Source organism: Bufo bufo, chromosome 6 (assembly GCF_905171765.1).
Source record: "Bufo bufo chromosome 6, aBufBuf1.1, whole genome shotgun sequence".
Taxonomy (NCBI): Eukaryota; Metazoa; Chordata; class Amphibia; order Anura; family Bufonidae; genus Bufo; species Bufo bufo.
Window position 1 is genome coordinate 152,234,975 of NC_053394.1, and position 72,089 is coordinate 152,307,063.

Consider the following 72,089-nt stretch of genomic DNA (forward strand, 5'->3'; position numbering starts at 1 on the left):
GTGACCTATAAACTGTACCACTCAAATGAAAAACAAACTGAAATCTTTTAGGTGGAGGGAAGAAAACAAAAAAATACTAAAATAATGTGGTTGCATAAGTGTGCACACCCTCTTATAACTGGGGATGTAGCTGTGTTCAGATTTAAGCAATCACATTCAAAATCCTGTTAAATATGAGTCAGCATACACCTGCCATCATTTAAAGTGCCTCTGATTAACCCCAAATAAAGTTCTGCTGCTCTAGTTGGTCTTTCCTGAAATTCTCTTAGTCGCATCCCACAGCAAAAGCCATGGTCCACAGAGAGCTTCCAAAGCATCAGAGGGATCTCAATGTTAAAAGGTATCAGTCAGGAGAAGGGTACAAAAGAATTTCCAAGGCATTAGATATACCATGGAGCACAGTGAAGACAGTCATCATCAAGTGGAGAAAATATGGCACAACAGTGACATTACCAAGAACTGGGCGTCCCTCCAGAATTGATGAAAAGACAAGAAGAAAACTGGTCTGGGAGGCTCCAAGAGGCCTACAGCAACATTAAAGGAGCTGCAGGAATATCTGGCAAGTACTGGCTGTGTGGTACATGTGACAACAATCTCCTGTATTCTTCATATGTCTGGGCTATGGGGTAGAGTGGCAAGACGAAAGCCTTTTCTTATGAAGAAAAACATCCAAGCCAGGCTACATTTTGCAAAAACACATCTGAAGTCTTCCAAAAGCATGTGGGAAAAGGTGTTATGGTCTGATGAAACCAAGGTTGAACTTTTTGGCCATAATTCCTAAAGATGTTTGGTGCAGAAACAACACTGCACATCACCAAAAGAACACCATACCCACAGTGAAGCATGGTGGTGGCAGCATCATGCCAAGGGGCTGTTTTTCTTCAGCTGGAACTGGGGCCTTAGTTAAGCTAGAGGGAATTATGAACAGTTCCAAATACCAGTCAATATTGGTACAAAACCTTCAGGCTTCTGCTAGAAAGCTGAACATGAAGAGGAACTTCATCTTTCAGCATGACAACGACCCAAAGCATACATCCAAATCAACAAAGGAATGGCTTCACCAGAAGAAGATTAAAGTTTTGGAATGGCCCAGCCAGAGCCCAGACCTAAATCCAATTGAAAATCTGTGGGGTGATCTGAAGAGGGCTGTGCACAGGAGATGCCCTCGCAATCTGACAGATTTGGAGTGTTTTTGCCAAGAAGAGTGGGCTCATACCCAAAAAAACTGAGTGCTGCAATAAAAATCGAAAGGTGCTTCAACAAAGTATTAGTTTAAGGCTATGCACACTTATGCAACCATATTATTTTATTTTTATATTTTTTCTTCCCTCTACCTAAAAGATTTCAGTCTGTTTTTCAATTGAGTGGTACAGTTTATAGATCACATTAATGGTGGAAAAAGTTCTGAAATGATTTATCTTGGTCTCATTTTGTTTTACATCACAGAAACCCATTTTAACAGGGGTGTGTGGACTTTTTATATCCACTGTATATTTATATAAAGCCCTAACTACCAGTTCTTCTTTTTGAACCCCAAAAAAAAGAAAAATTGGCAAAAAAATTCTGCACAAATAATCCCCAGGTGCTAATTAGGCAGGTACGCACTGAACAGCACTTGACGGTCACAGCTCGCACACATAAAAAGTGGTGCAGAGCTGGAAAAATATAAAAATAAAAAGACCAAAAAAGTGCACGGACCAAATGACAGGGGGGGTGGGGGGGGGGGGTGAAGGGATCTGGAACAGCTGCAAATGGAAAAATAATAATCTGTGCAGCTATTCCAGATGTTGTTCTTCTTTCTTCTTCTTTTCAGCAGGAAAGGGGTTAAATCGCTGTGGTGTGCATCACAAGTCCCAGCAAGCCAACAAGCAGCACAGAACCTCTCTGCATGCAGTCACCAGCTAGAATGGCTGCATGCAGGGAAGTTCTGCCTATTCCTTTGCAGCTATAGCGCTGCCATTGGCTGGAGCGTTGTTCCAGCCAATAGCAGCGCTGGTAGGGGACCAAAAACACTTGTGTCCCCTGCTTGACCTAGGAGGAGACAGGTGTTGACTTGTTCCGTGTGTCCGTTTTTTGCCCTCCATGTGTTATCCGTAATCCACAGATAATGCTCAGCTCAAAATTAATTTCAAGAGACTTTCCTAGCAACAATCTGTTTATTTTCACGGACCCATAGACTTTAATGAGCCTGAGGGATCCATTAACATGGACAAATATTGGGCATGCTTTCGTGAAGTAACCACAGCCCTATGAACTGTGAAAATTCATGGATGTGTATATATTTACATTAAAATCATTGGGTACGTGTGCTTTCTGTGGCAAACAGGGACAGCACACATCCATGATTCACTGATGTGTGGATAAGGCCTTAGGGCTTGTTCATACTTCCATTCTGTTTGATGTCCGTGAAAAAAATCTATATGTGTTTCCATGTCTGGTTCATGTGTCCATTTTTTACCCTCTGTGTGTCATCCATATTCCATGGTCACTGCTCAGCTGAAAGTTATTTTCCAAAGTATCTCTTATTAGTCAGTGAAAAACGGACGTAACACGGATGCACTCTGTGTTGTGTCCATATTTTTTCACGGACCCATAGACTATAATGGGCGTGTTTGGCCTGCAACATAAAATCAATGAGCACGCGTGCTGTCTGTGGAAAATGCGGACAGCACACATTAGTGAAAAACGAAAATGTGAACGTGGCCTTAGGCTGCTTTCACAGGAGCATATTTGCAATCCGTATATGGCCCGGATTTTATGTACCAGAATCCGCTGCTAATGTTAACCACCTCACATACGCTCATAGGATAGAAACGTCCTATGGGCGGTTGTTTATCTCTGGAACGTCCATTCAGAGATGGCAGCTGCGCGCTAATCGTGCAGCTGCCGAGCGGGGGGCCCGCTGTCAGTGACAGCAGGGCAACCTTTAGAGAAGGCAGGGACAGTGCACAGGTGTCCCTGCCTTCTACACTGAACAAAAATATAAACGCAACACTTTTGGTTTTGCTCCCATTTTGCATGATCTAAACTCAACGATCTGAAACATTTTCTACATACACAAAAGACCCATTACTCTCAAATATTGTTCACAAATCTGTCTAAATCTGTGTTAGTGAGCACTTCTCCTTTGCCGAGATAATCCATCCCACCTCACAGGTGTGGCATATCAAGGTGCTGATTGGACAGCATTAATATATCACAGGTGTGCCTTAGACTGCCCACAATAAAAGACCACTCTGAAATGTGCACAGTTTTGCCTTACTGGGGGGGGGGGGGGGGGGGGGGGGGCAGAAAACCAATCAGTATCTGGTGTGGCCACCGTTTGCCTCACGCAGTGCAACACATCTCCGTTGCATAGAGTTAATCAGGTTGTTGATTGTGGCCTGTGGAATGTTGGTCCACTCCTCTTCAATAGCTGTGCGATGTTGCAGAATATTGGCAGGAACTGGTGAAAGGATGGAGATGTAATCGAATATTCAGAACTTATAAACGCCTGCCATCGTATACCCCGATCCAGAGCATCCCAAACATGCTCAATGGGTGACATGTCCGGTGAGTATGCTGGCCATGCAAGAACTGGGATGTTTTCAACTTCCAGGAATTGTGTACAGATCCTTGCAATATGGGGCCGTGCATTATCATGCTGCAACATGAGGTGATGGTCTTGGATAAATGGGACAACAATGGGCCTCAGGATCTCGTCATGGTATCTCTGTGCATTCAAAATGCCATAAAAAAAATGCACCTGTGTTCGTTGTCCATAACATACGCCTGCCCATACCTTAACCCCACCGCCACCATGGCCCACTCGATCCACAACGTTGACGTCAGCAAACCGCTCACCCACACAACGCCACACACGCTGTCTGCCATCTGCCTTGAACAGTGAAAACCGGGACTCATCCGTGAACAGAACGCCTCTCCAACGTGGCAGACACCATCGAATGTGTGCATTTGCCCACTCAAGTTGGTTATGATGACAAACTGCAGTTAGGTCCAGACCCCGATGAGGACGACGAGCGTACAGATGAGCTTCCCTGAGATGGTTTCTGATAGTTTGTGCAGAAATTCTTTGGTTATGAAAACCGATTGTTGCTGCAGCTGTCCGGGTGGCTGGTCTCAGACGATTATGGAGGTGAACATGCTGGATGTGGAGGTCCTGGGCTGGTGTGGTTACATGTGGTCTGCGGTTGTGAGGCCGGTTGGATGTACTGCCAAATTCTCTGGAACGCCTTTGGAGATGACTTATGGTAGAGAAATGAACATTCGTTGCATGGGCAACAGCTCTGGTAGACATTCCTTCAGTCAGCATGCCAATTGCACGCTCCCTCAATTGTTGTGACATCTGTGGCATTGTGCTATGTGATCAAACTGCACATTTCAAAGTGACCTTTTATTGTGGGCAGTGCACACCTGTGCAATATTCATGCTGTCTAATCAGCACCTTGATATGCCACACCTGTGAGGTTGAATGGATTATCTTGGCATAGAAGAAGTGCTCACTAACACAAATTTAGACAGATTAAATGGGTCTTTTGTGTATGTAGAAAATGTTTCAGATCTTTGAGTTCAGCTCATGCAAAATGGGAGCAAAACTGAAAGTGTTGCGTTTATATTTTTGTTCAGTGTAGATCGCTGTGATCGTGTATACAGATGAGGAGGCGCTTGTCACCGCTAGTTCTGTGAGAAGATCTGGCAAACGTTCTTCTCTACCTCTTGCATGATGTTCTTTGTTTTGGTTTCACTTTGTCATCTCTTTTCCTTCTCCCAACTGCCATCTATTTACACTGATTGCCTCCATTTATATTCCCTCCCATACTGCCTCACTTTGCGGTTTATATTACTTCCTGGATTGTGTTCACTGCTAGAGCCTGCAACTGCTGGTTCCTCAGATAAGTCTTTTTCCTTTATTTGGGTTTCCATGCTGGTTTGATTCTAGGTGACCCTGACTCCCTCCGTATTAAGTGCAGGGAGCCGGTGGTCGTGTCCCCTCACTATTATAGGGTTTTCAGGTGTCACACAGTCTAGGTACGAGGGCATGCAATCTTCTATCATAAAGATCTTTGCATGGGCTTAGCAGTCAGGGAGAGCTCTAGGGGTTTTATAGGGCTCACCCATATGTTCCTTAATTTGGGATCAAGTCAGTCGGATGTTTATTTATAACTTCCAGTTTTCTGCAACACCATCCGTGACATTATAAACCGCCACTACCGTCTTAAGCATGGATCCGGTTTCAGCCTTGATTGACCGCATACAGGGTCTTTCACTGGAGGTAGCAGATCTCCGTAAAACTGTGTCTCAGTTTCAGGTGACCGGTTCTGCTTGCGTTCATGGAGTTTGTTCCGAGCCTAAGATCTCGCTTCCGGATACGTTCTCCGGGGGTAGTGAGAATTTTGTTTGTTTTAGAGAGGCTTGCAAACTCCATTTTCGCCTACTTCCCCATTCCTCTGGTGATGAGGAGCAGAGGGTGGGGATCATCATCTCGCTGCTCAGGGATAACGCTCAGTCTTGGGCCTTTTAGCTGCCGGTGGGGGCACGGCCCCTCCGATCGGTGGATGAATTTTTTGTAGCCCTGGGGCAGATATATGATGACCCAGATCGTATTGCTCTGGCTGAATCTAAACTGCGTCTTTTATGCCAGGGTAAACAGTCCGCAGAGATATATTGTTCAGAATTTCGGAGATGGGCAGCTGATACTGGTTGGAATGATGCTGCACTCCGAAGTCAATTTTTGCCATGGTCTTTCGGAGGGATTGAAAGATGCATTTGCCTTTCATGAGAGATCTGCCTCGTTGGAGTCTGCCATGTCTCTGCCAAGCTGTTCGTATTGACAGGCGTCTTAGAGAGAGAGGAGAGACCACTCCTTCCTGTCATATTCAGTCCAAGAACAGTGGGGCGGTCTCATTCAGTGCGCAGGGGCCTCTGTCTCTCAATCTCCTCTGAGGAGGAGGCCATGCAGTTGGGTTTGCTTGCCTCTGATAGTAGAGGATTCAGCTCTCAGAGGAGGGTTTGTTTCTGTTGTGGGGGTATAAATCATTTGGCTAATGTTTGCCCCTCTAGGAGATTCAGGGAGTTTTCTGAGGGTAATAAAGATACAAGAAGAAAAAAACCCTCTAAAAACTTTCCATCTGTTACTATTGGCAAGGTTGATGCGGAAATTGAAGCTTTGCCATTTGCTTGTAGTTCCCATTTTGTCCTACCTGCCAGGGTGGCGCTAGATAGCAAGAACATTGTTTGTGAGATTTTTGTAGATAGTGGAGCAGCTGTCAATCTCATTGATAATCAATTTGCTATAACACATGGTTTCCAGGTATGCACTTTGGGAAAGGATATACCTGTTTTTGCTATCGATTCCGCTCCACTTTCTCAAAAATCGTTTAAGGGCATAGTTCACAATATCCGTTTGACTGTGGGTGACGCTCATGTTGAGGATATGTCATGTTTCGTCCTAAGCGGATTACCTACTCCTCTAGTGTTGGGGCAACCCTGGCTCACTAAACATAACCCCACCATTGATTGGCAAGCAAGGCAAATAAATGGTTGGAGTGACTTTTGCAGAGAGAATTGCCTCACTGCGTCTCTTTCAGAGGTTTCTACCAAGACTGTACCATCTTTTCTCTCAGGATTTTCGGATGTGTTTTCAGAGAGTGGTGTCCAGGAGTTGCCCCCTCACCGGGAGTACGATTGCCCTATTAATCTCATCCCAGGTGCCAAGCTGCCAAAATCACGTTTATATAATCTCTCCTCAACCTGAAAGAGTCGCTATGCGTACTTATATCTCTGAGAGCCTGAGAAAGGGACACATCCGACCCTCGAAGTCACCTGTTGCCGCTGGGTTTTTTTTTGTTAAGAAAAAAGATGGTTCTTTAAGACCATGTCTGGATTTCAGGGAGCTGAACTGTATCACAATTCGTGACCCTTATCCGCTTCCTCTGATCCCGGACCTGTTTAACCAGATTGTTGGGGCTAAAGTTTTTTCTAAGTTGGATTTAAGAGGGGCATACAACCTAGTCAGGGTCAGGGAAGGGGACGAATGGAAGACGGCCTTCAATACCCCTGAGGGCCATTTTGAGAATTTGGTTATGCCCTTTGGTTTGATGAATGCTCCAGCCGTCTTCCAACAATTTGTGAACAGCAATTTTTATCATTTAATGGGGAAATTTGTACTGGTGTATCTAGATGACATTCTGATTTTTTCTCCTGATTTCAAAACTCATAGGGACCACCTACGTCAGGTCTTGCTCATTCTGCGGGAGAATAAATTGTACGCTAAACTGGAAAAATGTGTGTTTGCGGTTCCAGAGATTCAATTTCTGGGTTTTCTTCTCTCCGCTTCTCGTTTTCGCATGGACCCTGAGAAGGTCCGTGCTGTGCTTGATTGGGAGCTTCCTGAGAATCAGAAGGCGCTGATGCGGTTTTTGGGTTTTGCCAATTATTACAGGAAGTTTATTTTGAATTATTCCTCTGTTGTTAAGCCACTCACTGATATGACTAAAAAGGGGGTAGATTTTTCCTCCTGGTCGGTAGATGCGCTTAAGGCCTTTTCTAGTATCAAAGAGAGTTTTGCTTCCGCTCCCATCTTGGTACAACCTGATGTCTCTCTGCCTTTCATTGTTGAGGTGTACGCTTCTGAGGTGGATGTGGGTGCGGTCTTGTCTCAGGGTCCCTCTCCTGCCAAGTGGCGACCGTGTGCTTTTTTTTCAAGGAAACTCTCCTCCGCAGAGAGAAATTACGATGTGGGAGATAGGGAGTTGTTGGCCATCAAATTAGCTTTTGAGGAATGGCGCCATTGGCTAGAGGGAGCCAGACACCCTATTACCGTGTTTACCGACCATAAGAATCTGGCCTACTTGGAATCAGCCAAGCGTCTGAACCCGAGACAGGCCAGATGGTCTTTATTCTTTTTTAGGTTTAATTTTGTTGTCACGTTCCGCCCTGGGGTTAAAAATGTGATGGCTGATGCCCTGTCACGTTGTTTTCCGGGAGGGGGGAACTTTGAAGACCCGGGTCCTATTTTGGCTGAAGGGGTGGTCGTCTCTGCTCTTTATCCTGATTTGGAGGCAGAGGTTCAGGCAGCCCAGGCAGAGGCTCCTGATCTTTGTCCTCCTGGGAGGTTGTTTGTGCCTCTCGCTTTACGACACAAGGTTTTTAAGGAGCACCACGATACTGTCCTTGCTGGGCACCCGGGGAGTAGAGCCACAAGTGGATCTCATTGCTCAGAGATTCTGGTGGCCGGCTCTTCGTAAGACGGTTGAGGGTTTTGTGGCAGCCTGCGAGACCTGCGCTCGTGCCAAGGTCCCTCATTCACGGCCATCGGGTCCTCTCCTCCCGTTACCCATTCCTTCCCGTCCTTGGTCGCATCTGTCCATGGACTTCATTACGGACCTGCCTCGTTCCTCGGGGAAGACTGTGATTCTGGTAGTAGTGGACCATTTTAGCAAAATGGCGCATTTCATTCCCTTTCCTGGGTTACCCAATGCTAAAACGCTGGCGCAAGCATTTGTTGATCACATTGTCAAATTGCTTGGCATTCCTTCAGACATAGTCTCTGATAGGGGCACGCAGTTTGTTTCCAGATTCTGGAAGGCCTTCTGTTCTCGCTTGGGGTTTGGTTGTCGTTCTCTTCTGCTTTTCACCCGCAGTCGAATGGCCAGACCGAACGCGTCAATCAGAATCTGGAGACATATCTGCGCTGTTTTGTGGCAGAGAATCAAGAGGATTGGTATTATTTTTTGTCCCTTGCTGAGTTTGCTTTAAATAACCGTCGCCAGGAGTCACCATTTTTTGGTGCATATGGGTTTCATCCGCAGTTTGGGACATTCTCTGGAGAGGGGTCTTCTGGTTTACCTGATGAGGAGAGATTTTCCTTGTCTTTGTCATTTATTTGGCAAAAGATTCAGGGTAATCTGAAGAGGATGAGTGAGAGATATAAGCGTGTGGCGGATAAGAGACGTGTGCCTGGTCCGGACCTGAATGTGGGTGATCTGGTGTGGTTGTCTACAAAGAATATCAAATTGAAGGTTCCCTCCTGGAAGTTGGGTCCTAAGTTTATTGGGCCTTACAAGATCTTGTCTGTCATCAATCCCGTTGCCTTCCGTCTTGATCTTCCTCCGACTTGGAAGATCCATAATGTTTTTCACAGGTCCCTATTAAAACCGTATGTCCAACCCACTGTACTCTCCTCTTTGCCTCCTCCTCCGATTGTTGTTGATGGTAATCTTGAATTTCAGGTCTCTAGGATTGTGGATTCTCGCATTATCCGCGGTCCTCTCCAGTACCTCGTTCATTGGGAGGGTTATGGTCCTGAGGAGAGGATGTGGGTCCCAGTGGCAGACATTAAGGCCACTCATCTCATCAGGGCTTTCCATAGGTCCCATCCTGAGAGGGTGGGCTCTGAGTGTCCTGAGTCCACTCGTAGAGGGAGGGGTACTGTCACCGCCAATTCTGTGAGAAGATCTGGCAGACGTTCTTCTCTACCTCTTGCATGATGTTCTTTGTTTTGGTTTTACTTTGTCATCTCTTTTCCTTCTCCCAGCTGTCATCTATTTACACTGTTTGCCTCCCTTTATATTCCCTCCCATACTGCCTCACTTTGCGGTTTATATTACTTCCTGGGTTGTGTTCACTGCTAGAGCCTGCAACTGCTGGTTCCTCAGATAAGTCTTTTTCCTTTATTTGGGTTTCCGTTCTGGCTTGATTCTAGGTGACCCTGACTCCCTCCGTATTAAGTGCAGGGAGCCGGTCGTCGTGTCCCCTCACTATTATAGGGTTTTCAGGTGTCACACAGTCTAGGTACGAGGGCATGCAATATTCTATCATAAAGATCTTTGCATGGGCTTAGCAGTCAGGGAGAGCTCTAGGGGTTTTATAGGGCTCACCCATATATTCCTTAGTTTGGGATCAAGTCAGTCGGATGTTTATTTATAACTTCCAGTTTTCTACAACACCATCCGTGACAGCGCTATGCGCTTACTTTCCCGGCCCGATGGTCATGTGACCTCCGGGGCCGGGAGAGTGCAGGAGCTGTCAGGTCTTCCACAGACCTCGATCAGCCCTGCACTGAAGCTGTACAGTGCTGTATTATGCTGTACAGCCTCTCTGGGGGCTGTATTTCCACTGTAACTGGGGCTACTATGTCAATAGTGGGAAGAAAAAAAAAGGTGAAGTTAAATGTCCCCCAGAGGTCTTGTATGACCTTATAGGGGACGCAAAAGTGTTTAAAAAAAAAAAAAAGGTTTCGTTTGTAAAAATAAATGAAACAATCCCTAATTAAGCAATTAAAAATAAATTTTAAAAATAGAAAAAAAATTCATAAAATAGACATATTTGGTATTGCCGTGTCCGTAACGACCGGCTCTATAAATTTATCACTCGATTCACCCTGTCCGATAAACACCATAAAAAAAAAAATCTGTGCCAAAAAAGGCCATTTTTGTCACCTTACATCTCAAAATGGTACCAATAAAACTGTCACCTCATCCTGCAAAAAATGACCCCCTACATAAGAAACTCGCAAAAAAAAAAAAAAAAAAAAAGTTATGGCTCTTAGATTATGGAGACACTAAAACATAATTTTTTTGTTTCAAAAATGCTATTATTGTGTAAAACTTAAATTAATAAGAAAAAGTATACATATTCGGTATTGCCACATCTGTAATGACCTGTTCTATAAAAATGTCACATGAACGGTGTAAAAATAAATAAATCAAAACTGTGCTAAAACAACCAATTTTTGGTCACCTTGTCCCATAAAGTGCAATAATGAATGATCAAAAAATCATATGTACCCAAGAATGGTGCCAATAAAAACGTTAACTCCTCCTTCAAAAAACGAGCCACTGCACAAGACAATCGGCAGAAAAAAATAATAATATATGGCATTCAGAAAATGGAGACACAAAAACATAATTTTTTTTTCAAAAATGCTTTATTATGTAAAAATTAAACAAATAAACAAAGTAGATATATTTGATATAATTGCGTCCGTAACAGCCTGATCTATAAAAATAGCACATGATCTACCCTGTCAGATGAATGTTGTAAAAAATAAAAAATAGTGTCAACATTTTTTTAATTACCTTGCCTCACAAAAAACGTAATATAGAGCAATTAAAAATCATATGTACCCCAAAATAGTACCAATAAAACTGGCACCTTATCCCCTAGTTTCCAAAATGGGGTCACTTTTTGGAAGTTTCTACTGTAAGGGTGCATCAGGGGGGCTTCAAATGGGACATGGTATCTAAAAACCAGTTCAGCAAAATCTGCCTTCCAAAAACCATACGGCGCTCCTTTTCTTCTGCACCGTGCCGTGTGCCCTTACATCAGTTTACGACCACATGTGGGGTGTTTCTGTAAACCGCAGAATGAGGGTAATAAATATTGAGTTTTGTTTGGCTGTTAACCCTCGATGTATTAAAGAATTTTTTTTTATTAAAATGGAAAATCTGCCAAAAAAATGAAATTTAGAAATTTCATCTCCATTTTACTTAATTTCGTCTGGAACACATAAAGGCTTAACAAATTTTGTAAAATCAGTTTTGAGTAACTTGAGGGGTGTAGTTTCTACAATGGGGTCATTTATGGGAGGTTTCCACTAGGTAAGCCCCACAAAGTGATTTCAGACCTGAACTGGTCCTTAAAAAGTGGGTTTGGGAAATTTTCTTAAACATTTTAAGAATTGCTTCTAAAATTCTAAAATGACATTTACAAAATGAAGCCAACATAAAGTAGACATACGGAGAATGTTAAGTAATAAATATTTTATCAGGTATCACTTTCTGTTTTAACCCCTTAAGGACTCAGCCCTATTTCACCATAAGGACTTGGCCATTTTTTGCAAATCAGTGTCACTTTAAGTGCTGATAACTTTAAAATGCTTTTACTTACCCAGGCCGTTCTGAGATTGTTTTTTCGTCACATATTGTACTTCATGACACTGCTAAAATTGGGTCAAAAAAGTTATTTTTTTTGCATAAAAAAATACCAAATTTACCCAAAATTTGGAAAAATTAGCAAATTTCAAAGTTTCAGTTTCTCTACTTCTGTAATACATAGTAATACCCCCAAAAATTGTGATGACTTTACATCCCCCATATGTCTACTTCATGTTTGCATCATTTTGGGAATTATATTTTATTTTTTGGGGATGTTACATAGCTTAGAAGTTTAGAAGCAAATTTTGAAATTTTTCAGAAATTTTCCAAATCCCACTTTTTATGGACCAGTTCAGGTCTGAAGTCACTTTGTGAGGCTTACGTAATAGAAACCATCCAAAAATAACCCTATTTTAGAAACTACACCCCTCAAGGTATTCAAAACTGATTTTACAAACTTTGTTAATACTTCATGTTTGCATCATTTTGTGAATTATATTTTATTTTTTGGGGATGTTACATAGCTTAGAAGTTTAGAAGCAAATTTTGAAATTTTTCAGAAATTTTCCAAATCCTACTTTTTATGGACCAGTTCAGGTCTGAAGTCACTTTGTGAGGCTTACGTAATAGAAACCATCCAAAAATAACCCTATTTTAGAAACTACACCCCTCAAGGTATTCAAAACTGATTTTACAAACTTTGTTAACCCTTTAGTTCTTCCACAAGACTTCATGGCAAATGGACATAAAATGTAAGAATTTCGATTTTTTGGAAAATTTTACAATATAATCCATTTTTTCCAGGAACAAAGCAAGGATTAACTGCCAAACAAAACTCAATATGGGTTGCCCTGATTCTGTAGTTTGTAGAAACACCCCATATGTGGTCGTAAACTACTGTTTGGCCAAACGGGAGGACATAGAAGGAGGGGATTGCCATATGGTTTTTGCAAGGCAGATTTTGCAGGACTGGTTTTGTTTATACCATGTCCCATTTCAAGCCCCCCGTTGCACCCCAAGAATAGAAATTCCAAAAAAGTGACTCCATCTAAGAAAGTACACCCCTCAAGGTATTCAAAACTGGGTTTACAAACTTTATTAACCTTTTAGGTGTTCCACAAGAGTTAATGGCAGATGGAGAAACAATTTTGGAATTTCTATTTTTTGGACAATGTTCCATTTTAACCCATTTTTTCCAGTAATAAAGTAAGGGTTAACTGCCAAACAAAACTCAATATGCGTTGCCCTGATTCTGTAGTTTGCAAAAACAAGACAAAAACACAGAAATATAGTGGCAATACTGGAGGAGCGGCTCAACCCCTAACACTGTAGCGTGTTTTACATTGGGGGAGCAGACCCACCGCATGTGGACCGCAGCAAACGACTATCCCCAGCAAAAAATGCATACGGTGGAGGATGTCGGCGCGGTCCACATGCACCACAAGGGCATCCTACACAAAACGGAGCATTGTGCGGATGTAAGTACAATCATATAAATCACAGAAAAAATGCACCAAACGGATATGCCACTGACTATACTGGCTAGTCATAAATGCAGATATTAAAAGCTGAGACTTTCGCCAATATATTCCTGTCAGGAAAATATCGGAGCCCATCATTGCACCACGTCACGGTCACTCAGCATGGCAAAGGGTCCTACCACTACGCTACCTATGGTGTGTTAACACGGTCTGAAGGTGATGTAATCCAGCTCGCAGCCAGGCTTCCACACAAACTTTGTGATGCTTTGTGACGCTTTGTGTGGAAGCCTGGCTGCGAGCTGGATTACATCACCTTCAGACCGTGTTCACACCATAGGTAGCGTAGTGGTAGGACCCTTTGCCATGCTGAGTGACCGTGACGTGGTGCAATGATGGGCTCCGATATTTTCCTGACAGGAATATATTGGCGAAAGTCTCAGCTTTTAATATCTGCATTTATGACTAGCCAGTATAGTCAGTGGCATATCCGTTTGGTGCATTTTTTCTGTGATTTATAAGTTTGCAAAAACACCCCATATGTGGTCATAAACTACTGTTTGGCCAAACGGGAGGACATAGAAGGAGGGGAACGCCATATGGGTTTTGGAAGGCAGATTTTGCAGGACTGGTTTTGTTTATACCATGTCCCATTTCAAGCCCCTCGTTGCACCCCAACAATAGAAATTCCAAAAAAGTGACTCCATCTAAGAAAGTACACCCCTCAAGGTATTCAAAACTGGGTTTACAAACTTTGTTAACCCTTTAGGTGTTCCACAAGAGTTAATGGCAGATGGAGAAACAATTTTGGAATTTCTATTTTCTGGAAAATTTTCCATTTTAACCCTTACTTTATTACTGGAAAAAATGAGTTAACAGCCGAACAAAACTCAATATGGGTTGCCCTGATTCTGTAGTTTGCAGAAACACCCCATATGTGGTCGTAAACTACTATTTGGCTAAACGGCAGGACATAGAAGAAGGGGAACGCCATATGGTTTTTGGAAGGCAGATTTTGCTGGACTGGTTTATTTACACCATGTACCCTTTCAAGCCCCCTGATGCACCCCTAGAGTAGAAACTCCATAAAAGTGACCCCATCTAGGAAACTACGGGATAAGGTGGTTGTTGTTTTGGGACTATTTTAGGGTAAATATGATTTTTGGTTGCTCTATATTACACTTTTTTGAGGCAAGGTAACAAAAAATGTAAATTCTAAAATTGTTTCTACATTTGCTATTTAGTTTTGTGGAACACCTAAAGGGTTAACAAAGTTTGTAAAGTAACTTTTGAATACCTTGAGGGGTGTAGTTTCTTAGATGGGTTCACTTTTTTGGAGTTTCTAGGCTACATCAGGGGGGGCTTCTAATGGGACATGGTGTAAATAAACCAGTCCATCAAAATCTGCCTTCCAGAAACCATATGGCGTTCCCTTCGTTCTATGCCCTGCTGTGTGGCTATATAGCCATTTACGACGACATATGGGGTGTTTCTGCAAATTACAGAATCAGGGCAATAAATATTTAGTTTTGTTTGGCTGTTAACCCTTGCCTTATTTCCGGAAAAAAAAGATTCAAATGGAAATTTTGCCCAAAAATTTGTATTTTGGCACCGTTTTTATTTTATATTTTTAACGCTGTTCATCCGAGGGGTTTGGTCAAATGTTATTTTTACAGGGCAGATTCTTACGGACGCGGCGATACCTAATATGTCTACATTTTAAAATTTATTTCGATTTTACACTATATTATCATTTTAGGAACAAAAAAAATTATTTTAGTATCTCCATAGCCTGGGAGCTACAGTTTTTTTTTTTTTTTTTGGGCGACTATCTAATGTAGGGGCTCATTTATTGCGGGATGAGATGGCGGTTTTATTGGCACTAATTGGGGGTGCATATGACATTTTGATCGCTCGCTATTACAATTTTTGTGATGTTAGGTGACAAAAAATGTGTCATGACGGCGTGCCGATCACATACGTGACGCAAGGGGAGGGAAAAGGGAAGGCCCTGTCCAAGGGAGAGGGAAAGGTGGTGACACCTGACTGCCCTGACGTCCCTAGACGGGTTCCTCACCCGTCCGCCGATCACGTGCCTAAACCCTGACTTTCCCTAAGATGAGCCCTACGTAGTGAATAGGGCGGTAGGAACACTAGTCCGCACCACTAACACTAAAGGAAAACACCAAGGAGAGGACAGACAATACAGACAAAACATATAATCCCAGGTGGGCGACAACAGCAGACAACAAAAGCCCAACAGGGATCCGGAGGGTAACGCTCTGGAACAACAACCAGGAATCTCAGCTACTCAGCTCCAGTGGGTCAGTATAGAAGTCCGGGCAGGAAGCTCTATATCTGGCAACCAGAGAAGTGGGAGAGGGGAATATAAGGAGGTTGGGAGTGCTGGACAAGAAACAGCTGAGGAGAAGAAGCTACGGATCCCTGAGTGAGCCAAAAAGGGTTGCAAGGCAAACCCAGAAAGCTACCATTAAGAAACAGCCCTATCTTTATACATAGAGCGCGCAGCCACCCGCTGCGACTTCCTGACCCCGGGTATAACGGAGTCAGGCGTGGCTCTTGACACCCTCGTGACAAAATGGCTTTTTTTTACACTTTTTTTATAGAGAAGATTTTTACGGACGCGGCGATGCCCAATATGTATGGCTCTCAGACTTTGGAGACACTAAGCAGGCATCCTCAAACTGCGGCCCTCCAGATGTTGTAAAACTACAATTCCCACCATGCCCTGCTGATAGCTGTAGGTTGTCTGGGCATGCTCGGAGTTATAGTTTTACAACATCTGGAGGGCCGCAGTTTGAGGATGCCTGCACTAAAACTAATATTTTTGGGAGAAAAAATTATTTCCGTGTCTCCAAAGTCTGAGAGCCATAGTTTTTTATGTTCTCTAGGGGACTGTTGGGGATTATAAAAATGTAGTACTCCATGGAAGTGTGATACTCAATCGCTATCGATAACGCAGAGGCCCTGATGATCGGGGAAAGTGTCACATTGAGTGGTGGTGTCCTTCCGTATCCCCCTCTTGTGACACTCTGCATCTTTTTTGGGTTCGTCCCTTCTTTCCAGTATGGGGGACCACACCTGGAAAATGTTGGCCAGGGACGATCCGGGCGCCTCCAATTCCCGAGGTACTCCGGCCTGCTCTTTCCCGGTCTTAAAAGATCAGGTCCTTGAGGACTGCCTCATAGAATTGGAGGAATGTCCCTGTGCTGCCAGCGCTTCGGGATAGTACAAAAGCGTTGTACAAGGCAACCTGTACCAAGTAGACCGCAACTTTTTTGTACCATGCCCGGGTTTTGCGCATGGCATTATATGGCTTGAGGACTTGATCAGAGAGATCAACTCCTCCCATATACCAATTGTAGTCGACGATACAATCGGGCTTGAGGACCGTTGCCGCGGTACCTCGCACAGGGACAGGGGTGATGCCATTACCGTGGATTGTGGACAGTACAAGGACATCCCTCTTGTCCTTATACCTGACCAGCAACAGGTTTCCACTGGTAAGGGCACGGGTCTCACCCCTGGGGATAGGTACCTGGAGGGGGTGAGCAGGGAGGCCGTGCTGATTTTTCCGCACCATCCCACAAGCGGACGTGGATCTGGCGGCAAGGGACCTGAACAAGAGAATGATAGTATAAAAGTTATCCACGTACAAGTGGTAACCCTTTTCTAGCAGTGGGTACATAAGGTCCCCACACGAGTTTCCCGCTAACACCCAGAGTGGGGGGACATTCTGGGGGTTGAATACGGGAATCTCGCCCCTCACCCTGAGGTACTCTCACAAATTTTGTACATTTTCACGCCATACCTCGCCCGCTTAGTGGGAATGTATTGGCGGAAACTGAGTCTCCCCTTGAACGCAACGAGAGACTCATCAACCGCGACCTCCCTTCCAGGTACATAGGCCTGCGCAAATTTGGCCCCGAAGTGATCGATGACGGCCGTATATTATACAGACGGTCATAGGCAGAATCAGCTCGGGGGGACATGCTGCATTATCTGAATAATGCATACATTTCCGGATGGCCTCAAACCGGGGACGTGTCATGGCCATACTGTACAGTGGGGTCTGGTAGAGGACGTCCCCACTCCAGTATTGCCTGACACTGGGTTTTTGCACTAGACACTAGACCCATGTGCAGCACGAGGCCCCAAAATGTCCTCATCTTGGCTGCACTGACCGGCATCCAGCCACCAGGTCTAGCCAAAAAGGAGCCCGGGTGCTGAGCAACGAACTGTTGGGCGTACTGGTTCGTCTGCTCCACCATCAGATTCACAAATGGGTCACTGAAAAAAAACCTAAAAAAGTCAATTTCAGTGAATCCCACTGTGGGAATCTGGATTCATGGATTGCCAACAAAATCCGGGGGGGGGGGTGTCAAATGGCAGGGGGGAGGGGGTCTAAGGTCTCAAATCTAGAAAACAATACATTTAGATTAAGTGTTTTGTTTTTATTCCTAACTAACTTTTCCCTTCTATCCCTGCCTAACGGTGCCTCTCCCTCACTGACCCTAATCTACCTGGTGGGTGATGGGTGCCGACGACGGGGAAGATCGCAGGAGCTGGTGAGGACGGTGCTGGACGTTGCAGGTGCTGAAACAGGAAGAGGAGGGGAGAGAGGAGCGTCGGGAGTTTGAATCTCCCGCCTCTCTCCCCGCACCAATCAACACCTTGGACAGCAGCCATCGCACCATGGCCAGCACCGACTCTCCCAAATGCTCGGAATGTGATTGGTGGTGTGTAATCACACAGTCCTTTTCCGGGTCATCGGGTCACCGGAGACCCGAATGGACCGGAAACGCAGCAAACCGCAGGTCTGAATTGACCTGCGGTTTGCTGCGATCGCCGATGCGGGGGGGGGGGGTCACATAACGCCCCCCGGTGTTTTGACAGGATGCCCGCTGAATGATTTTAGCGGACATCCTGTTCCGATTAACCCCCTGCTGCGCCGCAATCGCGTTTTAAGCCCATGACGTACCCCTACGTCATGGGTCCTTAAGGACTCGGGAACCATGCCGTACCGGTACGTCATGGGTCCCTAAGGGGTTAAAAGCAAAGAAATTGAAATTTAGAAAATTGGTAATTTTATGGTAAATTTTGGATTATTTTATAAATAAAGGTGAACTATATCGACTCAAATTTACCACGAAGTACAATTTGTCACGAGAAAACAATCTCAGAATAGCTTGGATAAGTAAAAGCGTTCCAAAGTTTTTACCACATAAAGTGACACATGTCAGATTTGCAAAATTAGGCTCTGTCAGGAAGGGGTTAAATGGCCCGGATGTGAAGTGGTTAATGAATAGCGCTATGCACATGGGCGTATAATTTCCGTCAGTATTTGAAATCCGCAGCATGTCTGAGTTTTGTGCGTATTTGTTTCCAAATACACCAATTACAGTCTATGGGACTGCATCAAAAATGCAGGGAGGAAGGAATACCCATGTAAATCCTGATTAAATACTGAAGCAATACTGATGGTCTATCATCAGGAATCCTTCCATAATCCTGAGCCACAATACAGTCCAGACGGATTTCAATACGCTCATGTGAAAGCGGCTTTAAAGAGAATGTGTCACTTAATCTGAGCGTTTTAGACCGCTCAGATCTGATTATAGACTCTTTGGCCCTCATTACAATGTTACCTTTCTTTTCTGTGTCCCTTATCGAGATCATGAAAAATACACTTTTTAAATGTATGCAAATGAGCTTCGGCAAGTGTCCAGGGGCGGCGTTACTGCCGCAAGTGCCCAGGCCCCTCAGCTCTTTCAGCCCTCTGGCCCGCCCTTGTTTTCTATTATTATCTCCTCCTCTGCCTCCAGCTGGCGGAAGTCTCAGCGCAGCTGTCTCTAGTTGGCCGGCGCATGCGTAATATGAATAGCTGTTCCTCTGCCCATAATGGGCAGAACAGTGCGCAGGTGCTGACCAATTGTGGAGCGGTGCACGCGTGAGATCTGGGAGGCTACATTCACACGACCATATGTGTTTTGCATCCGCAAAAAAAACGGATGACGTTCCGGCATCCATTTTTTAGCGGATCCATTGTAACAATGTCTATCCTTGTCAGCAAAACAGACAAGAATAGGACATGTTCTATTTTTTTTTTGCGGGGCTACGGAACGGACATACGGATGCACATAGCACACGGTGTGCTGTCCACATTTTTCAGACCCATTGAAATTAATGAGTCTGCATCCTATCCACAAAAAACCCAAAACGGACATGGAAACAAAATACGTTCGTGTGAATATAGCCTAGGTGACAGACTCCCTTTAATGTGATGGTGACTGTGCTGAGCTAGAGCTCTGACCGCTAATAATTTCCACCACCTTTGTGAACTATATCACGCAGTGAGGCATACAATAAAACATTTCAGAATTTTTTTTAGCTCTCAATCCTCACTATGTTAATATTTTCACATTGAATTTTTTTTTTTTTTTTTTAGTAGCAATAAAATAGAACCTTGTAATGTTGTAGAAAATAAGCATTTAGAGCTGAAATGTCCCTAGTTAATTAGATCAGAGCCGGAGGGTGATCCTGGGGGAAGTAGTCCAGACTCCTGAGCAGGGAGGCAAGGAGTTAATTTGCTAAAATTCCTGCACTTGGGTGGAGAGAAGTTTTTTTCTTTGCCACGTCCTCCCCACTTCCTACTTCCCTTCTCCCTGTGCTGTGTCCTGCTTTCCCTGTGCCAGTAAGTAGTGCTCACCTGCGTTTACTCCTTGGATCTGCCACCTAACCATTAGCAATACCAATCGATACCTTATGAATGGCAGTAGTACTGTATGCCCAGCACAGTGTACCACATATTTGTGTCCTGGTCTCATTTTATTAGGCATAGTATTTTATTGAAGCGGATATATTTGTCTAAAGTTGTATTCAGTCTCCCCGTGAGCTGAGCTGGTACGTTGTAACAAACTCTTAATCCTGTCCATGTTTTTAGCCTCTCAATGTAAACAATACATGTTCTGGATTACTGACCGCAAGCAGAGATCTTGAAATAGTGATGAGCTGAAACACAAAAGGGGGCAATTATCAAATGTGTTACGTCCGTTTTTTGGTGTAGAACCGTTGCATGTGTTGACGTTTTTAGTTGCGCAAAAATGTTGTGACTTTTGGCTTCCTGCACCACCTCGCGTCCCTTTCAAAAGTGGAGTGGGATTTAGGCAAAGTTTGTTTTGTAGATCATTTTAATGTCTTGTTTAATTTTTGCGACTTTTTAAAAAGTCTCAACTCCACATCAGGCTCCCCCTAGGTGGTGTAAACCACATCGAACTTGTGCCAAATATATTAAAACTGTGCGCCAATTTCTGAAATTTGGCACATGTGTGCACAGCAACTCCAGTCTGAAAACTGACCTCAAATACACCAAAGTCTATTAGACTTTGGTGTAGATATACTTTACTTACATAGGACTGTTGACTGGGGCTGCTGGATCTGCACTGGTTAGTTATTCCCTGCAGGGGGTTAATATACAGTTGTATGTGCCGAGCTGGGGCTCCAGTCTTTCACAGTTCCATAGATGTTGGCAGCAGTGACCTGACTATAGCCTGCCTCAAACACCTCGCCCTATAGACACCAGGACACCAACTCAGCTCAGTCTTGTCTCATTGACTCCTGGTGGGTTCGGTGTCATCTGTAGACTCAGCTCTTACTCTGTCGTTATCTCTTTTTCACTGTCCCTTTGTCGTGATTGTTTCCAGGTTTAACCGCAATGTGAAGGCGACGCCACTTCAGCATGGGTATGTCATACTATTCATATACTGTACATAGCAATAAATCCCTCCTCTTCTGTACCTCATAAATCTATAATCCTCTGCTTTGCCTTTATTTTACATCATGTCTAATACTATGGTAACATCCAGAATTACACTTACAAATCTGCTGTTACAGTGCTATCCATTTATTCAGGATTCCTAATTAACATAAATCCCTCCTCCACCACAAACTGGGGGACATTTAGTAAGACTCGTACAGTGTGCACCATACTAGATATAATAACATCTATGTACGTACCTACCCACCAACACTCATCATTACCTACTTATAGACCTATATCTGCATAGTCATACAAGCGGACAGCCTATTCACTTACACCAGAGATCAGCAACCTCCAGCTGCTGTGAAACTACAATTCCCAGCATGCACTCAATTGATCTTAAAAAAAACTCCCATACAAGTGAAAGGAGAATTCTGGGAGGTATAGTTTAAGTACAAGTGGAGTGCTGGAGGTTAGTGTTGAGCGCGAATATCGGCACTTCGAGAATTTGCAAATATTTAGAATAGAGCGCTATATATTTGTAAAATCGAATATTAGTTTTTTTTGTTAGTTTTTTTTAACACCGTACACATCAGGTGATCATCCCTCCCTTCTTCTAGCTTGTGGGCCAATGAGAAGGCTTTGTCACAGCTTGGCAACATCCCTAGCAACCAATATAAAAGTTGCCTACCCCTTACTATTGCCAAAAATTCGCAAGCGCAAATATATTGGAGCACTCTATCTGCATATAAAGCTATTGTAATGTTCTGCCGTGCCAACCATTTTCTCCAGTCTCAGGAAACTTATACTGGAAAAATAAGTGACCCACGCCTGTATTTCGCGCGCATTATGCGGATATTACATTGCCGATTTTTCGCAATCAAGAATATAATCTCGAATTCGTGAATATATGACGAATATTCTATGAAATATCATGAATTCGAATACTGCCCCTGCCGCTCATCACTACTGGAGGTTGCTGATCCCTGAAAACCGGAAACCGGAGTGCCTGGAGGAAACCCACACAAACACAGGGAGAACATACAAACTCCATGTCAGATTGGAACCTAGGACCCCAGGGCTGCAAGGCACCAGTGCTAACCACTGAGCCACCAGTTTCACTGTCAAGCTTATATAGATATGGTATCCGTTCCAAGATGAATACATAAATACAGTGCCAAAAACAAGATCATTACATAAATACAGTGCCAGAACGAAGATAACTATATCAATTTAGTGCCAGAACCAAGATCACTATATCTCGTGATCCTAGTGATAGGACCCCCATGATCTAATACGGTAGTTATCCCATATCCTTTTGATAGGGGATGACTTGTAACAACCAGAATTAACATAGAGTGTTATTTGACACCAGTGGTTGGTTCATACTTCTTACATTGCAAGCACTGAGGGCACTATGTGGGGGGACATTTAAAGTACTGGGGGGACTATGTGAGGAGCATTGCAAGTACTGGGGGGACTATGTGAGGAGCATTGGAAGTACTGGGGGGACTATGTGAGGAGCATTGCAAGTACTGGGGGGCTATATGAGGAGCATTGCAAGTACTAGGGGGGCTATGTGAGGAGCATTGCAAGTACTGGGGGGCTATGTGAGGAGCATTGCAAACACTGGGGACACTATGTGAGGGCATTAAAAGTACTGTGGGCACTATATTGGGGGGGGGGGGCATTACAAGCACTGGGGGCACTATGTGGCAGCATTACAAGTACTGGGGGCACTATGTGAGGAGCATTGCAAGTACTGGGGGGGACCATGTGAGGAGCATTGCAAACACTGGGGACACTATGTGAGGAGCATTGCAAGTACTGGGGGCACTGTGAGGAGCATTGCAAGTACTGGGGGGACTATGTGAGGAGCATTGCAAGTACTGGGGGGACTATGTGAGGAGCATTGCAAGTACTGGGGGGGACTATGTGAGGAGCATTGCAAGTACTGGGGGAACTATGTGAGGAGCATTGCAAGTACTGGGGGAACTATGTGAGGAGCATTGCAAGTACTGGGGGGACTATGTGAGGAGCATTGCAAGTACTGGGGGGACTATGTGAGGAGCATTGCAAGTACTGGGGGGACTATGTGAGGAGCATTGCAAGTACTGGGGGGACTATGTGAGGAGCATTGCAAGTACTGGGGGGACTATGTGAGGAGCATTGCAAGTACTGGGGGGGGACTATGTGAGGAGCATTGCAAGTACTGGGGGAACTATGTGAGGAGCATTGCAAGTACTGGGGGAACTATGTGAGGAGCATTGCAAGTACTGGGGGGACTATGTGAGGAGCATTGCAAGTACTGGGGGGACTATGTGAGGAGCATTGCAAGTACTGGGGGGACTATGTGAGGAGCATTGCAAGTACTGGGGGGACTATGTGAGGAGCATTGCAAGTACTGGGGGGACTATGTGAGGAGCATTGCAAGTACTGGGGGGACTATGTGAGGAGCATTGCAAGTACTGGGGGGACTATGTGAGGAGCATTGCAAGTACTGGGGGGACTATGTGAGGAGCATTGCAAGTACTGGGGGGACTATGTGAGGAGCATTGCAAGTACTGGGGGGACTATGTGAGGAGCATTGCAAGTACTGGGGGGACTATGTGAGGAGCATTGCAAGTACTGGGGGGACTATGAGGAGCATTGCAAGTACTAGGGAAGCTATGTGAGGAGCATTGCAAACACTGGGGACACTATGTGAGGGCATTAAAAGTACTGTGGGCACTATATTGGGGGGGGGGGCATTACAAGCACTGGGGGCACTATGTGGCAGCATTACAAGTACTGGGGGCACTATGCGTCTGTGTGTGTGTGTGAGGGGGATTGCAAGCACTGGGAGGCATTACAAATACTCTGGGCCCCAGATATTCTAAGACCCCAGGAATGCCCCTGATGTCATGTGCACCGCTTCAGCCAATCATTGACTTAATTGGTGATGTGCCACTTGATGACAAGACACCACTGAGGACAGTGAATGGCTGCAGTGGTGCATGTGATTACACAGTTTGTCATACTTCCGGCCCATTGGGCACTAGGAGCAGCAGGGACAGGACCCTTGTTACTGGTGAATAGGTTAGCGTTTAATTTTTCTTTTGACTGAGCATGTTTGGGGCCATAAGTAAAACTGCGATGGAGGTCGGGCAGTCCTTTTTAACATAAATTCAGTAGGACTGTGACTGCAGCTCTGAATGTGATTGAATGATATATATATGGTGTGACCAGCAGACTTCTGTATGTGGCGCTGATGTAATGCGTGATAACTTTAACGGTATATGCTATAAAGTATGTTGAGATTTAACCTGCCAGCGGTATTAGGACTTTCCATCGTAGCAAAAGGTGAAATTGTCTTTTTAAATGATATACACTTACATTTACATGCTTAGTATAAAGAGCATGTCCCCAAACGCCAGGCCGCGGCCCAGGACCAGGCCCTGGAAGATAGTTTGCCGGGCCGCAGAGGAGAGAGGAGCGCAGACTGTGCGTCCGACACTCACATCAGGCCAGAGTCAATAGAGACGGAGGGAGGGAATCCCTCCCTCCCATGATGCGGTCGCCGCAGAGCCCAATACAATCAGCGGGCTCTGAGGCGCCGCACCACTGCCAGCAATGAATATGTCTAATATTAAAGTAGGAGGAGGGACGGGGGAGGGTTTACCGCTGTGCCATCTCAGCTTGTGCACGGCAGCAGCGGCAGCCTCCTCCTCCTCCTGATTCTTGTGTTCTCCAGTCCCAGTCCCCAGCCATTAGTGCTCTGAAAAGCGCAGGTACCCACACACTGTCCCCCGCGCTCTGTCCCCCGCGCTCTGTCCCCCGCGCTCTGTCCCCCGCGCTCTGTCCCATTATTAGTCTGCCTCAAAATAAACGCAGGCAAAAAACATGTATCAGGCAGCCAGCAAGATTTGGGGTTAATGTGACTCATTAACCGCAATTTTGCCAGTAGCCATAATTTGAGAAGATGGGGTCACTTATTATTAATCTGAGGTAGATGGTGCTATTGCATTAGTACCCCCATGTACCTCACATTAAAAGTAAGTGGCCCCCAAGCACCTCATAAAATAATGGGCAACATTGGGTTAACCATTTATGTGAGGTACACATGATGAGGTTACTTACTATTAATGTGAGGTACAGGCAGGTCCAAATTGATAAAACAATGTGCCTCATATTAACAGCAAGTTACTCCAGCATGTACCTGATGCCATTAACCCCATCGTTATATAGTGTTATATATTTTAATATGCACCTTGTGTTTTGTTATGCGCTTGAATCCGTCAGCGCCGACCAGCACCCCCTAAGCCCCGCCCCAGAACCCCCCACACGGTCCCTGGGAAAATTGTCTTGCATGAAACTGGTCCTTGGTGCAAAAAAGGTTGGGGACCACTGCCCTAGAGGAAAGAAAATGGTTGTTGCAGATTGAGTAGGGTGTGTGGCCGTGTTGTACTCAAAAACTGACACACATTTTTACTGTAAAACAGTGTAGTCTTATAATGTGAATTTTTTCATGTGACCTCTTTTGACATTTTTTTACTTTTAAAGTCCAAACAAAAACACATTGTAAGACTGCACCAATTCCCAGGAAAAAAATTATGTTTTTGCAGTTTTCAGTTGCTACATGGGACCTCAAGGCCCCTTTCACACGAGCGAGTATTCCGCGCGCACGCAATGCATGATGCGAACGCGTACCGCCCACACGGAAACCGGACCCATTCATTTCAGTGGGTCTGTGTACATGAGCGTTGGTTTTCACACATCACTTGTGCGTTGCGTGAAAATCACAGCACGTTCTATATTCTGCGGGTTTTTTTGGTTGTTTTTTTTCACGCAACACTGGCCCCATGGAACTGAATAGAGCTACATGAAAATCGCATCGCATTCGCAAGCAAGTGCGGATGTGATGCGTTTTTCACGGATGGCTGCTAAGAGATGTTGTTTGTATACATTCTGTTTTTTATCACTCGCTAAAAACTGAATAACTGAATGCAGTTGCATGCAAAACTGAATGACTTTGCCTGTGAAATCACGCATTTTTCACTGAACGCATTCGCAACGCATCCGGACTTAATCCGGACACGCTCGTCTGCAAGGGGCCTAAGTGTCTTACCTCACAGCTGATCATATTTTCTTACCCTTCTCCAGGTGTCCCAATAATTACCCTCCTCCTATCGGTCACTGTGTCACTTCTTGGCGGCCTAATATTTGGATATGAGCTTGGTATTATCTCTGGGGCTCTACTTCAGCTAAAGAATGAGTTTCTTCTCACCTGTTTGCAGCAGGAGGTCCTGGTGAGTGCAGTACTGGTGGGGGCCCTGGTTGCTTCCCTGGTGGGTGGCTTCTTTATTGACCACTCTGGCCGCCGGACCTCTATACTGGCCAGCAATGTGGTGGTGCTGAGCGGCAGCATCATTCTAATCTCTTCTGGATCCTTCTGGTGGTTGGTGGTTGGCCGTGTCACTATAGGCTTTGCGATCTCCATCTCTTCCATGGCTTGCTGCATCTATGTGTCTGAGATTGTTCAGCCTCACCAGCGTGGCATGCTGGTGTCCCTTTATGAGACTGGCATCACCGTGGGCATTCTACTCTCTTTTGGAGTGAACTACTTCCTGTCTGGCTGGAAATACATGTTCGGTTTGGCGATTTCTCCAGCCTTATTACAATTCATCAGTATCCTGTTTCTTCCATCTGAACCTTCTAAAGTGAGTTCCTCAGACGGAGAATCCCACAATGGACTCATTCAGCTGCAGGACTTTGAGGAAGTGGAAGATCTGAAGACCTCTTCATCCAACAAAGTGTACTCTTTTCATGATCTCTTTAGCACTAAAGACAATATGAGGACCAGAACACTGGTGGGGGTAGGGCTGGTGTTTTTCCAACAATTAACTGGTCAGCCCAATGTCCTGTACTATGCCTCCACCATATTTCGCTCAGTTGGATTCCAGAGCAATTCCTCAGCCATGCTGGCCTCTGTGGGGCTTGGGGTAGTCAAAGTTATTTCCACACTGATAGCCATGAGCTGTGCAGACAAGGCAGGGAGGAGAGTTTTACTTCTCACCGGCTGTGTCATAATGACCATCTCCATAACCGGAATAGGATGCGCAAGTTTTATGATCCAGTTGGATCCTTACAAGAGTTGTGAGTCCCTGGCACAAGTTAATGCATCTTCTCATCTATCAAACTCAACCATAAGACTGGAATCCATTGATGACCTTCGTGTGTCCCTTCACGCTCAGCTCAGTGACACCAAGATGGCAGGGCAGGTTTTTACCTCAGACATGATTAGCAGTTACACATCTGGAGTGACTGGACCCAGCAGGAGGCGAGTAAAGCACACAGATCCTTTGGTGAGAGCTGGGCCGCTGCGCAGTCGCACTGCTTTGAATTGGATTACTCTCTTGAGTTTGATGGCGTTTGTAAGTGCTTTTTCTATTGGATTTGGACCAAGTAAGTGCCAAGCAAATAAGTGCATAAGAATTACAGAGATTTGTGGATTAGTCAGGTTTGGCACAGAAAATGCAGAAACCAACGGCTATGTGCAGTTTTTTTGAGTAGTGAAGTGTAAGGCTTCTTTCACATGCAATTTTTTTGTGGCTGTTTTTTTGGACTTCAGCATTTTGTGTAAGTTTTTTTTTTTTGGGAGGTATTTTTTGGGCCATTCATTTTTCACATGCATATTGTTTTTTACCTTTAGAGAAGTCTATTGGAAAATGCATGAGAAAATGATGTGGAACCAAAAAATGCCCCAAAAATTAGGGAAAAAAAGCTACTAAAAATGCATTTCATAATTACTTATTGGATTTTCATCAAACACCTGGCAAATGCGGCAAAAACACCAGTGAAAACAGCCACAAAAAAATCGGCCAACTTTCAGAGAAATGCTATATGCCATCCCGAAACTTTCCTTATGGCCTCCATCACCTGGGAGCCACTCCTAGATGGGGCTAAAAAGCTACACTGTGTGAATCCAACCCAAATGCAGATTTGGTAACATGTCTTTCAAACTAATTGTACTAAAAAGCAGTTACCATTGCATAGGTAAATACCGTATTTCTCACTCTATAAGATGCACATAGGTTTTGGAGGGGGAAAATAAGAAAAATAATATTTTTCATCAGACGTCAGCTCAGACACCAATGTTAACCATACAGTCAGGTCCATAAATATTGGGACATCGACACAATTGTAACATTTTTGGCTCTATACACCACCACAATGGATTTGAAATGAAACAAACAAGATGTGCTTTAACTGCAGACTGTCAGCTTTAATTTGAGGGTATTTACATCCAAATCAGGTGAACGGTGTAGGAAATACAACAGTTTGCATATGTGCCTCCCACTTGTTAAGGGACCAAAAGTAATGGGACAGAATAATAATCATAAATCAAACTTTCACTTTTTAATACTTGGTTGCAAATCCTTTGCAGTCAATTACAAATGGCTTCTCAGTTGTTCCATGGCCAGGTGTGTCTTATTCCCTCATTATCCCAATTACAATGAGCAGATAAAAGGTCCAGAGTTCATTTCAAGTGTACCATTTGCATTTGGAATCTGTTGCTGTCAACTCTCAAGATGAGATCCAAAGAGCTGTCACGATCAGTGAAGCAAGCCATCATTAGGCTGAAAAAACAAAACAAACCCATCAGAGATTGCAAAAACATTAGGCGTGGCCAAAACAACTGTTTGGAACATTCTTAAAAAGAAGGAACGCACCGCTGAGCTCAGCAACTCCAAAAGACCCGGAAGACCACGGAAAACAACTGTGGTGGATGACCGAAGAATTCTTTACCTGGTGAAGAAAACACCCTTCACAACAGTTGGCCAGATCAAGAACACTCTGCAGGAGGTAGGTGTACAGTCCCTGACAAAAGTCTTGTCGCTTCTCTATTTTGTAGAAACTCCTGCTATTAACCAGACTTTTAATTAATCAATTGGTATTAGAAATAGCTCATATGAAAAGCTAAAGCCCTCCCAAATGATGTTTAATGCACTGAAATAAATTAGTTTCACTGAAAAAAGATTTATAATTTAATCAAGACAGGTCAAATTTTGGCAAGACAAAAGTTTTGTCGCCTATACAGAAATAGAACAACTTTACTGCAAATCCAAAAATATGTCAGCAAATTAAGTAGTGGTGCTGTGAGATCCAAATTTTATATCTTGTATGACTTCCATGAGCTTGAAGGACAGCATCGATGCAGTTTGGCAAGGATTCATACAATTTATTGATGAAGTCATCAGGAATAGCAAAGAAAACAATCTTGCATGCCTCCCAGAGTTCATCAATATTCTTTGGTTTCGTCTTCCATGCTTCCTCTTTCATCCAACACAACATATGCTTAATGATGTTCATGTCTGGTGACTGGGCTGGCCAATCCTGGAGCATCTTGATCTTCTTCGCCTTAAGGAACTTTGATGTGGAGATGAAAGTATGCGATGGAGCACCATCCTGCTGCAGAATTTGGCCTTTTTATGGTTGGGAATATAAGAGGTAGCTAAGATTTCTTGGTATTTTAGACTATTGATGTTGCCTTCCACCCTGCAGATCCCTCGCACACCCCCATACTGGATGTAACCCCAGACCATGATTTTGCCTCCACCAAACTTCACTGTTTTCTGGGTAAATCTCGGCTCCATGCGGGTTCCAGTAGGTCTCCTGCAATATTCGCGGCAACTGTGATGTAATTCAACAGAAGATTCATCTGAAAAATCCACCTTCTGCCACTTTTCCAGCGTCCATCCTTTTCGCAGGCTGTGGCCCTTGGCAAATGCCACCATGGTTTTTCAATTGTCTTTTGTTTAGTGCTGGCTTATGGGCACTGATTCGACCATGGAGGCCATTTCGAGACAGAATACGACAAACTGTTCTAGTTGACACAGGGACATCAGGTGACCAGGTCTCGTGGAGCTCTGCTGCAGTGGAAAATGGGCTGGCCTTGGATTTTCGAGCCAACAAACGGTCCTCTCGAGCAGTTGTCTTGCGGGGTCGGCCTGACCTGGCCTTGTCCAAAACGTCTCCAGTCTCTTCAAATCTTTTTTTTATCCTCGGAACTTGACGCTGAGACACATTGAAGGTGTCTGCCACATCAGCAGTGGATCTGGTCTTCAGCCTCTTGATAATCAACACTTTAGTCTCCGGGTGAATCTTAGGCATGTTTGCAGAGGTCTAGTTGCAGTTGATGTGAAGGTCTAGTGTACTGGGGTTCTTTTTATACACACCTGAGACCTAATTGATCCATTATTAGTCACAGGTGAAGCTCATATGACAAGGCGAAAACATTTATGTCTTGGCAAAAATTTACTCAATGGGCTTTACCAAGCTGTGAATATTAGAATACTTTTTGTCATTTTTTCGTTTTTCACTGAAACATTATTACAAAAGCTGTTGGGATTAAAATGACCCATTTCTTGTAACAAAATCTTGATTAGAAATATATTTTAGCGGCACTTCAGGTCAATTTGTACACAAGCAACAAGACTTTTGTCAGGGACCTTATGTGTGTCAAAGTCAACAATCAAGAGAAGACTTCACCAGAGTGAATACAGATGGTTCACCACAACATGTAAACCATTGGTGAGGCTCAAAAACAGGAAGGCCAGATTAGAGTTTGCCAAGCGACATCTAAAAAAGCCTTCATAGTTCTGGAACAACATCCTATGGACAGATGAGACCAAGATCAACTTGTATCGGAGTGATGAGAAGAGAAGAGTATGGAGAAGGAAAGGAACTGCTCATGATCCTAAGCATACCACCTCATCAGTGAAGCATGGTGGTGGTAGTGTCATGGCGTGGGCATGTACTGTATGGCTGCCAATGGAACTGGTTCTCTTGTATTTATTGATGATGTGACTGCTGACAAAAGCAGCAGGATGAATTCTGAAGTGTTTCGGGCAATATTATCTGCTCTTATTCAGCCAAATGCTTCAGAACTCATTGGACGGCGCTTCACAGTGCAGATGGACAATGACCCAAAGCATACTGCAAAAGCAACCAAAGAGTTTTTTATGGGAAAGAAGTGGAATGTTATGCAATGACCAAATCAATCACCTGACCTGAATCCGATTGAGCAGGTATTTCACTTGCTGAAGACAAAACTGAAGGGAAAATGCCCCAAGAACAAGCAGGAACTGAAGACAGTTGCAGTAGAGGCCTGGCAGAGCATCACCAGGGATGAAACCCAGCGTCTGGTGATGTCTATGCGTTCCAGACTTCAGGCTGTAATTGACTGCAAAGGATTTGCAGCCAAGTATTAAAAAGTGAAAGTTTGATTTATGATTATTATTCTGTCCCATTACTTTTGGTCCCTAACAAGTGGGAGGCACATATGCAAACTGTTGTAATTCCTACACCGTTCACCTGATTTGGATGTAAATACCCTCATATTAAAGCTGACAGTCTGCAGTTAAAGCACATCTTGTATTATTTCAAATCCATTGTGGTGGTGTATAGAGCCAAAAATGTTAGAATTGTGTTGATGTCCCAATATTTATGGACCTGACTGTACTTCCAATCAAACCCCTAATCCTCATCAGACCTCAAATTAGACATAAAATAATGGAACTTACCTCTCCTGCTCTTGACGGCAGGGGTGGATTGGGCATAAAAATTTCCCGGTGGACCGATGGTAGCTTGAGCCCTCCTTATGGCCGGCCGGTGGAAGTTTTTGGGGATGTATTTTGTGCTGCTGGAGGCAGTATTTTGTGATGGACTGAGATATTTGTCTCTGTTGGGGTGGTATAATGTTCCACAAAATGAAATTGCTGGCTACTTCTGTTGGCCTGCCTTCTATCAATTTGGACCAGACTACAAAACGGGGCTACCTTTAGTATTTTTTTCCAGGGCCACTTTAAGTTCCCAGTCCGCCCTTGCTTCACAGCGCTGACACTCTGGAGATCCAGCTCTTCCGGCCTTGCTGCTCTGACTTGACATTGCACAGTGTCAGGTCATATTGCGCGCTTATGTGTGTAATAGAAGCGCTCATTAGTATTCACTTCGTAAGACACACTGTCATCTTTCCCCTACCTTGGGGGGAAAAAGTGCATCTTACAGAGTAAAAAATACGGTATATTTTTAGTTTCTTATGATTTTAGACTAGGTTCATGCTGCAAAATCTGCAGCAGAGAAATCAGAGGCAGATCAGTAGTAGAATCAATAGCTGAAAACTGGTTGTGTTTGGTTGTGGACTTAGTAATTTATAAGAGTTAAAAAGAGTTTTTGAGTGAGCCATTTCTACTATCCCATTGACTTCTATGAATACCGCCATCAAATCTGCTTCTCTTCAGTGTTTTTCAATAAAACACATGGTTGAGGGTTTTTTTTTAACATGGGAGTCAATGGAAAGCTGTTTATGGTGTTCTGAATGTGGATTACGCTGCAGAAAAATGCAATTTTTCCACTGCTGAATCAATTGCAAATTCTGCCCATGTGAACATTTCCTTATGACTTCTGCTTGCTGTCAGTGAATAGGAACATTCAGAGGCTTAAAACACATTTTGATCTCATTCTGTACACAGCTGAGGACTTGTTACAGTTGTATCCTATCTAGGCAATCCTTTGTGAGTTGAACAGCCTGGACTTCAGATTGATGCATTCTGCTTACTCACACAGCTAAAGGTTTGTTACATTGTATCTGGGACCCAAACACAGCTATAGCTCAAATTTCCCTCTTGTCCATATATATTTCAGTGTATAGGTCTGGTGACAGGTCGGTTACCCCCATACCAGGGTGAACAGACAGTAGAGGACCCCTGTGCAAAGATCATACATGGACCCCTTGACCACCAATAGCTCATTACAGAGACCCTTTTATGTTTTTCTAACAATTCACTAGCTACTATGAGCCATGAAATTCATTTAATACAGTCAATGACATGCAATCAAATGAACATACTGGGCCTTTGTGGGGCTCCACAATTGTATGTTTGCCCCATCTCAGCCACAGCAAACTATATCTCTGTCTTATCAAGGTATAGTTGAAAAAAGAATTGTTTTCATTCACTGACAGCAAGGATAGGTATTGAATATGGTCCCTAAACAAAGCATCACTAAATCACGAAGGGTTCAAGACAACTCTTCTAGAAGGTGCCAGCCCATCGTTCAGTGTGTGGCCGCATCTGTCAGTAGCTTCTTGGTGAGGAAGCAGATGTGGGATATTATTCTCTCCCCAGTAATGGACCTTATATGGAGAGCAGGGGTGCAAACGAATAAGGAAATCTTCTATGCTATATGTGCACACCCTGGGGATGGACAATTGATGGGGGATTGTCCACATGTAGCAGTGCTGCACTTTCTGTAAGACACGCACACTTACACCTTTCCCCTCTGTCTTCCTCCAGTGACTTGGCTGGTCCTCAGTGAGATCTACCCCACTGAAATCCGGGGTCGAGCCTTTGCCTTCTGTAACAGCTTAAACTGGGCCACCAACCTGCTGATCACACTGACCTTCCTGGATGTCATCGGTGAGTCACACAGCACAGTATTGTCATTGCAGAAACCCAACTTATATAGGGTCCTTCTTATCTGCTCAATGTGAGCTCTCCTGCATTGGTGAGCAGGTATGCGCCAAGACTCAAGCTATTGCAGTCCGAGGTCCTCTGCACACAAGGTCAGGCTGCTGTCGTTTATCCTTTACACTGCAGCTCGGCTCCCTTAGGGCACTGCTGTGACCAGTGACCCCAGCTTTGCTGTAGTGTCTAATAGAGTCTATTCTCCACTTTACCTATCAGTGGCTCAGGCCACTGCCCTTATCCCCCCCTACACTTTACAATGCGATGCTGCTTGTTGAGATTGGCTGTATAAAAGCACAAGCTCTATCAACATATATAGAGTTAATTTGTAATACAACAGGAACTGAAGATTATAAACCGCAAGCAAATAAATCTTCAGTAATAAAAATATCATTGGGGGTACGCATAGGGTGGAGGGGAGCCTCCATATAGGAGCACTAAGTTCTGCTTCATTATTGCATGCCATGTAAAATACAAGGGATCATTGTGTTTCAGACTGTAAATAGTTAACCAAACATTTCTCAGCTCAATGCCAGTGAATACCAGCCAAACAATAGCCAGTCTACAGCCCAGGCGACGGGCAACCCTGGACAGTCAGGCTCTATGTACCCACCTCTGGGACCAATTTATTTCAGGATTATGGGGTTCTAGTGACCCGTTTTGCCAGTTTACAATGTCCACTTTTCCCATAGAAAACATTACATAAGTGACTGTGCCTGCCTCTGGTCCTGATTTACGGGAAGAAGCCACCAGGCAGGGGTATCTGTCACATCATCATTGCCCCCCCCCCCCCCATCAATGTCTCTGGTTTATTGTGCTCTCTGTCCTCTCCAGAGTCCATAGGCCTGTCCTGGACCTTTCTGCTCTACGGCATCATCGGAGTCGCGGCCATAATATTTGTTTACCTATTTATTCCGGAAACCAAAGGACGGTCGCTGCAGGAGATCGACAAGCTGTTCTCAGATAAAAGGTGAAGGATGTTCTAACAGGTATTGGGCAGGTGGGAAATCCCTAGATGATGGGAGTATTTGTCCTAGTATATACAGTATATATATCGTGGCTCACCCGTATCTGTTACTGTGGTTAAGGTGCTCTGCTTTTTGGATGATTCACCTATTCATCCCGCATGGAGAAATATATAAATTGTAAATAAAAACAGGCACTCACCAGCTGGCAGGTCTATAAGTAGTAGCTTTATATAATGATATAAAATTGTTACATAAAATTTACAATAAAATGTTCACATAAAGTGTTCACATAAAATTTTGACACAAGAAGCACTGGGGACAATATATAGATCTGGTTATGTGTCTTCCTTATATTGGCTAACTAAATGGATAATAGGCTCTAGGTCAATTCCTATAAGTGCATATAGTGCCAAGATATACAAATAATAAATAATAACAATAAGGTCCTGTGTGGAAAAATCCAGTGTAGAATATCAAAAAATAGATATCCTGCAGAAGGGTGAAAAAAACCTGTGGAAAATAAAAATATCCTGTGGAGGATATGTGTGACAAAAAATAAATATAGATATAATAATCTTTGGTGATTAGTGTTTCAGTGAGATCTTATAAAGACCTAGTGGCAATTCCTCAGATGAGGTAATAATATTGTGTCCATTCAGTGACAATTCCTCTATGCGCCAGAAGATAAGGGTTTAGGTAAGAAGTGGTCGGGTTTTGAAACTGGGGCGTCCCCCTAGTTCTTCAAACCCTCTTACCTTGCCCTTAGTTGTGACTATCCTCTTTGGGGGTGCCACTCTCATAGGCGCTGGGTCTCTTAGTTCTCCCGGGTTGACACAGGATCCAACAATGCAGGAGTTACCTCTCGCCGGTCTCGGCGTTCCACGAGGTTGCTTCCTTGCGTGTCACCAGTCAGGAAGTGATTTCCAGAGTTCCCGTAGTTCCGCGTAGTCTCGCGATGGCTTGATCCAGCTAAGTTTGCACTGGATGTTGTTACAAGCTGTGTGGTAATCTTCCGACGGTTATTGCAATCGGATTCGGATGGGTAATTTTTACTCGCAGGAACCAGCCAGACGCGTTTCGAGGGTCCTCCCTCTTCCTCAGTGGGTATAGTGCGAGTATTACCCTTCTTCCTTATATACTGTGGTTCTCTGAAGTCCCACCCCAATCCGACATGGATTTCACCTGTTCTCATTAGACTGTGTATTATATCCTCAGTGTATAGTACTACCTAAGTGTGTATACAAAGACTGCTTGCCTTTGTGATTTTAATAATCTTTATTTCTAAAATACAACTTAAAAGAATATAAAAATATAAATAAATAAAATATATAAGCTATAACTTAGAGATCCCAATCCTTTGGATTTTATTCCTTTCATTAGTCCTTACTTTGTGGATTGGGGATAAGCCATAGTTGGTTGGGTTTTTCTCCATAGGTATTTGCCAATACATGGGAACCGTAGTGTAGGTACCATGATATCTGAAAAACCTGAAGAAATCCATAGAAACCCAAAAATCGCAAAAAACGCATCGCATATCCGAAAAACCGCATATGCGTTTTCAGTGCGTTTTATATGGGAATCAACTCCCACATCCATCTCCATGATTCCCCATCCAATGTAAGGCATCCTCCCTATCAGAAACATCATTAAATGTTATATATTGAATATTCATTATTAAATGACAAATGTTGACGGTATGTTCTCTATTGATGATCTCATAGACATATATATGTTCCAAATTAATTTTTCATTTTTCATTTGAAGTATAGGGGGAGGGGGGCCCGCCTCCGAGGGGAGATCCTGGTGCTAAATTATAGCCAGCCTCAGGATGTCCCATCAGAGGAAGGCACCCCTCCCCTATGTCTATAAGAAACCAAATATCTCGAAATCTGAGTTTAATCCCCGTGGAAGGAGAGTTTGGAAATCGAAAATTCGCCTAGATTCCTGTCTCGACATCCTAGCGATATGGTCTCCGCCTCGCCAGTGTATATCCACCTTTTCAAAGGCCATGAAGACCATACCCTTTGGGTCTTTGTTGTGACATTGTTTGTAGTGTAGTGACAGGGAGTGCTTTTCATAACCGTTTTTTATATTAGTCACATGTTCTGCCAGCCTTTTTTTCAATGTGCGTTTAGTTCTCCCAATGTATTGTTTCTTACACTGGCATTCTATCATATACAAGATATTCTTTGAGCTGCAGGTCAAAAATTCTTTAATTTTCCACGTAAAGGAGTTTACCCGTGATTGGATTTCAGTGGTCTTCTTAGGAAATGATGTGAGTTTGCAGATTCCACAACTCCCACATCTATAGAAGCCACTCAAATTCAGCCATCCTTGAATAGATGATTTATTCTCTTTAGTTTTATTTTTGACTGATGGTGCTACCTTTAGGGATAAATTTTGAGCTCTGGTATATGTAATTTGGGGGCCATTACCAATCAAAGGGCTTATTAATTTGTCATTCAATAGATGATGCCAGTGCTTCCTCACTATTCCCTCTATTTGTTTGTGTTGTTTATTAAAGGGTAATATGATTCTGAACTGATCTCCTTCTTTATCTTCTTTTGTATTTTCTAAAAAGAAGGTATTTCTGTCTGTGTTTTGTACCTTGGTCAGTGCTTTGTCCAATACATTATTGGGATAATCCTTATCTAAAAAACGCTTTTTCAACATTTGGGCCTCCCTATCAAAATCTGCTTCATCAGTACAATTTCTTTTTATCCTCCTGAATTGTCCCGTTGGGACTTCAAGCAACCATCTAGGTAGATGGCAGCTTGGAAAAAGGATGTAGCTGTTACGGGACACCTCTTTCTGAAATGTGCTGCAAAATAGTTGGTTATCTTGCACCCTGATTGACAAATCTAGGAATTCTATTTTTTCTTCGCTCAGATTTACCGAAAAGCTGAGGCCATAAATATTATTATTCATTCTTTCTAGAAATAGATCAAGATCCTCTCTCGTACCTCTCCAGACAAATAGGATGTCATCGATGAACCTATACCAGAGTACCAGGTCTGCCCCTACCATGTGCCGGATCTGCTCGTCTTCCCATTGCGCCATGAATAAATTTGCGTAACTAGGGGCAAACCTCGTACCCATGGCAGTTCCCCTAGTCTGAAGATAATAATCCTGGTTGTAAGCAAAATAGTTGTGGGTCAAAATAAATTTCACCCCCTCTGCTATAAAATCTATCTGCTTCTCCACAAGATCACTGTGAGTATTCAGTTGGTTTCTTAATGCTTTGATTCCTTGATCATGATTTATGACCGTATACAGGGAACTTACATCTAAAGTCCCCAATATCCAACTTGTCTCATATTTGAGACCCTCCACTATTTGTATGACTTGCGTCGTGTCTCTGATATATGCAAAGTTCTTTTTTACACTTGGTTGTAGGAGTTTGTCTATGTACTCTGACAAATTTGAAGTTAAAGACCCTATGCCAGTGATGATTGGTCTCCCTGGGGGGTTCATTTGATCTTTATGAACTTTCGGGAGACAGTAAATACTGGCATTCTATGCTGGGTCTTAGTGATGTATTTAAATTCATGATCGTTTAGAATAACCCTTTCCCAACCATCTCTGGCATAGTCTATCAGTTCCCCACTATATTCATTTGTGGGGTCTTTCGTCAATCTGGAGTATGTGGTAGTGTCCGATAACTGTCTAAGACATTCTGCTTCATATTTTTGTGTCTCCAGAATGACGATAGCCCCTCCCTTATCAGCAGGTCGTATGATGATATTTTCCGACTTTTGTAATTGTTTTATGGCCTGTATTTCCTGAGTGGTCACATTATTACCTAATCTTCCATTTATATTTAGTTTCCTAATATCTGTTTCCACAGATTTCTTAAATGCTGCCATCTCATGGCCTATCTGCTGTCTTGGGTACATCTTACTTGTCAGCCTCAATTGTACCCAAGACAGCAGATAGGCCATGAGATGGCAGCATTTAAGAAATCTGTGGAAACAGATATTAGGAAACTAAATATAAATGGAAGATTAGGTAATAATGTGACCACTCAGGAAATACAGGCCATAAAACAATTACAAAAGTCGGAAAATATCATCATACGACCTGCTGATAAGGGAGGGGCTATCGTCATTCTGGAGACACAAAAATATGAAGCAGAATGTCTTAGACAGTTATCGGACACTACCACATACTCCAGATTGACGAAAGACCCCACAAATGAATATAGTGGGGAACTGATAGACTATGCCAGAGATGGTTGGGAAAGGGGTATTCTAAACGATCATGAATTTAAATACATCACTAAGACCCAGCATAGAATGCCAGTATTTACTGTCTCCCGAAAGTTCATAAAGATCAAATGAACCCCCCAGGGAGACCAATCATCTCTGGCATAGGGTCTTTAACTTCAAATTTGTCAGAGTACATAGACAAACTCCTACAACCAAGTGTAAAAAAGAACTTTGCATATATCAGAGACACGACGCAAGTCATACAAATAGTGGAGGGTCTCAAATATGAGACAAGTTGGATATTGGGGACTTTAGATGTAAGTTCCCTGTATACGGTCATAAATCATGATCAAGGAATCAAAGCATTAAGAAACCAACTGAATACTCACAGTGATCTTGTGGAGAAGCAGATAGATTTTATAGCAGAGGGGGTGAAATTTATTTTGACCCACAACTATTTTGCTTACAACCAGGATTATTATCTTCAGACTAGGGGAACTGCCATGGGTACCAGGTTTGCCCCTAGTTACGCAAATTTATTCATGGCGCAATGGGAAGACGAGCAGATCCGGCACATGGTAGGGGCAGACCTGGTACTCTGGTATAGGTTCATCGATGACATCCTATTTGTCTGGAGAGGTACGAGAGAGGATCTTGATCTATTTCTAGAAAGAATGAATAATAATATTTATGGCCTCAGCTTTTCGGTAAATCTGAGCGAAGAAAAAATAGAATTCCTAGATTTGTCAATCAGGGTGCAAGATAACCAACTATTTTGCAGCACATTTCAGAAAGAGGTGTCCCGTAACAGCTACATCCTTTTTTCAAGCTGCCATCTACCTAGATGGTTGCTTGAAGTCCCAACGGGACAATTCAGGAGGATAAAAAGAAATTGTACTGATGAAGCAGATTTTGATAGGGAGGCCCAAATGTTGAAAAAGCGTTTTTTAGATAAGGATTATCCCAATAATGTATTGGACAAAGCACTGACCAAGGTACAAAACACAGACAGAAATACCTTCTTTTTAGAAAATACAAAAGAAGATAAAGAAGGAGATCAGTTCAGAATCATATTACCCTTTAATAAACAACACAAACAAATAGAGGGAATAGTGAGGAAGCACTGGCATCATCTATTGAATGACAAATTAATAGGCCCTTTGATTGGTAATGGCCCCCAAATTACATATACCAGAGCTCAAAATTTATCCCTAAAGGTAGCACCATCAGTCAAAAATAAAACTAAAGAGAATAAATCATCTATTCAAGGATGGCTGAATTTGAGTGGCTTCTATAGATGTGGGAGTTGTGGAATCTGCAAACTCACATCATTTCCTAAGAAGACCACTGAAATCCAATCACGGGTAAACTCCTTTACGTGGAAAATTAAAGAATTTTTGACCTGCAGCTCAAAGAATATCTTGTATATGATAGAATGCCAGTGTAAGAAACAATACATTGGGAGAACTAAACGCACATTGAAAAAAAGGCTGGCAGAACATGTGACTAATATAAAAAACGGTTATGAAAAGCACTCCCTGTCACTACACTACAAACAATGTCACAACAAAGACCCAAAGGGTATGGTCTTCATGGCCTTTGAAAAGGTGGATATACACTGGCGAGGCGGAGACCATATTGCTAGGATGTCGAGACAGGAATCTAGGCAAAATTTTGATTTCCAAACTCTCCTTCCACGGGGATTAAACTCAGATTTCGAGATATTTGGTTTCTTATAGACATAGGGGAGGGGTGCCTTCCTCTGATGGGACATCCTGAGGCTGGCTATAATTTAGCACCAGGATCTCCCCTCGGAGGCGGGCCCCCCTCCCCCTATACTTCAAATGAAAAATGAAAAATTAATTTGGAACATATAAATGTCTATGAGATCATTAATAGAGAACATACCGTCAACATTTGTCATTTAATAATGAATATTCAATATATAACATTTAATGATGTTTCTGATAGGGAGGATGCCTTACATTGGATGGGGAATCATGGAGATGGATGTGGGAGTTGATTCCCATATAAAACGCACTGAAAACGCATATGCGGTTTTTCGGATATGCAATGCGTTTTCGATGCGATTTTTGCGATTTTTGGGTTTCTATGGATTTCTTCAGGTTTTTCAGATATCATGGTACCTACACTACGGTTCCCATGTATTGGCAAATACCTATGGAGAAAAACCCAACCAACTATGGCTTATCCCCAATCCACAAAGTAAGGACTAATGAAAGGAATAAAATCCAAGGGATTGGGATCTCTAAGTTATAGCTTATATATTTTATTTATTTATATTTTTATATTCTTTTAAGTTGTATTTTAGAAATAAAGATTATTAAAATCACAAAGGCAAGCAGTCTATGTATACACACTTAGGTAGTACTATACACTGAGGATATAATACACAGTCTAATGAGAACAGGTGAAATCCATGTCGGATTGGGGTGGGACTTCAGAGAACCACAGTATATAAGGAAGAAGGGTAATACTCGCACTATACCCACTGAGGAAGAGGGAGGACCCTCGAAACGCGTCTGGCTGGTTCCTGCGAGTAAAAATTACCCATCCGAATCCGATTGCAATAACCGTCGGAAGATTACCACACAGCTTGTAACAACATCCAGTGCAAACTTAGCTGGATCAAGCCATCGCGAGACTACGCGGAACTACGCGAACTCTGGAAATCACTTCCTGACTGGTGACACGCAAGGAAGCAACCTCGTGGAACGCCGAGACCGGCGAGAGGTAACTCCTGCATTGTTGGATCCTGTGTCAACCCGGGAGAACTAAGAGACCCAGCGCCTATGAGAGTGGCACCCCCAAAGAGGATAGTCACAACTAAGGGCAAGGTAAGAGGGTTTGAAGAACTAGGGGGACGCCCCAGTTTCAAAACCCGACCACTTCTTACCTAAACCCTTATCTTCTGGCGCATAGAGGAATTGTCACTGAATGGACACAATATTATTACCTCATCTGAGGAATTGCCACTAGGTCTTTATAAGATCTCACTGAAACACTAATCACCAAAGATTATTATATCTATATTTATTTTTTGTCACACATATCCTCCACAGGATATTTTTATTTTCCACAGGTTTTTTTCACCCTTCTGCAGAATATCTATTTTTTGATATTCTACACTGGATTTTTCCACACAGGACCTTATTGTTATTATTTATTATTTGTATATCTTGGCACTATATGCACTTATAGGAATTGACCTAGAGCCTATTATCCATTTAGTTAGCCAATATAAGGAAGACACATAACCAGATCTATATATTGTCCCCAGTGCTTCTTATGTCAAAATTTTATGTGAACACTTTATGTGAACATTTTATTGTAAATTTTATGTAACAATTTTATATCATTATATAAAGCTACTACTTATAGTATTTGTCCTACATTGTGCACTTGACATAAACTGACCCTATCTGGGTATAGGTATATTTTACAACATATACAAAACGGGCTGGATACCAACTTGACCCGGATGATGACCGCTAATGAGCAAGTGCTTAACATTGTGTGCAATGTAGGACAACTTGACCCAGATGATTGTATCTCAATAAAACATAACTTTTAATCATCACTCTTCAAATAAATTGTGTGAGCCAAACAAAAAGGGAATTGAAAATAAAGAGTTCCCTGTCTATATTGGCTGCGGTGTGCGTGTTTTGCGGGGGGCAGTCTCTAGGTTTTAGATTCTCTGTTCACCAGTCCTATTGAGCTCAGCCATTGTCAGTTATACAGCACACAACAATGACTGACTTGTAGGAGATAGTTTCAGCTTCATACTAGAACCAGTGAAGTAACTGGGAACGTGTGATATGTTATCAGTCATCTAGTGCCTCTAGTAGGGAGAGAGAACAGAACACGCACACCGCAGCCAATATAGACAGGGAACAGTTTATTTTAAATTCCTTTTTTGTTTGGCTCATATAATTTATTTTAAGAGTGATGATTAAAAGTTATGTTTATTGAGATACTGTCATCTAGGTCAAGTTGTCCTACATTGCACACAATGTTAAGCACTTGCTCATTAGCTGTCATCAATGCAAGCCTCTCCCATCCTATCGGTGACAACTAGGGTTGCCACCTTTCCCAACAAAAAATACTGGCCAAGTTAAGCCACTCCCCAAAGCGGGTGTGGCTGTGGGGCGTGGCTTAAGTCATACTGTGGCTTCCAATAATATTAATGTCCACATTAGTGCCCCCCCAGCATTAATATTGCCCCCAGTAATATTAATGCCCCCATTAGTGCCCCCTTCAGTGCTTCTGCAAAAAACAAAACAAAAAAACACTTGTCTCCTATTTGCTGACTGGAGGACAGGACCTGCGCTCCAGCGTGATAATGTCTTGCAGGTCCTGTCCTGCACATCCAGTCAGCAGCGCGAGCAATTATTTTTTTTAATTAAAGGGATTCTGTCACCTCGTTTTCGTTTATAGAGATGCGGACATGCACGGCTAGATCGCCGCTAGCATGTCCGCAATATACCTGTCCTATAGGGCTGTGTGCTTTTATTTAGTTAAAAAAATAATTTTAGAGATATGTAAATGAGCTTTGTAAGGAGCCCAGCACCGCCTGCGTCCTCCGAATCTCCTCCTTTCTTCACAGTTAGATTGCCGTAATCTTGCGATGCGCGAGCTTGCGCATGCGCAGTTCCTTCCCTGAGGGCTGATGCCAGCACAGGGAAGGAACACTATACCGGCACTGCGCATGCGCGAGCTCGTGTATCGCGAGATTACAGCAATCTAACTGTGTCGAAAGGAGGAGATTCGGAGGACATGGGGGGCGTGGCTGGGCACCAGGAAGGTTAGTGCAGCCCCTTGGGCTCCTTACAAAGCTCATTTACATATCTCTAAAATCATTTTTTAAACTAAATAAAAGCACACAGCCCTATAGGACAGGTATATTGCGGACATGCTAGCGGCGATCTAGCCGTGCACGTCCGCATCTTTATAGCCTAAAACGAGGTGACAGAATCTTCTTGTAGGAAAATACCGGCAATTAATATTGCCGTAGAAAATTACCGGCATCGGCAGGGCCACTAAAATACTGGCCTTGCCGGTGAGATACTAACTTGGGACAACTGTCAATGAGTGAAAGCCCTTGGCATCCCTATGTGACCACCGCTAGTCAGTGCACGCCCCTCCCATGCCATTGTCTCTCTGATTCTGTATGCTTCCTCCATGCAGTCTGATTTTCAACCCTGTGACCTCAGGTACTGGGCCCAGTTTCATGGTTGTAACAGAGGCCGTAACTTGGGTAGAGACTCCTCTGTGTCTGATTAGCGCAGGGATCCCTCTGGCTGAACCGTTTGCTTTGTCAGATCCGCAGAGAGCTGCATACTTTTCATTTCTTTTGCTCTTTTGTTTCTGTTTGATGTCATCTGTGGAAAATGTTGGGAAGAACCGCACTTAATTACAGCGCAGCCATTCATGTAGCGCGGGGGGCCTGATTGCTGCCCAGCCCCCCGGTTTCTGGTTTTAAAGCTTACAAAGCCTCAGTGATTATCGTAACCTCATTCCCTCAGAATTCAGAAATCCTTTCTTTTAAATCATTCCGCTTTTTCCATTGTCCCGGGGTCTTGGATTTTGGTAGAGATGGCAGTGGTTCGTCTGACCACAAAGGCCTGCAGTTCATTGGCTGGGAGCGGCCATGGAAAATATCTGCAGAGCTGGGGAACTAATGACGCTTGGCAGCGGGCTGAGGGCGAAACCTAGGCCCCAAGAGCTGGTGGGCAACACTGCGGAGTAATATGTCCTCAGTACGGTGTAGCGTTATCAGTTACTATAGCGTCACGGTCCATAGGCATGTATTACCACCTGATATTGATTAATATTACTTTTATTTTTTCTGACTGCAGGTTTCTTTTCAGAAGTCCAGTATGGGGGATAATTCAATCTGGTCACCGCTACCGAAAAATGAAACATTCCACCACATCAGACTCCAGCGCCTCAAGTGGCTTCTAATAACATAGGGCGCTCTCGGCATGTACGTCATGGCAGATGGTGCCTTGTAACTGATGGGCGGTTGCCGTCCTGCTTTACGTACTGACCAGAGGTGGTGTCCACAAGTTACCTGTATGTACCTAGGGTCACAGCCGAGACACTAGGGGAGATTTATCAAAACTGGTGTAAAGGAGAACTGGCTTAGTTGCCCATAGCAACCAATCAGCATCCACCTTTCATTTTCCAAACGAGCTCTGAGAAATGAAAGATGGAATCTGATTGGTTGCTATGGGCAGCTAAGCCAGTTCTCCTTTACACCAGTTTTGATAAATCTCCCCCATTATATATTGTATAATAAGCCTCCTGTCTTAGGTGTCCCCAAGGACCCTGGCGGTTGAGGGCATTACTGTAATACATAATTTCAGGTACGGTGGTTGTACAGCTTAGACTTCTTCAGCCTCTAGATGCATCACACCCTGGTGGTGGCGAGGAGATGGCCGCTAATGTATTGTTCAATGATTTTAATGTTTTTATTTGTACTATAATGATAATCTACAGATTAAAGGTATTTATATTTTATTATGTTGTTGTTCCTGGATTTAATGGAGTCTCCTTTTGGATTGCACTGGAGTCAGATAAAGATTTATTAAAGGGAATCTGTCACCAGGAAATTCACTGTTAAACCAAACACAATGGGGGAGATAAAAAAACAAAACTGGTGTAAAGGAAACCTGGCTTAGTTACCCATAGCAACCAATCGGATTCTACCTTTTCATCTTCCAGAAATTTTTATAAAATTAATCATTGTCCTGCGTTTTCGCCTCATCACAGGCAACAATCGCGCAAAGCTGGAGATCTCCATACGTGTTACTATTTTACGACTGGAGGATTTTAAGGCAGAAAACCCATCCCAATCTAACACTCAGCTAGTTGAATTTAATTGTACCCAGCCTAAATTAACCTCCATAGACTCCAGACTGATGCACTGTAATTGCATGTAATTAAAAATTTAGTATAGCCACAGAGTTATTCACTGAAATCTATCTGTATAGCGCCACCTGCTGTTTGCTGTTTTTCTAAATTCTCTGTCCAGCATCCTTCAACTGCCACCAGCTGCAGCGGAAAGGACATGCCCCCTGAGAAAGTGCATACCCCCTGAGCTGCCAGCCTGAAATAAATCTAGTCGAGCAATCGCAGCAATGAATGGGGAGATCTCTGGATCCATGTGAGGTACAGGGCTGGGTCTAAATTTGTTAGAAAGAGACTGACATATCCTATATGATGTCTGATTTTCATTTTTTACATTACTGATGGGATATTTACTTATTGGAAAGGGACCGTTCCTTCCTTATAACTGCTTGCTTGGCAGAAGAGGAAAAAGTTGCATTTGCATGCAGCGATCTCCTCCACTATATGGGCACAGGTGATGGCTGCTGCTATCATTCGTCCTCATACAGATTGGCTGTTTATGGGCAGTAGATCGCTGTAATTCACATAACCAAAGTACCAATGGCCAATAGGATATCAAATCTTGGGCAACCCAGTTAAAAGAAAGGGCCTAAATGAACAATTACTGTATGGCTGTTACATATGATCCACTTTAACCCTCCCCCTCTCCTGTTTCTCTCCTTACCCTCGGATGAGATGAAGGGTTAACTATTTACTGTACACTCCGTCGACGCGCAGGTCCTCGATACCTGTGTGATCTTGGTGCATTCCACTATTTATTTACTTGATGAATTGACAATTTCCTCTTATTTTTATTTTTGTCCCCCTTTCGTAGTAATCGACTATCGTAGCAGTATAGCGGTGACTCCGTGGGGGCATACCTTGACCCCCCAGTCCTGCCTCCAGATAGCACTGCTCGTTTGGGCGTGCGCGCATTGTAAGACGCGCGCCTATCAATCTCTGATCGCTTGGCGCGTCCCATAGCTTGATCATGTGGGAGGTCACGTGTTTCATGCACACGACCGACCGTATATATTTAGCGGTCCTCAAAAAGCAGATTCGCAAAAAAATACGGATGACATCCTTGTGCATTCCGTATTTTGCGGAACGGAACAGCTGGCCCTTCATAGAACAGTACTATCCTTGTCCGTAATGCGGACAATAGGACGTTCTATTTATTTGCGGAACGGAAATACGGACATACGGAAACGGAATGCACACAGAGTAACTTCAGTTTTTTTTGCGGACCTCTTGAAGTGAATGGTTCAGCATACAGTCTGCAAAAAAAAGGAACGGACATGGAAAGAAAATACGTTCCTGTGCAAGAGGCCTTAATAAGGTCACCCGCAGTAGATCACTGTTCACACTGGACAATCTTCTGCCCAGAAACGATGATTTAATGCACTGCATGAAAGACGTTTCACCTGATGAACGAGCATTTTGCTCATTCATCGGGTGATCGTCACCACATTTACATGAGTGTTCGTGGTAATGTTCGTTCCTGATGATCTGCTCGACAATCAGGCCGTGTAAATCTGCCATAAAACTATGAAGAGAGATTGTGATCCGATAGGTTTATCTCCCACATGCTTGTCTTGAAAATACAAGTATAGTGAATGCTCAGCTGTGTGTACGACATTTTTTGGCCTCTTGATGTAAAGAATAATGTTTCCTTGCAATGACAGCTAGCAGAGTTCTTGAAACTGATGAAACATACACCGTAAAGCTGCAGAACTTTTCACTACAGGATGATTAAAGGGAACCTGTCACCGGGATTTTGTGAATAGAGCTGAGGACATGGGTTGTTAGATGGCCGCTAGCACATCCGCAATACCCAGTCCCCATAGCTCTGTGTGCTTTTATTGTGTAAAAAAAACGATTTGATACATATGCAAATTAACCTGAGATAAGTCCTGTATGTGAGATGAGTCAGGGACAGGACTCCTCAGGTTAATTTGCATATGTATCAAATCGTTTTTTTTACACAATAAAAGCACACAGAGCTATGGGGACTGGGTATTGCGGATGTGCTAGCGGCCATCTAGCAACCCATGTCCTCAGCTCTATACACAAAATCCCGGTGACAGGTTCCCTTTAAAAAGGTTTTCCAAGATTTGCGGGATGTTTAAAAAACAAAACAAAAAACAAACCTTTACAGCATATAGTTACAGCAAAAGACTTCACCCTCCTTCCAGATAGTGGTGTGACTTCCATGGGGAGGGCATGACATGTGACCCTGGTGGCAGAAGTTGAGAGAGAGTGAAGGGTCAGGCATGCTGGATTTCAGCATGCCCCATCCTTTTGTATTTGGGGGAGATAAGCTGCCTGGGTGACTGGCAGTGGCTTGCTTCCCTCTCCTATTCACAACATATGAGGATCGTAAGAAATGGCTTTCGCCCAAACAACTGTTTGTCTGGCAGTTCTCATGTATTTGGCTGGCTTTACTCTTTATTTAAAATTTTAAAGGGGTTGTCCCATTACAACAACTTATCCCCTATCCTGTGTCTGTGGTTATCAGAGGTCTGATAACTAGAACGGGCCCTGCGCTCCCCCGTTTGAAGGGTGGAATTCTTGTCTTTGGCTCCAGAAGCCCCATAGAGTTGAATGGAGCTGCAGAACACATGCATGCCACTTCATTCAAATGGGGAAACGGGCCCCTGTTCTAATGATCGGCGGAGGGGCCTCAGCAGTCGGACTCCCTGGGATCAGACACTCATGGTTTAGATAGGGGATAAGTCGTTGCAATGAGACAACCACTTTAAATGTGTGATTTGATTCCGCCACTAGGTGGCGATAACGTCCTGCACAGTCCCAAGCTGCCACTACGATTTCTCCCGGTTTTAATTTTCTGCTTTAATTGCATTTAGAATTCGAACCTCTGATCTAATCTATTTTTATAGGGCTCATTACAGTCACCCTCTTATTTTTAAGAAAATTTTGCTGTGATGCCAAAGTAATCAGCTCACGATTTAGGAATTACACGTTACCGGTTGCAGGAAGCAGATGTTCAAGGACAGGAGATGTTAATATACTTTACATGAGATCAGCCTGATGTTGTGGCCATTTTTTATAATCTCTCTCCCTGCAGAACATGGAGGGAACAGCTCCTGATGCAAACGGGATCGGACCACTAAGATGTACAGTGCCTTGAAAAAGTATTCATACCCCTTGAACTTTTCCACATTTTTTCACGCTACACCCACAAACTTAAATGTATTTTATGTGAGACCAACACAAAGTTAGCAGGTATGTGTGAAGTGAAAATAAAATACATAGTTTTCTAAATTTTTAATAAATAAAAATCTGGAAAGCGTGGCGTGCAGTTGTATTCAGCCCCCCTGAGTCATAACTGTGTAGGATGACCTTTCATTGCCATTACAGCTGCAAGACTTTTGGGGTATGTCTCTACTTTGCACATCCTGAGGCTGACATTTTTGCCCATTCTTCATTACAAAATAGCTGAAGCTCAGTCAGATTGAAAGGAGAGCATCTGTAAGCAGCAATTTATGAGTCTCAATGGGATTTAGGCCTGGACTTTAACTGGGCCATTCCAACACGACTATGCTTCGATCTAAACCACTCCATTGATATGTTTAGGGTCGTTGTCCTGCTGGAAAGTGAACCTCCACCCCAGTCTCAAGACTTTTGCAGCCTCTGCTACGTTTTCCTCCAGGATTGTCACGTATTTAGCTCCATCCATCTTCCCATCAACTCTCACCAGCTTGCCTGTTCCTGCTGAAGAAAAGCATCCCCACAGCGTGATTCACATTGGAGATGGTCTGTTCAGGGTGATGTGCAGCGTTAGTTTTCCTCCAAACATAGCATTTTGTATTTAGGCCAAAAAGTTCAACTTTGCTCTCATCTGACCAGAGCACCCTCTTCGATGTTTATGTCCTCTACATGACTTGTTGCAAACTGCAAACAGGACTTCATGTGGCTTCTTTTCAAAAATGTCTTTCTTATTGCCACTCTTCCATAAAGTCCAGATTTATGGAGTACACAACCAGTGGCGTATCTATCACGAGGCAAACAAGGCATTTGCCTAGGGCGGCACTTGCCAATGGGGCGGCAAAATGCCTTGTTTGCCCCTGTCCCATCCGTCTTATATGTTGCCGCCGGTATACTCAGAAGATCCGATGGTATAGTCTAACCCCCAGGCGTTCCCATGGTGACAGGGACGCTTGCCTGGGGGTTAGAATTTACAGGGCCACGCCGCTCACAGGAGAACATTTATAAACGAATCATTAACTTTAATCATTGCTGATCTCTTTACTGGATATCTTACTCTGTCTTGACTCTTAGCTCTGGTAACAGCAGGCAGTGCGGGCGGCGCTCACTCACTGACGTCACGCGCCTGCGCCGCCTAGTGGGAGGAGCAGGCGCGTGACGTCAGTGAGTGAGCGCCGCCCGCCCGCACTGCCTGCTGTTACCAGAGCTAAGAGTCAAGACAGAGTAAGATATCCAGTAAAGAGATCAGCAATGATTAAAGTTAATGATTCGTTTATATATGTTCTCCTGTGAGCGTCGGGGAGGGGGATCTGTGGATGGCACTATTTAGGGGAGGGGGATCTGTGGATGGCACTGTTTAGGGGAGGGATCTGTGGATGGCACTATTTAAGGGAGGGGGATCTGTGGATGGCACTATTTAAGGGAGGGGGATCTGTGGATGGCACTGTTTAGGGGGGATCTGTGGATGGCACTGTTTAGGGGAGGGGGATCTGTGGATGGCACTGTTTAGGGGAGGGGGATCTGTGGATGGCACTGTTTCGGGGAGGGGCATCTGTGGATGGCACTGTTTAGGGGAGGGGGATCTGTGGATGGCACTGTTTAGGGGAGGGGGATCTGTGGATGGCACTGTTTAGGGGAGGGGGATCTGTGGGTGGCACTGTTTCGGGGAGGGGGATCTGTGGATGGCACTGTTTCGGGGAGGGGGATCTGTGGATGGCACTGTTTAGGGGAGGGGGATCTGTGGATGGCACTGTTTCGGGGAGGGGGATCTGTGGATGGCACATAGGAAGGGGTGGGTTTTAGAGAGAAAGGGGTTTGGCCTTGACAGGAAGGGGTGGGTCAAATTTATATTAGGGGGGTGCCCGAGTTTAGTTTCGCCTAGGGCAGCACAAAACCAAGATACACCACTGTACACAACTAATAGTTGTCCTGTGGATAGATTCTCCCACCTGATCTGTGGATCTCTGCAGCTCCTCCAGAGTGACCATGGGCTTCTTGGCTACATCTCTAATTAGTGCTCTCCTTGCCTGAGCTGTCTGTTTAGGTGGGTGGCCATGTCTTGGTAGGTCTGCAGTTGAGCCATATTCCTTTCATTTTTGGATGATGGATTGAATAGTGCGCTGTGAGATGTTTAGAGCTTGGGATATTTTTTAATAACCTAACCCTGCTTTATACTTCTCCACAACTTTATCCCTGACCTGTCTGGTGTGTTCCTTGGTTTTCATGACGCAGGAAATCGCTTTGCACCCGCGCAATAAAAACTGAATAACTGAATACGATTGCAAACAAAACTGAATGGCTTTGTTTGCAAAATCGTGCAGTTTTCACTGGACACATCCGGACATAATCTGGACACGCTCGTCTGCAAGGGGCTTTAAAGGAAAATGGAGATGAAAATTCTAAATTTCACTTTTTTGGCAGATTTTCCATTTTTTTCTTTAACACATCGAGGGTTAACAGCTAAACAAAACTCTATTTATTACCCTGATTCTGCGGTTTACACGGCAGGGCCGAAGAAAAGGAGCGCCATGTGGTTTTTGGAAGGAAGATTTTGCTGGACTGGTTTTTAAATGCCATGTCCCATTTATTTATTTTTTTTATATACTCTTTATTGGAGTTTATACATTTAAATTAGTATATAATAGCAATGTATTACAGTAATTTTCTGTACAATGCATTACATGTTATTTAGTACACTTTGTTGATTGTTATACATATATTAACAACAAACAGGTTATCCCCATTAACCAACAAGGAAACTTCCCTCCCTCCCTCCCTTAGGTGCCTATTCTGTTTGCTCGCTTTCCAATTTCCATTAGTCAACCTTACCATGTCCCATTTGAAGTCTCTTGATGCACCCTTACAGTAGAAATTCACAAAAAGTGACCCCATTTTTGAAACTAGGGGATAAGGTGACAGTTTTATTGGTACTATTTTGGGGTACATATGATTTTTAATTGCTCTATATTACGTTTTTTGTGATGCAAGGTAACCCGAAAAAAATTTTGCCACCGTTTTTATTTTTTATTTTTTACAACATTCATCTTACAGGGGGTTACCTTTGCTATTTTTATAGAGCAGGTTGTTACGGACACAATAATATCAAAGATGTCTACTTTATTTGTTTGTTTCAGTTTTACATAATAAAGCATTTTTGAAAAAAATTATGTTTGTGTCTCTATTTTCTGAACGCCTTATTTTTTTTATTTTTCTGCCGATAGTCTTATGCAGGGGCTCATTTTTTGCAGGAAGAGTTATTTTTTGGTACCATTTTTGGGTACATATGATTTTTTGATCATTCATTATTACACTTTATGGGGCAAGGTGACCAAAAAATTGGTAATTTTGGCACTATTTTTATTTCTTTTTACAGCGTTCACCAGGGTTAGGTCATGTGAATTTTTTTTAGAGCAGATCGTTCCGGACGTGGCAATGCCTAATATGTATACTTTTTCTTATTTATTTAAGTTTTACACAATAATAGCATTTTTTAAACAAAAAATATGATGTTTTAGTGTCTCTATAGTACGAGAGCCATAACTTTTTTTTTTTTGACCGATTGTCAAAAGTAGGGTCTCATTTTTTGCGGAATGAGGTGACGGTTTGATTGGTACTATTTTGGGGGGCATACGCCTTTTTGATCGCTTGGTGTTGCAATTTTTGTGATGTAAGGTGACAAAAAATGGATTTATTTTTATTTTTTACAGTGTTCACCTGAGAGGTTAGGTCATGTGGTATTTTTATAGAGAAGGTTGTTACGGACGCGGCGATACCTAAAATGTGTACTTTGTAAGAAATTTATTTCACTTTAGCACAATAATAGCAGTTTTGAAGCAAAAAAAAATCATATTTTAGTGTCTCCATTGTCTGAGAGTCATACTTTTTTTATTTTTTGACTTATTGCCTCAGATAGGGTCTCATTTTTTTCAGGATGAGGTGATTGGTACTATTTTGGGGTGCATACGCCTTTTTGATCGCTTGGCGTTGCAATTTTTGTGATGTAAGGTGACAAAAAATTTTTTTTTTTTTTACACCTTTTTTTATGGTGTTCATCTGAGGGGTTAGGTCATGTGATAATTTTTTAGAGCAGGTTTTTACGGATGCGGTGATACCTAATATGTATACTTTTTTAAATTTATTTCACTTTGACACAATAGCATTTTTGAAACACAAAATTATGTTTTAGTGTCTCCATAGTTCTGAGAGCTATAGTTTTTTTTTTAAATTTTTGAGTGATTTTCTTATGTAGGATCAAATTTTTTGCAGAATGAGTTGACTGTTTTATTGGTACCATTTTGTGGGACTTATGCCTTTTTGATTGCTTGGTGTTACACTTTTTGTGATGTAAGGTGACAAAAATAGCTTATTTTGACACAGTTTTTATTTTTATTTTTTTGGGTTTATTGCACGGGGTGGATCATGTGATATATTTATAGAGCCGGTCGGTACGGATGCGGCGATACCTAATATGTGTGTGTTTTCTTTTTTTTCTTATAAAATCTGGGAAAGGTGTGTTTTTTTCTTTGTTACTTTTTTTTTTTTTTTTTTACTTTATTTCGGTCCCACTCTGGGAATTCAAATTTTGGGGGTCTGATGCCCTCTGCAATGCATTACAATACATCTGTATTGTAATGCATTGGCTGTTAGTGTATTACTCTGTGTAATACACTAACAGGTTGCCTAGGAGACCAGGCCTAGGGCTGGATCTCCTGGGTACCTGTAGAGGGCATGTCCTAAGACCGTGCAAGGCATCGGGCTGTCTTGTCACCCATTGGGTCCCCGCCACAGCAGCATGGGGACCCGATGGGCTCCCTCACCCGCAGCAAACCCCTTCTATGTTGCGGTCATTGCTGACTGCGGCATAGAAGGGGTTAATCCGCCAGCATCTGCTTTTACAGCTATCATGGTCTGCTGCATCCCTGCAGTGATCGGACGCGCACTGCTCCCGTGCCCGCCCGATCACCATGACTTACTATTACGTCAAGATGCGTGAAGTCACTGACTTCCATGACGTAATAGTACGTCATATGTCAGGAAGGGGTTAAAGTGCAGAGGGTGCAGCAGTTGCAGAGAGAGCAGAGCTTCTAGGTGTAACAGCAACGCCCCCGTTGCTCCTAGAGGCTCATTTGCATATATAAAAACATAATTTTTCTCAGCAATGCGAACACATATGAAGATGGGACCAACACAGATGTCTTCAGCTGCCAAGTGCACATGTAAAGCATCATTCACACGTGTGCTGTACGTGTTCTCCACAGACAGCACACGTCCCCATTCATTTTAATGTGTGTATTCACAAATCAGTGTTTTAACACGGTCCGTGGGTCAGTGTTTTTAGCACGGATGCATGCTCCATTTTGTCCATGTTCACGGATCCATCATGTCCATTATAGTCTATGGGTTTGTGAAAACAACGGAGGCCACAAGGATGCCTTCCGTGTTGCATCTGTGTTTCACGGATCATTAGGAAGAGATGCTTTGAAAATTATTTTTCAGCTGTTCTGTGTCAGTGAAACACGGACAGCAAAAAACAGACATATGGACCCAACACGGATCCTTCACGGATGCATCACTGACCACCTTCTCATGGATTTGAGCACAGAAGGACGTGTGAATGAGGCTTTACAGGTCATCCAGTATCATAGGCACAAATCTGCTGACAGATGCCTTTTGATATTAAGATTTTTTTTTCCAGGCATAAAATATTGATGACCTCTGCAGCTTCTTCCTAGGCCAGTGACGTCACATTCATCGGTCACAAGACCTACGTTGCTCAGTACAATTCAAGTGAGTGCTGGTATAATGTGAGGAAGCCGCAGTGCTCAGTGCCGCGGCCTCTTCAAACACCTGATCAGTAGCAGTGCCATGTGTCGATCAGATATTGATGACATATCCTGAGAATAGATCATCATTATTTTCCTCCTGGAAAACCCCTTTATAAAAACGATGTATGTCTTTGTAATATGGAACCACAGGGACTCTGCCTGCTGCCCACAGGTAGCTCTGTAGATAAGCCGTATGGGAAGGGTAAGAAGACGGGGTCTGAACCAGGGTCCTGCTTGATCAGAGAAACCTTTCCCAATAAGAAGGGGGCCATGATAACTAAATGGTCCTGCCATGTACCAGGCTTTGTGCTACTAGTTCTGTTCCAGTTTTGCAGCTGGAGATGCGAGTTCCCAGCCTCCGGCTCATAGCTGCGAGTGATTCCAGCCCAGTGAGTGACGCGAGTCAGTATTTATCTTGCAGTACGTCCATTCACTTTGGCTGCTCATTAAAGTCGCGGACTGTACGTTTTTTTTTCCATTGTACCAACCAGAACTGAGCCGACTCCAAGGAATCCTTCCTAAATAAGCCTCAGCTGTTTGTGTAACTTACACCACGATGGAGCAGAACTGGCGGCCAAGCACAAACCCAATCTGTGCACAAGGGGCATCTAACACCACACTAAACTGCATTTACTCTACTGGCCAGAATATAAAGGAAAAGTAGTGGTGTGTTCCATATGATCGCAGCAGAGCACTTCCCAAGAGCCTTGATCTCTCTCCCTGTTTGGATGTTCTGATGTAGAATCTGCTGTGACTGTACATGCACTTTATGACCAGTGCAATTATATGTGTTACATGTAATGATAACTAAAAATCAACAAGACGTAAGGAGAAAGAAGACAAATAAAGGGGGACCTTCATCCTTGTATCAGGCCCTGCAGCAGCTCAGTAATATTCAGAGTAAATTAGTCTCTCTGTATGATGCAATGTGTATACAAGGAACATACTAAACAATAGTCAGGAATCTCTGGAGCCTGCAGTCATTACAGGATGATACATGGGCAAACAGAATGGAAATGATATAATGCGAATAAATAAACCTTCTGTTTCACAGTATTTTTAAGATATCTACTGTTTGTCAGTGAATATGATTGTAATTCTCTAAAAACCTGCAGGCCTCATACCTCTCACAGTTGAGGGTTTGCTACAATGTATCCATTCCGGATGGGCTACACATAGCAGACCAAACCTGTCTTCTGTCCGGAATCCGTTACAGGCAAGGGTTTATACATTTATCATAAAGTCCCATAGCAAAACTTAGTATGTGTTAGATTTCTGATTTCCAAGTTTTCTTTTTTGTCGAATTTTTTTTTTAAGAGTTGTTTTTGCCCACTTCTGTCCGCAAATTGGAACAAGTGGTTGAGAAATACGGTGCTCATTCTGAATAACATATTTCTTAATGTAATACACTAGAGAATTGGTATAAATACAATGATAAATCTCCCCATACAGGTTGAAATCCTCTGCTTCCCTTCAAACAGTATGTGCTAAGACTGCCTGCCTGCAACCACCACTGGCAGAACTGCCTGCTTCCATCTACCACTGGTAGAACTTCCTGCCTGCATCCACCACTGGTAGAACTGCCTGCTTCCATCCACCACTGGTAGAACTTCCTGCCTGCAACCACCACCGGCAGAACTGCCTGCTTCCATCCACCACTGGCAGAACTGCCTGCTTCCATCCACCACTGGTAGAACTTCCTGCCTGCAACCACCACCGGCAGAACTGCCTGCTTCTATCCACCCCTGGTAGAACTTCCTGCCTGCAACCACCACCGGCAAAACTTCCTGCCACCATCCACCACTTGTAGAACTTCCTGCCACCATCCACCACTGGTAGAACTTCCTGCCACCATCCACCACTGGTAGAACTTCCTGCCACCATCCACCACTGGTAGAACTTCCTGCCACCATCCACCACTGGTAGAACTTCCTGCCGCCATCCACTAGGGATGAGCGAACCCAAACTGTATAGTTCGGGTTCGTACCGAATTTTGGGGTGTCCATGACACGGACCCGAACCCGAACATTTTCGTAAAGGTTCGGGTTTGGTGTTCGGCGCTTTCTTGGCGCTTTTTGAAAGGCTGCAAAGCAGCCAATCAATAAGCATCATACTACTTGCCCCAAGAGGCCATCACAGCCTTGCCTACTGTTGGCATGGCTGTGATTGGCCAGTGCAGCATGTGACCCAGCCTCTATATAAGCTTGGGTCACGTAGCGCTGCACGTCACTCTGCTGATACAAGCGTAGGGAGAGGTTGCAGCTGCGACGTTAGGGCGAGATTAGGCAGATTAACTCCTCCAAAAGACTTCATTCACTGATCGATCTACAGCTGTGGATCATTGAAGTGCTGATATTCAATTGCTCACTTTTTTTAGGCTGCCCAGAGCGTTTTTATGTCACTTTTTCTGGGGTGATCGGCGGCCATTTTGTGGCTTGTGGTGCGCCAGCACAAGCTACCACCAAGTGCATTTAACCATCAATAGTATGGTTATTTTTTGCTATATCCTACATCAGGGTCAAGCTTTCATCAAGTGCATTTAACCATCAATAGTGTGGTTATTTTTTGGCCATATACTACATCAGGTGCAGGCTGAGCCTGTGTCACCCAAGTGCATTTAACCATCAATAGTGTGGTTATTTTTTGCTATATCCTACATCAGGGTCAAGCTTTCATCAAGTGCATTTAACCATCAATAGTGTGGTTATTTTTTGGCCATATACTACATCAGGTGCAGGCTGAGCCTGTGTCACCCAAGTGCATTTAACCATCAATAGTGTGGTTATTTTTTGCTATATCCTACATCAGGGTCAAGCTTTCATCAAGTGCATTTAACCATCAATAGTGTGGTTATTTTTTGGCCATATACTACATCAGGTGCAGGCTGAGCCTGTGTCACCCAAGTGCATTTAACCATCAATAGTGTGGTTATTTTTTAGCCATATACTACATCAGGGGCAAGTTGAGCCTGTCACCCAGCGCCTAAAAAATAGGCCTCACATTTATATTCCTCCAAATCAGTACTGTTTTAGCTGGTCAAGTTATTTTTAGTGACCGTAAAAGCACAGTTTTTGTTCTGGGTTGAAAAACAATTCCCAAATTTGCCATTCTCAAAATTAGTGGTTTCTGCTGTATCAGGCCTACTTTAAATCTATCCCTAAAAGGGTATATTAGATTCAAGGTGCTGATAGGGTCATTCTCAAAAACTTAACACACACGCTACAGTGCAGATACAAGTCTAATTCTGTGATTAAACGTATACCTGTCACACAGCGCCTAAAAAATAGGCCTCACATTTATATTCAGCTAAATCTGTCATTACTGGTGTGCCTGTATTAGTGTAATACGGTACCTAAATAGATAGCCAGACAGTGTTAGGTGTCTGTAAAAAAAGGCCTGAATTTTAATTCAATACATTGGCCCGAATAATATTTTTCTTATTGTGGTGAACGGTAACAATGAGGAAAACATCTAGTAAGGGACGCGGACATGGTCGTAGTGGTGTTAGTGGACCCTCTGGTGCTGGGAGAGGACGTGGCCGTTCTGCCACAGCCACACGTCCTAGTGTACCAACTACCTCAGGTCCCAGTAGCCGCCAGAATTTACAGGGATATTTGGTGGGGCCCAATGCCGTTCTAAGGATGGTAAGGCCTGAGCAGGTACAGGCATTAGTCAATTGGGTGGCCGACAGTGCATCCAGCACGTTCACATTATCTCCCACCCAGTCTTCTGCAGAAAGCGCACAGATGGCGCATGAAAACCAAGCACATCAGTCTGTCACATCACCCCCATGCATATCAGGGAAACTGTATGAGCCTCAAGTTATGCAGCAGTCTCTTATGCTGTTATGCTGAAGACTCTGCTGCCAGGGTTTCCCAAGGGCATCCACCTAGCCCTTCCCCAGGGGTGGAAGAGATAGAATGCACTAACGCACAACCACTTATGTTTCCTGATGATGAGGACATGGGAATACCACCTCAGCACGTCTCTGATGATGACGAAACACAGGTGCCAACTGCTGCGTCTTTCTGCAGTGTGCAGACTGAACAGGAGGTCAGGGATCAAGACTGGGTGGAAGACGATGCAGGAGACGATGAGGTCCTAGACCCCACATGGAATGAAGGTCGTGCCACTGACTTTCACAGTTCGGAGGAAGAGGCAGTGGTGAGACCGAGCCAACAGCGTAGCAAAAGACAAAGAGGGAGCAGTGGGCAAAATCAGAACACCCGCCGCCAAGAGACTCCGCCTGCTACTGACCGCCGCCATCTGGGACCGAGCACCCCAAAAGCAGCTTCAAGGAGTTCCCTGGCATGGCACTTGACGACAAGACCCGAGTGGTTTGCACACTGTGCCAACAGAGCCTGAAGCGAGGCATTAACGTTCTGAACCTTAGCACAACCTGCATGACCAGGCACCTGCATGCAAAGCATGAACTGCAGTGGAGTAAACACCTTAAAAACAAGGAAGTCACTCAGGCTCCCCCTGCTACCTCTTCTGCTGCTGCCGCCTCGGCCTCTTCTGCTGCTGCCGCCGCCTCGGCCTCTTCCTTTGCCTCTGGAGGGACATTGGCACTTGCCGCCCAGCAAACATGGGATGTACCACCAACACCACCACCTGCGTCACCAAGCATCTCAACCATGTCACATGGCAGCGTTCAGCTCTCCATCTCACAAACATTTGAGAGAAAGCGTAAATTCCCACCTAGCCACCCTCGATCCCTGGCCCTCAATGCCAGCATTTCTAAACTACTGGCCTATGAAATGCTGTCATTTAGGCTGGCTTCAAACAGCTCATGTCGCTTGCTGTCCCACAGTATGTTGTTCCCAGCCGGCACTACTTCTCCAAGAGAGCCGTGCCTTCCCTGCACAACCAAGTATCCGATAAAATCAAGTGTGCACTGCGCAACGCCATCTGTAGCAAGGTCCACCTAACCACAGATACGTGGACCAGTAAGCACGGCCAGGGACGCTATATCTCCCTAACTGCACACTGGGTAAATGTAGTGGCGGCTGGGCCCCAGGCGGAGAGCTGTTTGGCGCACGTCCTTCCGCCGCCAAGGATCGCAGGGCAACATTCTTTGCCTCCTGTCTCCTCCTCCTCCTACTCAGCTTCCTCCTCCTCTTCTTCCACCTGCTCATCCAGTCAGCCACACACCTTCACCACCAACTTCAGCACAGCCCGGGGTAAACGTCAGCAGGCCGTTCTGAAACTCATATGTTTGGGGGACAGGCCCCACACCGCACAGGAGTTGTGGCGGGGTATAGAACAACAGACCGACGAGTGGTTGCTGCCGGTGAGCCTCAAGCCTGGCCTGGTGGTGTGCGATAATGGGCGAAATCTCGTTGCAGCTCTGGGACTAGCCGGTTTGACGCACATCCCTTGGCTGGCGCATGTGCTGAATTTGGTGGTGCAGAAGTTCATTCACAACTACCCCGACATGTCAGAGCTGCTGCATAAAGTGCGGGCCGTCTGTTCGCGCTTCCGGCGTTCACACCCTGCCGCTGCTCGCCTGTCTGTGCTACAGCGTAACTTCGGCCTTCCCGCTCACCACCTCATATGCGACGTGCCCACCAGGTGGAACTCCACCTTGCACATGCTGGACAGACTGTGCGAGCAGCAGCAGGCCATAGTGGAGTTTCAGCTGCAGCATGCACGGGTCAGTCGCACTGCGGAACAGCACCACTTCACCACCAATGACTGGGCCTCCATGCGAGACCGGTGTGCCCTGTTGCGCTGTTTTGAGTACTCCACCAACATGGCCAGTGGCGATGACGCCGTTATCAGCTTTACAATACCACTTCTATGTCTACTTGAGAAAACACTTAGGGCGATGATGGAAGAGGAGGTGGCCCAGGAGGAAGAGGAGGAAGAGGGGTCATTTTTAGCACTTTCAGGCCAGTCTCTTCGAAGTGACTCAGAGGGATGTTTTTTGCAACAGCAGAGGCCAGGTACAAATGTGGCCAGACAGGGCCCACTACTGGAGGACGAGGAGGATGAGGAGGAGGTGGAGGAGGATGAGGATGAAGCATGTTCACAGCGGGGTGGCACCCAAAGCAGCTCGGGCCCATCACTGGTGCGTGGCTGGGGGGAAACACAGGACGATGACGATACGCCTCCCACAGAGGACAGCTTGTCCTTACCTCTGGGCAGCCTGGCACACATGAGCGACAACATGCTGAAGTGCCTGCGCAACGACAGCAGAGTTGCCCACATTTTAACGTGTGCGGACTACTGGGTTGCCACCCTGCTGGATCCCCGGTACAAAGACAATGTGCCCACCTTACTTCCTACACTGGAGCGTGATAGGAAGAGGCGCGAGTACAAGCGCACGTTGGTAGACGCGCTACTGAGAGCATTCCCAAATGTCACAGGGGAACCAGTGGAAGCCCAAGGCGAAGGCAGAGGAGGAGCAAGAGGTCGCCAACACAGCTGTGTCACGGCCAGCTCCTCTGAGGGCAGGGTTAGCATGGCAGAGATGTGGAAAAGTTTTGTCACCACGCCACAGCTAACTGCACCACCACCTGATACGGAACGTGTTAGCAGGAGGCAACATTTCAATAACATGGTGGAACAGTACCTGTGCACACCCCTCCACGTACTGACTGATGGTCCGGCCCCATTCAACTTCTGGGTCTCCAAATTGTCCACGTGGCCAGAGCTAGCCTTTTATGCCTTGGAGGTGCTGGCCTGCCCGGCGGCCAGCGTTTTGTCTGAACGTGTATTCAGCACGGCAGGGGGCGTCATTACAGACAAACGCAGCCGCCTGTCTACAGCCAATGTGGACAAGCTGACGTTCATAAAAATGAACCAGGCATGGATCCCACAGGACCTGTCCATCCCTTGTGCAGATTAGACATTAACTACCTCCCCTTAACAATATATTATTGTACTCCAGGGCACTTCCTCATTCAATCCTATTTTTATTTTCATTTTACCATTATATTGCGGGGCAACCCAAAGTTGAATGAACCTCTCCTCTGTCTGGGTGCCGGGGCCTAAATATGTGACAGTGGCCTGTTCCAGTGGTGGGTGACATGAAGCCTGATTCTCTGCTATGACATGAAGACTGATTCTGTGCTGACATGAAGCCAGATTTTCTGTTACGGGACCTCTCTCCTCTGTCTGGGTGCCGGGGCCTAAATATGTGACAGTGGCCTGTTCCAGTGGTGGGTGACATGAAGCCTGATTCTCTGCTATGACATGAAGACTGATTCTGTGCTGACATGAAGCCAGATTCTCTGTTACGGGACCTCTCTCCTCTGTCTGGGTGCCGGGGCCTAAATGTGTGACAGTGGCCTGTTCCAGTGGTGGGTGACGTGAAGCCTGATTCTCTGCTATGACATGAAGACTGATTCTCTGCTGACATGAAGCCAGATTCTCTGCTATGGCATGAAGAGACTGATTCTCTGCTGACGTGAAGCCAGATTCTCTGCTATGGGACCTCTGTCCAATTGATATTGGTTAATTTTTTTTATTTTATTTTTTATTTTAATTCATTTCCCTATCCACATTTGTTTGCAGGGGATTTACCTACATGTTGCTGCCTTTTGCAGCCCTCTAGCTCTTTCCTGGGCTGTTTTACAGCCTTTTTAGTGCCGAAAAGTTCGGGTCCCCATTGACTTCAATGGGGTTCGGGTTCGGGACGAAGTTCGGGTCGGGTTCGGATCCCGAACCCGAACATTTCCGGGAAGTTCGGCCGAACTTCTCGAACCCGAACATCCAGGTGTTCGCTCAACTCTACCATCCACCACTTGTGGAACTTCCTGCCACCATCCACCACTGGTAGAACTTCCTGCCACCATCCACCACTGGTAGAACTTCCTGCCTGCAGTCACCACTGGTAAAACTGCCTGTCTGCAGCCACCACTGCTAGAACTGCCTGTCTGCAAACACCACTGGTAAAACTTCATGACTGCAGCCACCACTGCTAGAACAGAGATCTTAAAGGGAACCTGTCATGTTGAACATGGTGTTTGAGCTGAGGGAAGCATGTTATAGAGTAGGAGGAGCTGAGAAGATTGATATATAGTTTTATAGGGAAATATTCAGTAAATCTTAATTTATTCATTTATACCGCTGAATATTCTAGGCTTTAAAGTCAAGAAGATGGTATGACTGTATATACAGAGATAGCCATCTATCACTAATAGGACCGTCTCCTTGACTTCAAAGCCCAGAATGAGCAGGAATTACAATTAATGAAATACAAGTTTTACTGAATCTTTTCCTACAAAACTTTATACAATCTGCTCAGCTTCTCCTGCTCTATAACATGCTGCCTGTAGAATAATTTGCAATTTCATGGCGACCGGTTCCCTTTAACGCAAGAAATAGCCAGACACAAGCTAAAAGCTGTGAGAGACGGCCATCATGATGGTGGTCGTGAGAAAGGTAAGCTGAATTGAGAGGAGGTTTGCGACTTGCTGCTGTGTCTGGGCTCTCTAATGCTCTAAGGCCAGCTGCCTCATTGGAGCCTCCCTTCCCCTACCTTGGGGACTGAATTTGCTACAGTGGACTGGGCAAATGATGCTTCAGTCAAGCAGCCCACGAGTCATAAAGTAGAAGTAGGCAGTGTTTCTCCTCATTTTTCCCGCTGGTGACATTTGGCAGTTGTCAGCCCGACAACAATGGAGGCACAGTTATTCCTCTTCCCCCCATGATGTCCTGGTTCGGCAGGCATCCTCAGATTGACTTTCTCCTGATGTCCTTGATGTTCCTGAATGAATGCATGGCGGCCCATTCTGCTGTACCCATTCTGCTCTGGATCAGGAATTTAAAATGCTGTGGATGATTTTTGATGTTACAAATGGAGAAGCCCTGCAGGTGAACTGACTTTTTTCAGCTGGCACCTACTCGGCCTTGTGAATCCATGTCCCTTTTGTGTTCTCTCTTCTTTTCTTAGGTCCCCAGTATCGGGTAGTGGGTTGATTGTAGGGCCAACAAGACAGTTGGGGTCTATTAGTGTCTGTAAACCTCAAGCGAGCAGAATGGATTATAGGAATTAATGTGTAATGGGAGGGAGCTCTTGTCCTGTTCCAATAGGGGTAGGGGGGGTGGTTGGTTTGTTTATTTCACCATGGTTTAGCACACACAGGGTTAGGGAAACAGAGTTGACTGTTGGTTCAGGCAGATAAGGATAAGAAGGTTGACATGGTCCAGTTAGACTACAGGGTGAAGGGAGTATTTTACATGTTTGAAGGCCTTTTGGGTGCTCACTTGAAACAGGAAATAAAAGAAAATAAATACAACTATGTTGAAATGTTTTTTTCTTCTCCCACTTTTTGGGCAATCCGGGCATGAAGGTCAGATGGCCTGTGGGAAGTCCAGTTTGTGCTTGAAATTTAACAAGATCTAGTGCAAATGCGTTGGGTGTAAATGTAATAATTCTTGTGCCACCTGCAGTAGGACATCACATGGTTCAGCCTGATTCTTTAAGCAAGGGAGGGCTAAGGAGCAAGTGGGGCTAGTCAAAAGAGCAAGATACTCCCTTTTTTAAATAGGTTAATGGATAAAGCTAAGGTTTGCCTGTTGATGTTAGGTTTTAGGGAAGGTTTCAGAACTCCCACCAGAACCCATGATGTCCCCTTTTCAATAGAAATTTTAGAATCTTCACATCAGTCTCCATTTCTGTGGGAAACTTGATGAGGTGGATCCACAAATCCTCTGGTCCCGATGAGCAGGTCTTATGCAGAACAGACAGTTGGCGCTGGTGCAGCAGGACAGTAGGGCAGATGCAGAATAGTCAGTGACACAGTAGAACTGGAGTCAGAGATGAGAAGCAATTTTAACAGGACTGTAAATGCACCAGAATTGTACTCATGTAGCAGGGTTGGATGTAGCAGGACTGATGTGGTATAGTAGAGTTGGATGTGGCAGAGTTGAATTGATATAACAGAGCTGGATGTAGCACAGCTGACTTGGTATAGCAGAGTTGGACATATATGAACTGATCTAGTAGAGATAGGTGGTTACAGGGTAAATGCCAACAAAGAAAAATAATGCTATCAATGGACATCAGGAACGCAGAGGCTCTTGAATAATCAGGCAGTGTCCTGCCACGTGACATCATCTGTGCATGCCATGTTACCATAGCAACCAGACGTGCTGGAAAAGTTATGGAGTAGTGTTCAGCACTGATTCCAAGCAGGGATGCACCTAGCCTTTCTGCTGCCTGAGGTGAAAACTGAGGCGCCACACCCATGCCAATTTCTTAACCTAACCCCTTTGCCACAATGAAAGCGCTCATTGCCCATGACCCCTCTGCTGCCCCCCTCTTGCCCCTTTCTGGTGCTGCCTGAGGCGATCGCCTCACCTGGCCTCATTGGTGGTGCAGCCCTGAATCCAAGACAGGTAACAGTATCCCACCATATCTTAGGGACCCTTCCTGAAGACTCTGGAAAAGAAGAGATACAATGCCTGGCGTAGAAGTTTTTGAGCAGAATCAAAGCATTAATGTTCTTTTTAGAAGCCTAACTTCTCTCATCAGGATCATATAAAATCCTGTCATGGATCAGATAGAAGAGCCTTCCATGAACCTACTTGCAGTTCAGAATAAGGTTGATTTCATTCAGCACTGGAATCCTAAATGGTTGCAGGAAATGTTTAGATTTTATGAATTTGTTATGAACCAGAGGATGAACCAAAGAGACATTTTGTAGACAGAATTTGGTGTAGATTCCATGCCAAAAAGCCACTGAGTGGCTGCGTGTAATCCGCCTCCCATTGTTTTCATTAGGAGGCTGCATGAACAGCAGTGTGACCTCTAATGAATCCAATGTGAGGCGGATTCTGCATACTGGTCTAACGGCTTTTTGCTATGGGGTCTGGGCCAAATTCTGTCTTTAAAAAATGCTGTGTGAACGTCCCCTTAGGGATCCTGAGAGTAGAATGCATCTTCAAGCAAAAAGTGACTGTGTTGATTTGTTTAAATGGGTTATCTGGGAATGAGTTACAATGACCAACAGCAATCTGTCCTAGAATGTGAGCAGGACTGGTTGACTCCACTTGTAGAGCTGCCTAGGAGGGTAAATGGGCAGGGCTCACTACACTGCTCTACAATAGATGGTAACGATGCAGTCCTGCCTATGATATGCCAGTTGTCATGGATGTCAAGGTGAAGCTTTTACATGGCTGGAAGACAACTCGGAAGGATACAGTAATAGGCAATGGTAGACAAGGTTGCTGTCCATAGACAGTAGAGAAGACAGTTTTTCCTGTCCACTCAGACACCAAATTGTCATAGACAGATTCAGCCCAAAGAAGAACATTTTGTCAGTTTCTAGGTGGGCATTAGAAAAGATCCAAAGCTATTACTCCGTGGATTGGTTGATTTTTTCCATTTGACCATTGTTGTGTTGAGGGAAATCCAGAGAAATCCTTGGCACCTTGCAATTGAACGCCTCAATCTGAAACAATACGGGAAAGTAGGTAAAGGAAACAAAATATCTCCTAAAACATTATTTAGGCCAGTTGTGGAGCAGAAGGTAGGCCTGGCAAAGGGACAAAGCACACCAACTTGGAGAATCAGTCCACTGCTACCCAGAGAGTAGTGAATCCTTGAGCAATGGGTAGATTTGTGACCAGTCCATAGATCTTTCAGACCAGGGTTCTTGAGGAATGGGTTATAGAATAGACCTGAACTAGACACATTGAGTACATGAGGATAAAAACTAGAAAGGATCTCTGCACTGCATTTAACCCCAGGATGACCAGAGAGTAAGAAGCAGTGAGTATTCTCAACATAGTAGTTCCTGGTGAAGTCTTTCAGGCACTAAGGATCTTTGCCATGGGACCATATTTAAGGGAAAAAACAAAGAGACAATTAGGAATGCTATAAGAAAGAATTGGCACCTATTAGAGGCAGATGTAGCTCTAAAAGAGAAGACTGTTGAGTCACCAATTGTATAATTTAGAAGTAGGAACCTGCGTAATGAACTAGTAAAGGGTAGGTTCTAGCAGGATCGCCCAAATTGGTTACGTAATTTGGCTCCAAAATCTAACCATAGATGTGGTCATTGTTCATCTCGTAAATACAGGTGTACAGAAAAGATATTGAGACTAGGTAATGTGCAACATTTGGTTATAGAATTGATTACTTGATGTTCTGATCTCACATACATGTATAATATTTTCTATATAGGGAAGACCATCCGCCATTTATTCAAGAGGATTCGTGAGCATTTACATTCTATTGAAACTGGTAAGTGAGCCCCTAAACTTATCCAACATATGGAGCTGGAGGTGTGGCTGACTCCAGTTGGTCTTGCACTCCTGACTAGCCTGTCTACCCCATAGGGTGATTTTAATTAGAGTAAGTATAAAGCTGTAGCCTGCTCTCATTGTAATTATTGGAAGCCATTTGGCCCCAGGAGAGGTATAGAGTGGGCTCAGCATGCATGTTGGTACCTGCATCCCTGGATTTAATGGAGGCCGTTATGGCACCAAAAATGGTAAAAAGCAGAGTGGACCCAGCATGCATGTAGAATCTGCACTCCCTGAATTTTATGGTGGCCGTTATGGCACATAACAGGTAGGATTTAGTGTTAGGTTCCCATCTTACAGAGATCATTTTGACATTTGGCAGACGGGCCCAAATGATTTTGTACAAAATGTATTTGCCAAGGATCTCAAATTTGCTAAATAAAGAGTAGCATTAGCACCAGAATGTTTTCTATAATTATGGCATTATTGTACATTATTTGTGTTTGCAAAGTGCTGCTGCATTTTTTTCCCTTTCTATATAAGTATGTCACATGATCTAGATGACAGGAGTGGGAGGTTGAAAAGGGCTTTGACGTAGCTTCCTCCCAGAAGGCCCTGTTAATGTGTCGTTAAACAAGAAATGGCAATAGGCCTGTTCATGTGCACTTGTAAGTACCCTGTGTTTTAATTTGCTGTGAAGCCAATAAAAGACCACAACTTATATACTGCTGAGTGCTGTGATTTTCTTCTATTTGTGGACTAGCATAGAGACCATTTTCTGGAAGCTGGGGTAAAACTTAAATGCGGTGTGTGTCCAAATCTTGGGAAAAAAATCAGGATACACCCTTTCAGTATGTTCTTGAGGAACTTATTCAAAATGTGTTGAAACACTGCAGGTGCATTGCACAGTGACCATCCCAAGTGTTGAATGCTCAGTTCCATTAATTCTCTCCCATAATGGAAATTAAGTCCCACAAAGGTCTAATTTAGTAAAAAAGAAAGTGATCCAAGATGAGGGGCAGTGGGTAACAATCCTTGACCATGGTTTGTTCAGGCCCCAGCAGTCAGTTTACAGTGTTAGGGATCTATCCTTCTTTATTACAAAGAAGAACTAAAGTGTCCAAGTGAAATAGATTTATGGATGCGCTCCTCTCCATATTCTTTAAGATGTAGGCTACATGGCCTCATCCTCCTGTAGTTTCAAAAGGATACACCCTACCTCTTGGCAGTTCTGTACCCTAAAGGAGAGGAATAGCATAGTAAAATAGACAATGAGGAGGCAGTATCTCAGCTTATTGTTTAAACAATGGAAAGAAGGAAACAGGTCAGCACTTCACCTTGGTATTGCACGCTGCACGGGAGAGGAGCAACCTCCAATGTATCAAAGATAAAGGAATCCCAGCTGCTGTGTCTTTGTGAATAAGCCTCTTTTTATTTTCTCAAAGTAGAATGTCCTACAACCAGGACCGGTTTCGGCATGCAAGCCTCTCTCAACAGATACATCCAATACAGAAAAATCAAGCTATATATAACATATAGTACCGCCCATCTAGGGACGTCTCCACCCCTTCTAATGTGTGGTATTCAATTAATGATCAATCAAACTGATTAAACAAGGTGAGACAAAGTAACATATAACTGAAATTTATATTTATATTCTACCTTATTGAAGAATCTAAATGTTCATATTTATTCATATTTCCATCATAAGGCTGAGGTCTAGAGAAAGTGCATAGAAGTGTATATCAATCATCTATAATAAACGTATTAATCTGTTCACAACAATCTTATAAATGTATGACCTCATAGTCTCTGTTTAGACCCCTTGGATGCAGCGTATCTAAGGTGTGGATCCAAAAGGCCTCTCTTCTGAGGAGAAGTCTTTTGATATCACCTCCTCTTCTAGGTCTCTTTATTTGTTCCAACACTTGAAACCGCAATTGTGCAACTGTGTGTTTAAATTTTTCAAAATGATATGGGACCGGTAACATAAGTTTTTTGTCCTTATGTCGGATTTATGCTTACTGATACGATCCCTCACTGCCTGCATGGTCTCGCCCACATACAAAAGGCCACAAGGACATTTAATAAGGTATATTACATTTGCTGAGTCACAGGTAAAAAAATCTTTTACTCCAAAGCTTCTCCCAGTATGTGGATGGTGAAATGAAGGGCCTTTGATTATATGAGAGCACTGTAGACAATGCAGGCAGGGGGAAGTACCCATCCGTGGCGTGGCTATCCGTTGCTGTTTCAATATGGCTTTAGTACTACCTAAATCTGCTTGTACTATTTTGTCACGATAACTAGGGTTCTTTTTATTACAAATCAAAGGGGGTTTTTTGAATTCCTCAACCTGCGGATATGATTAATTCAACAAATGCCAATGTTTCCTGACAATGTTGTCAATGCCCACATTAAATGGATGATGTTTATGTATCAAAGCTATTCTAGACATATTGGCCCCATCTTTTGGTGTCCTATCAACTTGTATCCCTTCCCTAGCTTCATTCAGAACAGTCAGTGGATAACCACGTTCCAAGAATCTTTCCGTCATTTCTACTATTCGTATATTTTGCGTAATAGGGTCTGAGACTATTCGTTTATCAGTTTGTATACCTCCATTAGTCACCAGGAGGGTATACAAGCTGTTTCAACCATATTGAATGGGACCAATTATACGACATTAGAACAAGAATTTTTTCTTGATTTATTACATCTTGTCCTGTATGAAAATTACTTCTTATTTATGGATACATTTTACCTACAGAGGCGTGGCACCGCGATGGGGTCGAACGTGGCTCCGCCCTATGCAAATATATTTATGTCGACATTTGAAGAAAATAACGTATACAATAATGAATTATTTCAAAAAAATTTTATTATTTGGAAAAGATTTGTCGATGACATTTTTTGCATATGGGCGGGGCCGCGTGAGACCCTATCCAGTTTCATGGAATATCTCAATTCTGCTGTTGATGGTTTGCAGTTTACAGTTACCACTGACACCAATATGGTGAGCTTCCTAGACACTATGGTCGTTAAGGACCCTGGTGGTCATTTGTCCACTGATATTTATTGCAAGGATACTGATAGAAATAGTATTCTCCATTTCAAGAGTGCCCACCCTGTGGCCCTAAAAAAAGCGATCCCTAGATCGCAATATCAAAGGGTAAAACGAATAGTCTCAGACCCTATTACGCAAAATATACGAATAGTAGAAATGACGGAAAGATTCTTGGAACGTGGTTATCCACTGACTGTTCTGAATGAAGCTAGGGAAGGGATGCAAGTTGATAGGACACCAAAAGATGGGGCCAATATGTCTAGAATAGCTTTGATACATAAACATCATCCATTTAATGTGGGCATTGACAACATTGTCAGGAAACATTGGCATTTGTTGAATTAATCATATCCGCAGGTTGAGGAATTCAAAAAACCCCCTTTGATTTGTAATAAAAAGAACCCTAGTTATCGTGACAAAATAGTACAAGCAGATTTAGGTAGTACTAAAGCCATATTGAAACAGCAACGGATAGCCACGCCACGGATGGGTACTTCCCCCTGCCTGCATTGTCTACAGTGCTCTCATATAATCAAAGGCCCTTCATTTCACCATCCACATACTGGGAGAAGCTTTGGAGTAAAAGGTTTTTTTACCTGTGACTCAGCAAATGTAATATACCTTATTAAATGTCCTTGTGGCCTTTTGTATGTGGGCGAGACCATGCAGGCAGTGAGGGGTCGTATCAGTAAGCAAAAATCCGACATAAGGACAAAAAAACTTATGTTACCGGTCCCATATCATTTTGAAAAATTTAAACACACAGTTGCACAATTGCGGTTTCAAGTGTTGGAACAAATAAAGAGACCTAGAAGAGGAGGTGATATCAAAAGACTTCTCCTCAGAAGAGAGGCCTTTTGGATCCACACCTTAGATACGCTGCATCCAAGGGGTCTAAACAGAGACTATGAGGTCATACATTTATAAGATTGTTGTGAACAGATTAATACGTTTATTATAGATGATTGATATACACTTCTATGCACTTTCTCTAGACCTCAGCCTTATGATGGAAATATGAATAAATATGAACATTTAGATTCTTCAATAAGGTAGAATATAAATATAAATTTCAGTTATATGTTACTTTGTCTCACCTTGTTTAATCAGTTTGATTGATCATTAATTGAATACCACACATTAGAAGGGGTGGAGACGTCCCTAGATGGGCGGTACTATATGTTATATATAGCTCGATTTTTCTGTATTGGATGTATCTGTTGAGAAAGGCTTGCATGCCGAAACCGGTCCTGGTTGTAGGACATTCTACTTTGAGAAAATAAAAAGAGGCTTATTCACAAAGACACAGCAGCTGGGATTCCTTTATATATTGTTTAAACAATAGATCCACAAAATCCTAATACTGTAGAGCAGGGATCAGCAACCTTTGGCACTCCAGCTGTTGTGAAACTACAACTCCCAGCATGAAAACTTACTCGGCTGTTTTTGTAACTCCCCCAGACATGAAAGGAGGATTCTGGGAGTTGTAGTTTCAGAACAGCTGGAGTGACGGAGGTTAATGATCCCTGCTGTAGAGGAATACCAGAATTAATTGACACAGAGTTGAGTGACACAGCAGTAGGTCGATGAAAGACTTTAATACATTGCTGCAAACAAGATGATCCCCATTGGGTAATTTGGTTGGTCGACCAATTGGTCACTGGTGAATGCAGTTTTAGCCGCCACAGTCCCAGGAGCACTGGAATGCTAGTAAGGGAAAGGACTGCAAAAGAAATGTTATCAAAGTGAAGAACTCCCACCTGGAGTTGTATGGAATTGTAGAATCATTCACAAAGGTTACAACAAAAGGTTCAGCCGACTGGCCAGAGAAAAAACTATATTAATTTCTGTAAGAAAAATAAGAAGACCTGAAGAAAAGGGAAACTGATATTACAAATCTAACCTTCTGGAAGAGTTTCCCTGCTTTGCTTTAAGTCTGGTACAGTCCTTTCGGGAATGACTGTCCACTATCCACAATATGGGCAAATGCCTTTAAACAGGCGAGGAGCTCTATTGAAGAAAGGCAAGGTCTACCACCCA

The 72,089-nt window shown here is 43.8% G+C and overlaps 1 protein-coding gene across 1 annotated transcript; it reads left to right on the forward strand.

Annotated features, from left to right (window-relative positions):
• Nucleotides 1-20,028: 20,028 nt before the first annotated feature.
• SLC2A10 (solute carrier family 2 member 10) lies at nt 20,029-45,353 on the forward strand. Its single transcript, XM_040436526.1, has 6 exons — nt 20,029-20,069; nt 21,079-21,117; nt 26,277-27,578; nt 33,470-33,592; nt 34,475-34,610; nt 44,696-45,353. The coding sequence occupies exons 2-6, from the start codon at nt 21,114-21,116 to the stop codon at nt 44,799-44,801; spliced, it is 1,671 nt and encodes a 556-aa protein (XP_040292460.1). The 5' UTR covers nt 20,029-20,069; nt 21,079-21,113; the 3' UTR covers nt 44,802-45,353.
• The last annotated feature ends 26,736 nt before the right edge of the window (nt 45,354-72,089 follow it).

Excerpts from the sequence above, each read along its gene's own strand:
- SLC2A10 (XM_040436526.1), top strand. Across the intron at positions 27,579-33,469 it reads TTCTATTGGATTTGGACCAA|TGACTTGGCTGGTCCTCAGT; the intron begins GTAAGTGCCAAG and ends GTCTTCCTCCAG. Across the intron at positions 34,611-44,695 it reads AAGCTGTTCTCAGATAAAAG|GTTTCTTTTCAGAAGTCCAG; the intron begins GTGAAGGATGTT and ends TTCTGACTGCAG.